The 72,089-nt window shown below is 44.3% G+C and overlaps 1 protein-coding gene and 1 long non-coding RNA gene across 4 annotated transcripts; both read right to left on the bottom strand.

Annotated features, from left to right (window-relative positions):
• Positions 1 to 375: 375 nt before the first annotated feature.
• SMAD7 (SMAD family member 7) lies at positions 376 to 39,383 on the bottom strand. 3 transcript variants are annotated; one of them, XM_067545390.1, is made up of 4 exons: positions 38,249 to 39,383; positions 36,813 to 36,866; positions 30,470 to 30,541; positions 376 to 2,442 (listed from the first exon to the last, which is right to left on the bottom strand). In XM_067545390.1, the coding sequence occupies exons 1-4, from the start codon at positions 38,907 to 38,909 to the stop codon at positions 1,904 to 1,906; spliced, it is 1,326 nt and encodes a 441-aa protein (XP_067401491.1). In that variant the 5' UTR covers positions 38,910 to 39,383; the 3' UTR covers positions 376 to 1,903. The 3 variants fall into 3 exon arrangements, with proteins under 3 accessions (XP_067401491.1, XP_067401490.1, XP_067401492.1); XM_067545389.1 differs by having other exon boundaries at positions 30,470 to 30,544; XM_067545391.1 differs by lacking the exon at positions 38,249 to 39,383 and adding an exon at positions 37,983 to 38,038 and having other exon boundaries at positions 30,470 to 30,544.
• A 13,379-nt stretch (positions 39,384 to 52,762) lies between these two features.
• On the bottom strand, positions 52,763 to 57,860 carry LOC137151121 (uncharacterized). The gene is made up of 3 exons (XR_010919188.1): positions 57,815 to 57,860; positions 56,861 to 56,950; positions 52,763 to 52,797 (listed from the first exon to the last, which is right to left on the bottom strand). It is a non-coding gene; the product is annotated as an uncharacterized lncRNA (long non-coding RNA).
• Between the last annotated feature and the right edge of the window lie 14,229 nt (positions 57,861 to 72,089).

The following is a 72,089-nucleotide window of genomic DNA, read 5'->3' on the forward strand; positions in this document are numbered from 1 at the left end:
TCACTTGCTGGTGGATTCTCTGTATAGTGAAGTCTTTATTTCAGGACTTCAAAAACAGTCTTTGGTTAGGGATCTATTACAGGATGTGGGTGGGTGAAGTTCTGTGGCCTGTTCTGCAGGAGGTCAGACCAGATGATTATAATGGGCCCTTCTGACCTTATGAGTCTAATTGGTGTAACATCTCCTGACTCCCAACCAACTGCTGACTCTCCCTCCAAAACCTGAGTTGAGCAGTGCCCATGTCGTTATAGTCGCCCCTGTGAGTTAAATACCAGTGTCTGCTAGTTGGGTACTTAGGCCCAGATCCAGGCTTTTTCTTTTATTTCCATCTACCCCACCCCCACCCGTCAAAGAGTCACTCTGCACAATGTCAGCTCAAGTGTACATTTTTTATTTTTTAATGGAACATAAACTCCTTTAGAAAAAACATTCATCTGGATGATAACACCCATAGAAAAAAACACCAATCTCGTGTTTTTTTTTTTAATTTGGCATTTGTTATTTGCATTTATATTAAAGCAAAGTGCATCTTTCTTATTTTTCTCGTTTATACACATTGCACAATACATAAATAATGATGCTTATAAAACGTCTTTATATTTACAAGTAATAATATATTTATATATAACATAAAATACATTTTTTTCTTTAATAAATCTCAAGGTTTTATTTTTAAGGAGTCCTTTTTTTTTTCCATTTTCTTTTGTTTTATTTCCAAAGCACTACAATGCTAAAGTTCCAATGAGAATGCTTCTCTTGTTCATTTAAACCTTTATATTTAGAAAAATAGCTTATGTTAAGGTCTAAACATGCTCATTGAGCTAAGAACAGTGTAAAAGTATCATACTAGTGTATGAATTCAAGAAGAAATGAAAGAGTGACTGCATTTCTGGATACAACTGGTACCGCTCTAACCTGATCAAGGCAGGTTATGATGGACCAAAGATCATGAATACATTTTCCCCCCATTTTTTTTTTTGTTTGTTTGTTTTCTTTTTTAGGCTTCTGTTTTCTAACCAAGTTTCCATCTCAGCTCAAACTGAAAAGCATGGGCCATGCATAGTTTTTCCCTCAAAAAGTATCAAAAAACCCAATAAAAGCACTGAAAGTCTGGTCATGTGTCTTCCAGAACCCATGCTCCTACCATGGACTGTCAGCTTAACAGTGACAAGACGTGATTTTTAAATAAAACAACAAGCATACAAGAAAGATGATTTAAAAAAAAAAAAAAAAAAAAAAGAGTAAGGAATTGAATGATAAGGTTTCACTTTGCCAACTTGGCTCCTGATGCCATCTGGGTGCATGGGCACATACTTTGTCCTGTGTCAGGGAGAATGCAGGGTGGTTGCCACGGGGGGGTCTTGGCTTAACTTCACAGGAGTGAAGGTGTCACCCTTCGACGAGTAGCAGCGGGAATGTCCCACCTTTCTAGGCAGAAGCTGCAGCAAGATGGCCCTATGTGTGCTTGCATGTGTGCTCATGCACTCCTCATGACAAGGGGGACATGACATCTGGCAGCAGAAGACCTCTGGTGTGTCAAAAATATATGTATAAACACTTTTTATCCAAGAGAGGGAGCTGTAACAAACATCACATGACTTTGAATTCCACCAATCCTTTAGAATAATAATTTCAGAGGCATTAATTAAATGATTATTTTATGTAATCTCTTTCCACATCTTCTCCTCCCCCTTCTGAGTTATTGGTCATTCACACTTTAAAAAAATATTTATCAAAATACCAAAGCAAAAAATCTTTCCATAAGCTATTTCTCAAAACGGGAGGGGGGAAAAACACAAAAAACAAACAAACAAACAAAAAACGTTTGCATGAAAAGCAAGCACTCAGAAGGAAATATTAGCAGCAAAGTAGTTATAACGTCATGAGTCCACTCTGTCTCAAGTCATCGGTTATTAAAAATAACCTCTAGCCAGCATGGGCAACTGCTAATAAACTGTCTTGTGTAGCACTGGCCCCAGCCTTTCACAAAGCTGATCTGAACAGTAAAACCGGTCCATGGCTGCTGCATGAACTCGTGGTCATTAGGCCTCTGTAAGCTGTATGCCTTCTCATAGTCAAAAGCCTTGATGGAAAATCCTGGGAATACTTTGTGAACCAGCAACGTCCTGGAGTCAGGGTTGTCCAGTGTGGCCGACTTGATAAAGATAGGGTAACTACTGCGGTTGTATACCCACACGCCGTCCACTTCCTTAGTTAGCTGGATGCCATAGCCAATTTTGCTGCGGACTTTCTGCACCAGCTGGCTTTTGTTGTCTGAATTGAGCTGTCCGAGACAGAAGCCGTTCCCCTGAGGTAGATCATAGAAGATATCCAGGGAGGGCTCTTGGACAGAATACAGCCGACCCACACGCGTTTTCTCTTCCCAGTATGCCACCACGCACCAGTGTGACCGATCCCCCGGCCCCTGAAGAACTTGGGAATCTACAGAGAGGGGGCAAAAAAGAGAGAGATTTATTACAACAGAGATAAATAATGTAACCTTATAAATACTGAGCACTTACAGATCACCATCTCCCCATAGCGCTCACAACCCTTTTCAAAGACGAGTGATCATCATCATTATCCCTGGCCAAATTCAAAGCCTAAGTCTCATTTTCAAAAGTGACGTAGGCCCAGATTCTCAGCGGTATTTTGGCACCAGGGAAGTTAGGCACCTATGTACCTTTGAGGATTTGGCCTAGGAGCCTATGCCATAGGACCCTTAGGCTCCTAAGTCACTTAGGCACTTTTTATCTGAAATGATTTTGCCTAACTCACACAGTGCTTGTGGGAAAGGCAGGAACAGACCCGGACTCCCAGCCCTACTCTCAGTCTCTTTGGGACAGATTTTCAAAGGTATTTAGGCAACTTTGTGCAAATGAAAAACTGGCCTATTGAGCATAAAGAGAGATTAAGAGAGATTTTGTACCAACATGACTATTTTGGGTACAGGTGTAACTTTTTTACTGCAACAGTTGTAATAGTACAAATTGGACACAGTTCTACCACTATAAAAGTTCCTTACACTGTTGTAGCTCATTCCACTTCCTAAACAGGAATTAACTATCAGAATAAGCGCCTTTATATCAGTGTTACTGTAGCTACGTGAGTGGGCTGTATCTCTTCAACTGCGCTGACATAGTTTAAAGTGGCACAACTTCTGTGTGTAGACAAGCCCATGGAGAGAGAGGCATGGCTTAGTGGCTTGAGTACAGGTGTGGGAGTCAATTATTTCTGCTGTTCTAATCTATGCTCCAATACCCATGTCCTCTGCAGCCTTGCTAAGAGTTGGTCTTTTCTGCCTCGGTTTCCTCAGCTCTAAAACGAGAATATGAACATTCCACCTTGCAGGGGTGCAGTAGGAGAGTAATTACCTGCTGTCTATGGGTCTGTATTCACTGCAGCTAACCCAGACTCTTATTAGGGTGCTGCCCCTACCCCTACCCCCATCTACACTCACAAAAATCTCTCACCCAAGTGCAATGGTGCTTTACATCCAGGCTAGCTGGCTCATCCAGGGTTATAGGCTAATACCCGAGTAAGGCTTTCACTTTGGCTGGTAACTCGCCCACTTTGTAGTGAGGATGCAGGATAAACCACTCAAGTGCTGAAACCCCTCCAATGCCTTCCCACAGCTTCAGATCCCACTGCCTATCACCTGAGTTAACTCCGCAGTGAAGATGTACCCATTGAAAAGCTCTGGAAGATGAAAACTGCTGAGCACAGTACCTATCGTAATTGATTTCCTCCCCACCCTCAAACCCTAGTTGCAGCTAATCAATTTAACCAACAGTAAATCAATGTGGATAACATAATACTGGAGCTGCTAATCAGCCGCAGAGATTTTTTTCTATGTGAAGTGTGGGTAAGCCAGGATGAGGGTTAAGATACCCACAGTCTAACACACTCCATAGATCACTTTGCTTCCAAAGGCTTTAAGCCGAGACAAGCTTTGTTCATATATAATTTTTTCCCCCAAAAGGAGAGCCATAAAAGGAGAGTTAAACATTGTTTAATAGGAATGGAGGGTACAACAGATCATCTGCTATAATTTACAAAGCCTATTTACGCCTATAGCTGGAGCCCTGGTAATAAATGCTAAGATTCAGACGTCAGATGAACTATAAATCTGACCGAACTGCAGTTAGACTGTGGTTTGTGGTGGCAGGGTGGAGACCGGAAGTCTTGCATTTGTTAACAAAAACGAAAAAGAAAAAACGGCCGTTCTTTTAGCCCTTCCCTCCTCTTTCAACTCTATCAACCTCCTGCTAGCAGCTAAAACACAGTTGCTGCTACTGGGGTGGAGATGAGATGAGGGGTTGAGAGAAAAGGAATGGGAAATAGGGGGTATCTGAAATCATGACTTTCATAACAGCACTAGCTATATAGCATAGTTCATCAGCTCTGTGCTCCTTCCAGCTTTTACGGACATGTTAAGACCTGGGAACTTTTAATCTCTATAATTTTATTTAAAGAACAACAACAAGCAAATTTAGGACTGAAAGTAATATTACTTTCCCAAAATAAATCTACACACACACACACAAATGAGCAGGTAAAGATCTCGAAACTACAACATTCCTTAAATCCATTCCACTGCTAGTGATCAACGCCGGATAGTTCTTCTCAACAAACATACACAGCACCTTAATATAGCACGACAAACTCCTAAAGAAAGAATGACAGCAGTAGGGTACAGTGGTTAAATCAGCTAGTCTATCTGCGGTATTTTCTCTGCTTTTTACTGACTATTAATAAGCCTGTTTCCCCAACCCAGGCATTTTTTAGTCTTTGGATTCTGTTCAGAGTACAGTACTGTGCTCTTAAAAAACAAAAAAAAAATCCAGCCACACACTTCTAATTTCCTCCTTTCTATGTCACAGCGAGGAAAATATTTCTCCAGTTGCTGGAAGCAGCTACTAAAAACGGGCCCAGCTGCACACGTTTGGAAATTGGAAAGATAAGTTATTGTCAATCTACCCACTAAAAACATGACTGTGGGGGGGAAGGGGGGGACTGAACCGGTTGGTGCAATGTGCTCTGGGGCTATGTAACAACCTTGCAAGTCTGCAGGCTTCATTCTGCCTGCTTTTAGGTGTGCCCCGATTTGTCGTTCAACCTCCCCCCTTTGGTGCCTCACAATACTTTGTTTCATAGAACTCTCTCCCACTGAAACCTGGCACCAAATAAGCAGCAAGCAGAGGGGAAAAAGCTGAGTGAGAGAAGCGGAGGGGAGGTCGTAGGGGGGTTGGGAAGAGCTGAGCCTGGTATCAAATTACCTTTACCCTAACCTTCTGCAACTACCTCAGTGTGGAGGGGGCAAGGGGCAATGAGGCTGTGAAACTCACTACAGCCCGGTGTGAAGACAGGAAAAGCATTTTCGCCTCCATGAAGGAAAAATGAAAGGGGGAAGGGGGTGAAGGGGAAATTGAGCGGGAGGAGTAAAAAAATAACAAACCAGGAAACGGATCTGGGTAGAAAGCTCTTACACCTTCTTGCGTGAAAGAAAATCCCTCAGACTGCATACTCCCCCCTTTCATCTTCACAGCCCGCCAGTCCACCCAGCAATTTGCAGACAGACGTCAGTGAAAGACGTTTTCAGATTATGTTAATTGCCTAGCCCAGATAAATTGCAGGCTGTGTGTGTGTGAGTGTGTGAGTCTCCCCCTCTGCATGGCCCTTCAAGCTAACTCTCATCACACAGACAGAATGTAGTGTTCTCTTTCCACAGACTCCCTAGATCCTGCTCATCTTTTTATGACACAAGGGCCACATCCTATCATCCCTACCCAGGCCGCCAGCATTTGCCTGAGTAAAAACAGTAGATTAGGTTAATCAAAGACTAGTTCATCGTTAAAACAATGCCGGGCCAGGTTCTGATCCAAGTTACACCGAGGCAAATCTGGAAGTAACTTGGCTGACGGCCAGATTTTGATTGCTGAAACTGATTCTGTTGTAAAGCCCTGTTAGATCAGAATTAGGTCCCATGGATTTCACTCTGGATTTACAGATGAGAATCCAGTTTAGCCACACTTCAGAGCACAGGGGTTTTTCTTTAATTATTATTTATTTGTATGCATGTGTACAATTTTTTAAAAAGATACTTTAACTAGCTTTTTGTTTAAAGGGCCAGGAAAGAAAAGCCGTATGTTGTTTAAAAAAAAACCAAAAAAAAAACAAAAAACCAAACTTATCAGATGCCTGGAGCTCACCATTTTTATTTTACTCCAGGAAAGGTGATTTTAGAGGAACAAGCAGTGAACATGCTGAATCTCACTGAAATTCCTTTAAGTTTTTATTTTCTTTAACATAAAAGCATCCCTTTCAGGAGGAGGGGGAAAAAAGGCTATTTCACCTCATGTTTGCACTTGCATTAGTGAAGACCACTTAACAAGTAGCTCATTGCCACTTACAAAGAGTTATTTAATTGCCAGCGCATAAAAAAAGAGCTGCCCTGCTATGAATGAACAGACCTTTATGGTAGACTGGAAGTTCGTGAATGAATCCCACTAGGTTTTTCAATGACATGGGGTGACCAGACCTCAAGGACAAGCTTTCGGTAATCAGGAATTTTTTTTAACGAGTTAGTGCCAAAACGCAGTATAAACATGTCAGAGTGTCTTCCGTTTGAGGCACTACACTGTTGACTGGATGTCTACGCCTGAAGCCAGAAGAATATATAGGTAGTGCTCATATAAACAGGATGAGTCCTTGCTGCTGAGCAAGTTACCAAATCAACAAAGATGCATTTTCAGAATTACTGTGTACGTCCCTGTGGGTTGATTTTTCATCCCTTCCCCACACTGTCTTGGGACTGCTGCTAAAAGGTGGTGTTTCTTGTTACAAACCTAGCTATGTCATTTGCATGGTGTGGCCGAGATGATTGTGAAAGGGAGAGAAAAAAAGGGCAGATGACGTGGAGAAGCTCACCAAAGGTTTTTCACAGAAAGCTTCACTTATTATTTGCACTGTGGCTATCAGCCAAGGATCTCAAAGATGTGGAAGTATAATTATCTCCATTATTACAGATGGGGAAATTGAGGCACAGATTTGCCCAAGGCCATACATAAGTAGAATACAAGTCTACTGTGACCCACAGTCCAGAGTTCCATCGGCTAAACCATGTTGGCCTCACTACAGATGGCCCTGACAAAACCTTAGATCTGAATCTCCATCTCAGCTCCCACTGAAGCATCAAAATAAGCGGACAGTTTTTACAAGAAAGTTCAGTATGCTGGGAGCAGAGTTCTTTTGAAACTCTGGCCCCAGCTCTATGATGGGCCAAACCAACGCCCTGGAATCCAAACACTCCCCTTTCCCCACCACCTGTGAGGATGATAGGATCTAGAACCAGGCCTTGCAACTCAGGCCCAGCTAATACACACCAGGCAAATAATGTTACACGACGGAACCAATTCACTCATCTTAAGAAAACCTTCCTTCCTTAGCCAATCGGGTTTACATGGAAGGATCTCATCTAAGTCTCAGACGCACCAGCTCCACAATCATGGAGAATAAATACCTAGTGGGGAGGTCTTCCCAAGAGCAGTGTATCCCCTCGGGATCCTCCCCCTAAGCTTCCCCACCCATCAGTGTGCTCTGTGCATCAGCTGATTGCCATCTGAGTGGTGCAATATGTCAATGGCTGAGATATGCTTTGGGTCCAGAGTTAAAAGCTCCAGACTGCGAATTCCTCAGAGCAAGGACCGTCTCTTCGTGAATGTCAGGAGAATTCCCAGCACATTGTGGATGCTACCATAATCCAACAAACAGCAATAAAGAATAATGTGAACAACATAGCTCTTTTGTTATTAAGCACCTTCAATTTTTTGCTGTCATTGATTACTATGATCTCACCTGTGCCCAGGGGCCCAATCAGGATCAAGGACTTCATTGTTCTGGGTGTTATGCAAATAAAGTAAAAAACATAGTCTCTGTCCTGAGGTGTTTACTGCCTACCTTTATTTATATTAATCATTTGATATGCTTTTCTAGCATTTTATATAGCAGCTTTCATCCTCCCCAAGCACTTCCCATTTTTACAGATGGGGAAACCCAGGCACAGAAAAATTAGGGCCGCATTCTTCAACAGTGGCCGCTGATTTTGTGATTTTTGTGATTTTTCCATAAATTAGGCGCCTAAATATCTTTGTGGGATTAGGCCTTAGGGTACACAAGGTTTATAAATTCAATTGGGACTCTGCTGGTGGGGGAGGAATTCAACTCACTTTCCATAAAGATATTAGATCTAAAGAGGAAACGCAAAAGATCTGAAAAGCAAACGAGGAATGACAATCAAGAGAAATTAAAAGCTGTTGAAACCAAGGAGGTTGGTATGAAAATGCAGGTGGGAGTCTTAAATCAAGACAATGCCCAACCTTCACAGAAAGAATGAAATGCTAGAACAGCATTTCCCACATTTTTCGCCTGCATAACCCTATCTTCTGATTTACTGCTTCCATCAATCTCAGAGAGCAGGGAGGATGCCAATGAAAAATGGCATCCTCCGCACAGCGTGACTTCACACACATCATACATGCGAGGTCACGCGGCACGGAGGACATCATTTACCTCTACAGAATGCGTGTCCTCTGCACTGCATAATCTCCCACACTCTGTATGTGCAAGTGGGGCCTACAGATATACGGGATCGCGGTGACCTCATCTACTGATGGCATGACTCCAACTTGTAGTTTGGGAACTGCTGCACTAGAACATCTTCTAAGATCAATAACATGCTTGGGTTGTTTTTTCCCAGCATTCTAGAGGAGAGGACTTACATAAAATGTTACTGCTAATTTTTAGAGCTGATGGGGAAATCTGGAGGGTTTTTCCCCCCTGAAAGACTGAGGAAAACAAAGAGGTTTCATATACATTTCCCCCCCCCCCCCCCCCCCAAAGTTTTTGGGGTTTTGCTGAAAAATGGAAAGACCATAATGTTTCAGTTTTCAATAACCAAAAAATTTAGGCTGGAAAACCAAAATGTTTGGGTTTTGTTTTTTATGAAAAGCTGAAAATTTAAGTTTTTTCTTGAAATCAGACAATTTGCATGGAAATTTTCATTTTGCTGAAAAAGCCATTGGTCATCAAATAAAAGGTTTTGAACAAAAATATGACCAGCCTGTCCTAGTTTGTTTTTTTTAATAACATTTCTGGAGATTTTAATCCCTCCCACATAAAGCTAAATCTTGTTGTACACTAATAAGGAAATTGCGTCTGTTCTCTCAGCCAGGGCCGGTCCATTTGCCACAGAGGGTATATCTACAGACTGTGGCTGTGACCTCTGAGCCCAGGTCAACAGACTCGGGCTCAAGCTACAGAGCTAAAAATAGCAGTGTAGACGCTGGGGCTCAGGCTAGAGCTCAGGGTCTGAAGCCCACCCCAGCCCCAGTCCTAGACTTCAGAGCCCAAGCTCCAGCCTGAGCCGCAACTGAAAAGCACTGCCTACGGCAACTCTTTTAAGTGCAGTAGTATGAGCCCTGCAAGCCCGTCTGTTGACCCAGACTCAGGGGTTTGCTGCTCTGGGCTGCATCCGGCTATGCAGACACACCCAAAGAAAAAGGATATCGTGTGGTTGAATTCAGAAAATTTAAGTTCAATTCCCAGCTCTGACACAGACTTCCTGTGTGCCTTGGGCAAGTCATTTATTCTTTCTGTGCCTCTGTGTCCATACATAAAATGTGGAGAATGCTATTTCCTTTCCTCCACCTGTGTTTGATTTGTCTGATTAGACTTTAAGCTCTTCATTTCAGGAATGAGAACTTGTAGTGCGCAGTGCTACACTGCTGGACGCTCTAGGCAATGCAAACAAACCAATAGTTTATTTTTCTTAATAGATTTTGTTTGCAGGGAAACACAGAGGTAACCTCTCTTTGTCTGGACACAAGGTGATATATTTCCTCACACACCGGATTGAAAAAGGAGATGTATGCTCTCTATGAGTGGAAAGTCTATCTTTAGATTTTAAGCCTTATCTTTGTTTCCATGAAAAGTTCACAAAGACGGGGGGGGGGGGGGGGGGGGAATGGGGAGGGGGCGCGGCGGGCGGACCACACACGTATTCTTTTAATTATTATTTTGACAAAACTTACTTTTTTTGCTAGTCAATTAACTTCTATAGAAAATAGTGTCTTGCACAGAGGACAAGTGATTTCAGCTCACTGCTCTCTCTATTTGATTGTCTGAATTTATTTAAAAACTATAGGATTTTTGTAATAATACCTCTTGCCTGAAATTAGCAGTATGAATTTGTTTGTGATCCAGTTTTAAAATAACCTTAGTTGGATCTTTTCTCTGTGCTGTTTGCATTAAATTTCTTTATTATATTTCCAGTGGTAGAGCTATTTTTAACGATATTTAGATGTCTTAGTTTTTTAACAATCTAAATGTGATCCTAAAGTTTTCCTTGAGACCGTTCTAGATTGTCAAGGCTCCAGGAGCTTTTATTTCTTTCCCTCTCCATGATACTGTGGTTGGATTTTATATGAAATGTGCCAATTTTAATATCCATTATTGAACAATGTACCCTGAAATGATAAATAAAAAGTCAATGAGGAAGAGCTCCTAGTTTCCCAGTGCCCCTATGAGAGAATGACTGGTACGGAGTTTACTGGACATCACACACACACACTGATGCTACTACTAACTCAGTATTTACAGCACAGAAAAGCTAATTTACCTGCTACAGATTTTAAATCAGTGGCAAAGATGGTCCTAGAACCCAGGAGTCCTGACTCCCTGTCCGCACTTATAAACACTACATCAGAGAGGTCTTTAACCTGCGATCCACAAACAAATTTCAGGGGGTTGTGGTCAACTTCCCTTTCTGGCTATATGGATGTCAGCACCCAAAACTTTCTGTTCTAACATGAGTTGACAGGTATGGAAAATGGAGAGAATGGCTATATTAAACAATGATCCCTCTCCTATCTGTCTTTCTTCCTCCAGCACACGGAGCGCTAATATGATGTTTTAAAAAAAAAATTGGCTGGACTAGTGTAAGCACAATGTGTTGCCTGCCCAGGGGGTCCAAGATTGAGATCAAGCTCAGTCTGCTCCTCTCCAGGTTGGAAGCATCTTGTCATTTTCAGGTAATCCCTTTTGGCTGATCCTGGAGTAGCATTCATGAACTCTACAGAGCCATGGACAGCTTTTTGTAGCAAGAAAGATGGACCAGCTCAACATACAGCCACGAAGGGAAGAATAAAAAGGATGAGTTCCCAACAGGTTTCTCCCCACCCAGTGTGATGTCAACCTTACTGAAATTACTCCATGTTCTCATGCACATGCATTCAGCTTTCACATACACACATTTACATCCAAACACATTCTATGTTGCAGTCATGTAAAAGGGAGGGTCACTTGAATTCACTGTAATCAACCCATTGTAAATTATCCCACTTCCTCACAGAGAAATCTTTATATAGTACAGCCTGACTGTTTGGTTTTTAAATGATCATAAGGGTTTTTCTGCTCTCCCGACATTTTAAAGGGTCTTTCAGCCAGGCCAATAAGCAACCTCAGCAAACATGTTCAGTCTCCCACCCCCACCCCTCCTTCTCGCCTATCTGTGCACTTCCCCTGTCTGCTGCCTCCTCAGTCTCAATTTTGCTGCTGCTCTTACTGGTAAACATCCTTTCGCACAATCGGGGAAGAGCATGCATGTGTGCTCTGAGAGAAGTGCATGGCAGCGATGTAACACACAGCTGCAAATAACCATGAATTAAACAGTGAAATTGTCTGTACGCACTGTGCTGGCAAAGGTACCAAGTTAACTTGTGTAAAAAAAGAGGGTATTTTTGTTCCTTTCTGATCTTTCCAGTAATTTGGGGGGAGGGGCCTATTTGTAAAAATCGGAGGCACGAAATGTTCCCATATAAATGATTTTTAAGTTAACAGTGTTGCCGTTAATCACCTGATTTGTATAGCAATGGCAAAATCAAAGACAATCCAAATTTAGGGACAAATTCTGCCCTTCGCATGGTGCATTGGTGCCCCCCAATGACATTAGGGGAGGCTCTACCCACACATCCAAGCACAGAGTTGCTCTCACAGGCTTCCTTGCCCATCCTTTGTACATCCCCATTATACATAAGGGCAGGGTGACAGCTGTAACTCATTTCCTTGCCCTTGATGGTAACTGGGCATTTCTGAAATGCTAATTTAGTAGAAATTGCACATTAAACTCCTGTTGCTGTTGTTGCTTTCAGAGAAAAATATATAAACAAAACCCAATCTTGATACCTACATACCGCTCCCAAACTGAAGTAATCACCAGCACCACATAGGGCAGCATCACAGAAATTGAATCACTAAAGTTCTTCCATTGTGATTGTACAGACTCACCAAAACAATAGATTCTAAAGGAGCTGCTACAGTCTGTCATGTCAACACATACTTAGGGAGCCCTTAATCTCTGGATTATTTACACGCTAGACCATAACATCTCTTTAGGAGCCATTACAGTCTATCGTGTCAATGGGTACTTATGGAGTCCTTTAATCCGTAAATTTGTGTCTACGTCTAATTAGGCAACTCTCATTACTCAGCATCTACAGTAACTCTGCAAGATAAAGAGCCTTAGGAATTTTTTTTTTATTTAACAAATTGCACATCTGACCAAACAAATATATCTCTGCTGCCTTTCGTGCAATACAATTTTCAGTGAAAATAAAATGGAAATATTTCAGTTGGAGTTTTGCCTAAGGAAGGCTATAGGATTTTGCCCTCAGTATGTGAAGCTTTTATGACAGTTTGTTTTTAGAGACCGGTCCAAGCTGTTAAGTCTAGATCCAGCTCTGGATTTTTAACGTTTAATGAGCATGTTCAGATTAGGGTGTTGGGTCAAGCCATTACGCGGTAAGGGGTCAGGCACCAAGTGCCGATCTGGAGAGGAACTTCCAGTTCAGAGCTGCAATCCTAGTTCATGCCCTTGTTAATTATTACCAGGTCTGTGCAAAACTTCCACAACAAAACTAAGTGGAATCTGCCTGGTTTAGGAGTTCGTTGCAATCCTGACACTTGCCAAAGTTTGCTCTAATGGTCACCAAGGTTGGCAAACCTTATGGTGAAATCTCAACCAAGTTTCATTCAGAGCCTTTTAAGATATGATGCCAGGTGGAAGGTATCTGAAATTCTGTGATGTCCCCCAGTGTTTCACCCTCAAACATAGTGAAACACGGAGGTTTGGGCTGCGTTTCCCTCTTTGAGTTCTTGGCTTTAATTCAAACTCAAAAACTCAATGGGTTAATTCAAGCATGAGGTTGAGTGGACACTGAATCCACAGGAAACTTTGGCTCTTGTGAAACTCTACGGGCTGATGTCAATGACTTCCTCATAGTTCTAGCTAAAAGCCCCAGATAGCAGTCACTCAGACTGGAAACAGTGAGACATCCTGAACTGTAGCAGTGTCACCACATGGGCCAGCTCTCTTTGAAACCAATGCCACCAACTTCAACAGCAGAACTGGGCCCCAGAAGTGTGCCTTCAACACAGGAAATTAAAGCCTGAAAAATGTAGGATAACACACACACACACACTATGGGTTAAGCACTGCCCTACATTCTCAATGCTAGCTTTTTAATCTACTTTTCAAATGTACAAATTAAAGAGAGGGGAGAGAAGGTGGGGGGGAGGCGGGGGAGAAAGATCTGAACTGATATTGTGAAATCTGCAAGATTCACTGACTCCACCCAACAAAAAATTTGATTCATAAATGTACAAGTAGTCATTGCTACTGTCTAATTAAGATGATTAATCAATTACTAGGGCTAAAAATTACCCAAGAAGAGAAGCACTTTTTTACACCCAGTTAAATTCTCTTTAAAAGCCAGCAGGCAGTAGCCACCAGTCCTTGTAAGAGTGTGTTTGGAGCTGGAAGAAAAACACATACACACCAAAAATGCCTGTCTGCCTGTCTCCAGTGGTTAGAGAGGAGCCAGCTGACTCCGGCTTCCTCTGTCCCAGGCTTTGGGCCTCATCAGTCATGCAAATTATAGAGTACTGTGCTGTCTGAAGGCCGAATTTGACTTAACTCAGAGAAAAGCCTTAGAGGAAGGGTGGGGATCCTGCAGTCAGCCAAATCCATTCATAATATTTACAGTAAATGGCCCTCTTTGCTGTTGTTTAGTATAGAGTCAAAAATAATTAGGCTGAAGTTTTAATTTCAAGAACTTTCTTTATTTGTCTCTCTTTTTCTAACCCCCCAAAACACAGAAAACTTTTTCTTTCCAACATGTTTTATTTTAACTCCAGAAGGAAGCAAGGTGGGAATCTTACTCTCAGTTCCCCCTCCCCCGATTTGTTTTTCTTAACCAAACACAGGGCTTGTTTCTGCTTGGGAGAGAATGGGGGGTGGGGGGAGGAGTGTGAGAGCGAGGGAGAGAGAAAACTCATTTAAAAAAGGCTTTTAAAAATATCTGATAGGATTTCAGACAACAGAAAAGAAACGCCTACCATTCACTTTGGTGCTGTCCTGTATAGCAGTGGTTTTCAATCTGAGGTCTGCAAACTCCTAGGGGCCCGCAGACTACGTCTACATTTCCAAAGGGGGCCGCACCTCTATTTGAAATTGTTTAGGGGTCCATAAATGAAAAAAGGTTGAAAACCACTGCATTTATATCATACTGTTGTGTAACTGAGCAGACAAACAATAAAGCTAGAGTTGGTGCACACATCAAAGTCCCATTAATATCATTCTGCTACCTCTGAACGAGAAACCCATGCAGCAAAAACTATTTTAGCTGCAGCAAATTTTCTTATTTCATGCCCTGTCAAAGAAATAGTATAAATAACATGCTCGCTTTTCTCCAGTGTCACTGGTTCAGCTATCCTACTTTCCAGGAAGTGTTCTTGCTCCAAACTGTTTGATCCATATCTTGGTAAAGTGACTTGTTACTGCTTTTGGGAATGGGCAAGGGACGCACAAGAATAAGTTGGGCAAAAGCTCAGTTTTGCTGGTATAAGCTGCATCCACACTAGAAGTGCTTTGCTGGTACAATATAACAATATAGCTATCCCATTAAAGCGCGCCTATAATCCATGCAGTAGGTATCACTCATCTTGAGTAAGTGGCAGCACTTAATCTTGGACTGCAATAACAAAACACTTCCAAGGTATACTCAAAATCCTTGAAAAAGGTTCTCTCTTCTCCAGCCCCATCTCCCTTGTTCCTTGCTTCTCCCCCAAGATCTTTCAGTCTCCCCCCCAAACGTCAATCTCTCTCCCCTCTGCATGTCCTTCATTTTTTGCACTTACACTGCTCCAGGGTGGTGTCTTTTCAGGCAATTTGCTATACATCTGTCAAAATTCATTGTGGACAGGTGATTTTATTGTGACAGAACAATAATCTTCCTACCCGCAGATTCCATCCCATGCTGTGTAAGTCTGAAACCGTCACGCCTGCCCCTCTTGCCCCAGCTCCAGGCTTTTCAGTTTGCCATGTACCTACAACCTGACCTGATGCTATCTCCTTTTAACGAGAATCAGCAAGATTTCAGTGGCTTCCTTTGATGCGCAGGGAACCTGAGCCAGCATTAATGAGAGCTCCGCTATGCCACTGCCATAGCAAAAACTAATGCCCAGCAAAAACAACATGGCCCAAAAGGGGAAAGCACAGGTTAGCACCTCATTTGCATGATAAGCCCACATCTCCAAAATCTCATGGGAGTTTCTACCTATCTCCAACCCCTATTTGAGCCTGAGCTCTTAAGAGTATGGGATCAGGCACAGAAAGGGCTGGCGACTTACTACCACTCAGCAAAGAGAACCACGTCTGCGGCTGATCTTGCCAAAGCGTTTATTTCCCTGTGTATACTCCCTACACACGCGTATTCCCATTGATGTCAAATAGATCTGGTCTTCCTTCTCAATCATACCAGTGTAATTCAGGAATAACCCCATCCAAGCCAATGGAGGTAGCTTGGCGTAAAACCAGGGTAAGCAATCCTTATGCCCAAGGTCTTCCAGAATGAAGGTTTTCCTGGAGTAGGACTTTCAGGATGAAGACCATAAACCTTTTTTCAGTATATAAAAATCAAATCAAATTCAAGAAAGAGCCTAACAATAAAATCCAGGTCACACTGCTGAAGGCCTGTCACCTATTCATTCTGCAGGAAGTTTGATCTCCCCGGGCTCAGCGAAAGTTGTAGCTCTATACTTTTTCTTCTTTCCATTGACAACATGTTGCTATGTGGGTTACACTTTAACAGACTTGCAAAGGACTTAATAAAAATCGATGCATAGGAGCCTAGTATTTCCAAATTGGTATCTAATACCCAGACGTGTATTACAATTTTTTCCTAAATGCTAAGAGCATTCCATACACACACACACACACACACACACACACACACACACACACACACACACAATTGCTGACTCAAATTTGAATAATGAAAAAACACTCTCTGCAGCACACTGACCTCCAGCTCTCCCCCAAAGTGATTACAAGACCAAAAAGACATTTACCAAAAAAAAAAAAAAAAAAAAAAAAAAAAAACCCCCCCCCCCACCAAAAAAAAAAAAAAAAAAAAAAAACCCCTCCACCCTTGATTAAAACACTATTTTAATAGAGAATAGGGAAATGTTTCTTATACAGATATAAGATGTGAAAAATAACAGTTAGGAACAAAAGTTCTTTTCATTCCCCCTATGCCCCCAATCCATCCCCCCTTCCATAACAATTATGAAAACTCTTTAGATAGGATGGCATTTTGAACATTTACTGCATTCCAGCCAATAAATTCCATTCCTGGATCTGATGGAAAAAGCACCCCCCCACACAACTCCCCTCCCCTCACTTTCATTCCTTCTGTCTTTCTTTACAACCTAATACCCTGTCGACTCAGGGCCAGGGCCTACTTAGGGGGAAAAACAACACCAAGCGCCAGACTGGAGACAGCATGCAGACTGAAAAAGTTAATCATTACTTCTGTCTGCCTTCATAATCTAATCACTTCTATTCCAAAGCGCATGCAGGAAAGCTCTCTCACACACACATGCACACGCATTCAAACCCACAAAATATGTTCTGGTGGTCTCACCTGCCCACCCCATCCCTTCCACTGCCCTCCAAATGCGACCCTTGTAACTCCACCGTTAAGAATGAAAGCTAATAGCCAAAAGCAACAGTGAAGGACATTTCAAAATGTTCAGACTTGGTTCACAAGCAAGAAGCTGTTTATTTGTTCCCCTCCCCGCCACTTCCCACTTTATGCTCTGGATTAATACTACTTAGCAATTATATAGCACATTCCATTCATTAACTAATTAAGCCTCCCAATATTCCTGCAAAGTGGGTAAGTGCTAGGACCCCCATTTTACAGATGAGGAACTGAGCCAGAATGAGGTTCAAGTGATTTGCCCTAGGCTACACAGTGAGTCAGTGGCAGGGGCTGGTTTAGGACACAGGAGCTCCCCCACTCTCAGTCCCATTTAAGTGCCATTTCTAATCCAGTTAGGGCACATAGTTACAGCATGGTTGTCCCAAACCTAGTTACCACATGATTAAAAATTGCAATTTAGACAAATCCTAACTGTGTGTGTGTACTGGGCTGAACCCGTAGGCACTCCAAGACCTCAGCCTGGTTATGAGGACACGGTTGGGAGCTATCTGGCTTATAACTTTTAACCATATTGTACCCAGGTCAGAGGGCACCAGGACTATAACTGGGTCTCCTGACTCTGCTGTAGCTGGAGTAAAGATGGGACATTAGTCTAGCAGACCATGCTGACTCCTTGCTTACCCATGCACCTCACAGAAATGCAGGAGCCGACTGGAGTTTGTATTTTAGATGGGGGTCCACAATGAACACAAAAGTCACACACCAAAAAGAAACTTGTTCAAACCCCAGTTCCTTTACATCTCCCTTCACCCAGCAGCGAAACCAGAGCAGAATTTGTATTTCCCTAAGCACCTCAACATTAGCTGTCTATGACAAAAAGCCAGGAAGAAAAGAGGAGAGGGGTTTCCGTGTGACCAACACTCCAGTTTATCACAAGTGGCTGAGCTGCTTTAAATTGAATCCCCTGCCTTCTTTCCACAGAATCAATTCAACACCAACAATCGTCCAGGGTATTTACATTGCCTGGCACTTCATTGTTTTATTGGTGTTTCATTTCTACCTTCCTCCACATCCCCACCATTCACACTACACATTCCATTCCTCCCCCCTCGAATGCACTGCCTGAGCTGAGACTACACTACAGAAGAATGGAGGAGTTATGGGTGTCACTCTACATTGCTTTGGCCCCATTCTGCAACAATTACACAAGCCAATAATCTTTACTCACCTGAGTAATCACTACAGAGGCATGAGTAATGGTTCTAGAAGAGAACCCAATGATATTAAACGATACATTCTCCATACTTACCCTGCAAGGCAGTGACAAAGAATGGAAAAACTACAGGCTGTTTTGCATTGCATTAAGATGTATGAGTCTATTCCTTATCATGAACTAAAAAGTCTCAGCCTGGTTTACAAAGAAAATTAATTCATCAGTTCAAGCCTAGTGATGTAACTTCAAGCTCCCAGCTAGTTTTCCAAACAAAACTGCTGCTATTTGATTCCTGCATCATTGGTTGAAGTATGATTTTATGCATTTATTTACTCTATCCAACATGGTACTGCACAAATGAAAAGCTCAGATCCAATAGAACAGTATCAGATAGGAGTTATAGTCCCCTATCAGCTGGGCAAAATCTCTCTGGTTATGTGGGGTTCTTTTATTTTTGGGGACTCTGATTTTAGTTAATATTCTCCAGATCTTCAAAAGGCAACCCTATGCTATCTTGTATGTTATCCAACTTGGAAAGAAAGAACCTAGGAGACTCTCACTCTCAGTGGTAATGCTCTGGAATTTTTAGTATCTATAAATTAAAGGCATCAGTTTCATCACTTAAATTCATTCAGTCCAGAGCCAACTTTACCAGTTATAAAGTGAAGAATTTTGAACACTCACCACCTTCCCAGCTCCTGGGTTTGTCAGGCATAAATAAGGTTGCTTCAGAAGCTAATGAATATCTAACTGCGACACCATAGGTAACACCAGGTGTGTTTGCATTCTTTTAAAAGGTGGTAAGTGCTGAGCAGATTCTTGGTGATGGGAAGTCTGCCTTAAAAAGGCATGATGAGAACCGAGTGTTCTGGATTATTTTACTCCATTGAATGCTGGCATAATGCTCACTTCTAGAGGTTAGCTCTCTTTTAACCTACTTTGGCAGCAGCACTCTACAAACAACATCTTTACAAAAAGATTAGTATTCATAGTCCCATAATTGCTTATTATGTACATATATGTACATACGCATAATATTTTGAATGTTCAGCAATTTGAGCAGTTTGGAAGTATTAATTTAACACAAAATATGCCTTCCCTCTTACATAGATATTAGCAAAAACCCTCTGAAAGATCAGCATTACTTTTCCATGGGCCTGCAATTCATGAACCAACCACGAAGACGCAGAGGCTCCTAAGGACATACCCTGAATAATCTCTCATATACCCAGCTCATGAACAGTGTTGAACACTCTACTTTCGACAGAGGTTTGATGGGAGTAATTGCATACATGGAGGACTATATTCTCTCTCTCTGTCTCTCACTCTCACACACACACCCACCCACACACACACACACCCCCTCACAGAAGCTGAATTGAAAGAAGATGACATGAGAAATTAAACTGAAGTTGGAATTTCAAAATTGTGCCAACAGATTAAATGAAAAAGACAGCAAAGCTCTCCTGAAAAACCACTTTAGCCTGCATTCAACCTGCCTGCATCACTCTGCTCTGGCGTCATGTTGTGTTTTGACAAGTCACCCTTTTGAATTCTCAGCAATGCTTCTGCACACTGACAATTACAACCGAGGCTCTCATCATGTTATGAAAACAAAATGAAACAAAAAGAAGCAGACAAATGAGCTCCTTGCTGTCTCCTGTAATAGCCTCTATTTGAATAATGATAAGATTACTCAGTGAGCTCGGTAGGTTACAGTTTTGTGCGTATATAATCAAGAGAAGTGATATCAGTCTAGCCGAAAATCCTACTCATGCATATAAAATAGGAAGGTTAGTAAAATTAGAGACAATGGCAGCCTCACGCTCAGCGATGTGTCATCCCAACAAATTTACGTTTGTCACTATCAGCATCTGACTTGCTGTGTGTATGTGTGGACAGCTTGGTCCTGTATAGCGCAGGTGCAAAGGGATGTGTGTGTGTAAGAGCATGACAAAAAGTGTTCAGGGAGTGCACGGGGAAGCCAATTCTGCATTAGTCAGAGCACTGCTGCATGGCAACCATACTATTTCTGCAGTCAAACCTAAGAGCCTAATTAGCATGGGGAATTATGGCTTTTAAGACCATTATCTCCTCAGAGGTGCCCATTCTCTACCCATATCCCAACACCTTGAGCACTTGCAAGTTAAGGCAGCAGACATACAGGGGGAAGAGAAAAACACTCAGTTCAAAGGACTATGCTTAGCACTCAACCCTACCTTTGCCTCCATCCACACCTGTGTCTGGAAGATGACAATCCAAGGATTTACAGGATCAAAGACAGAGAGAGTTTCATCAACCCCTTATGATCCACTTTTTTTTTTTATAAGGCAGCCTGATTTGTACTGGTTCTTCACTTATACAAACAGCTGAGGTTAGATCCACCAAGCCAGTTCTAAAAGGCATTCCTTTTTTTTGTTTTAGTCAATGTACTAGGAAGATCTCAGAGAGAATTCCCAAGGAACTTTTCAAAAAGAACTAGTGGTTTAATGTTATTTAAAATAAGCAAAACAAAGCAGACTTGAAGCAGCAAAGGCTAAGGACACAGCATTTAGGAAGCAGAAGCTGCAATGCTTTTTGTGCAGCAAGGTTAAAAGGGTAAGGAAGGGCTGTGCAAATTCTTATAAAGTTTCTCTCTCTCTTTCTCTCTCTCGCTTTTTTTTTTTTTTTTTTTTTTTTGCAAGTTAAAACCAAGATAATGACACTGGGTGGGGACCAATTTTGAGGGCTGAGCAGCCAAACCAAAATTAGCTTCCAAGCCAAGAGCTTCCTCAGCCTGGCAGTTTGGGGAAGGAAGCTGAGAAAAGTCATGAAAAGATTCTTCAGTAAATTGAGAAACGAAGCTGAGTTTAACGTTCAAGCAAAGGTGACCCTCTAATTAAAATATTTTTCAACATAATAAAAATAAAATAGAGTACTCCAACAGCCTCTCTCTGAAAATCAGGCCCCATGAGAACTCTCTGATCACTGGGGGAAAAAGTTCTCTTTTTGTTTTCTTTCCCCCCCTCGCCTTTCATTAATAACTATGTTTTCTTTTCTTTCTATTTTTTTTCTTGGCTCTTTTCTCATAAAGGAGTGATGCAATTTCCTGTCTTGTCCCAATGTTTCCTGTTAATTAACAGGGTGAAAGTTATCATCACATATTTAAACTCCTACCCAAAACAACACTGCAAAAAATGGCTCTCTAGCTGGCCCAGCACTTCAGGAAAAACACCCGTAGCCCTAGACCAACGAAAGCTGATACATGGAGGTCTGCTTGTGCCTCCCTTCACCAGACTTTCCCTCCCCAGCGGAGATACACCCCAAGGGAAAGCCCTTCTGCGTCTCTGTGGACATTTCACTGCGCCTGGTGGAAGCTGACCTGGACCCTGAGCTGAATTTGCACCACTGCAGAAGAAATAAGAGTTTTGCCTGATGAAGGCCTCACAGTACACCCATCTCAACCTACCATCTTACTGTATCACACTGAACTGCAGGCCCTCTGCGCTAAAAAAACAACAAGCCAGCTGTCACACATCACCACACCAGAGGCGGCACATGTATTTTGGTCAAGGACTCAGGGGCATATCTTTCAGGTCTCATCCTCAGGGAACTCCACCGCACTCACACCCCTTCAAAACTTTCTGAATGCAACTCAGAAGAACCAATGGCTGAGTCAACCCTGCCAGGATGTACTCCCCGGGAACCTAGGTATTACAGTACAGACCTAAGACTAGCTCAACCCCTTGTACAACTACGGCTGCACGTTGGAACAGAGAGGGGGAAGAGTCAGGGTGGATGGGATGATCGTTGGCCATCCCACACTTCAGTAGTAGTTAGCTACACAAGTTAATACTGCCCCGGGTTGTATTAAGTTTACCACAGATTTCCCCCACCATCAGTCAAGGTCACCAGGACCTGCTGCCACCAGTAGAGAATCCAGGGAGTGGAGAAAGGTTGTCTGGCGCCAGAACCACTGAAGGGGTAGAAGGCCTTTGCCCAGATGACCCTGGCATCCTGTGGATGCACTGGGATCTACCGGGTTGTGGGAAGAGGAGGACAAACCCTTCACCCATCTCCCGCTGGACAAGGAGGGAGAATCTCTGCAATGAAATCCTTGTGCAGATTTTCTTGCAAACAGGAGGAGACACCTGGCTACTGGTGATGAGATCACTCCGCCATCCTCTGCAACTCAACAGACAACAACATTTCAAGACTACACCCAAGACAACATCATTGGTTAAAAAAGGTTAATCAAAAGCCAAAGGCCGGAAATCCTGCGAGGCGCCGATGCTCCTTTCCCACAGACCTCAGCACCACACCAGATTGGGCCATATTCTTGTTTATACTACAGGTCAGGATTCCTCTACAGCCGCCATGACATAACTTATTCCCCAGTTTCGTGTTAAACAAGCCGCTGGCAAACAGTGGTCAACAAAAAGCAGGGGGAGGAGGGAGGACAAGGAGAGAAACAAAAGGTATTTAGATAAAATGTGAAGACAGCAAACTTGAACTTTACTTTCTTTGTGTGTTACAACTAAATCGAGACTGTGTATCAGCAGTTAATAATATCTTAGGTGCTCAAAATAAACTGGAAAGGAAGCTTTACTTTGTGACAGTAGGCAGGCAGCCAGGCTGCTGTGTGGGTCATTCAATCCTGCTTAAGAAAGATGGTACTGCTGGCAGTGACCTCGGCGTGGCCTGTTACAGTATTCTTTTACACAGCTCACTCAGAGGTCACTACAAGAAGGCACCAGCAGGAATTCCATGTGCATCTTTTGAAACCACACAGTCTCATAGCAGATAAAGACTGACCCGGTCCCACATTTGGGCAAAGGGAGAGAGAGGTCAATATCAGTCTCTCTCCAAATCTCCAGGAGTCAGAGTGGCTGTGGAGCTGATAGGGACTGCCGATAACCCAGCAATAACCTTAGTTAATAGTCAAGCGACAGGCCGTCAGCAGCACACCACGCTGCACAGTTCACTGTAATGGAACGAACATGTGCATGTTTGAAATATGTGCTGGGCAGAGAGGGTAAGGTCAATAGGAATTGTCTGTGGGAAGGCATCTTTTTCAGGAAGAGCTGATACAAGACGTATCTTTTCGGCTGTACTGATCGCTCCTGAAGAAAGCTGAAATCACGAGCATATTTTCAGACGTGTCCACTAACCCTGGCTGCCTCAGTTTCAGACACCGACTTGAGATACTTTGGGTCTGATGTTCAGAAGTGCTGAGCCCCCACAACTCCAAGTGAAGTAAAAAGGAGATGCAGGTGCTTAGCACCTCTGAGAAACCAGGCCTGGATGTCTCAAGTTAGAACCCCAAAATGTGGAGACATCCCAAAGTAATGGACACTTTTGAAAATCTGGGCCTTAAATTTCTGTACTTGTGGCAAATCTCCCAACCTTCACCATGGCACCTCTTGACAATTCTGCTCAGAGAAAGGAATAGGAAGTGGGACAGGATTTCACAGACCCTACCCAAACAGAATGGGGTCCCCCAGCGTGCAGGGGGATTAGACTCCTGTGTCTACCCTATGCCACTCACTTGCCATTCTCCCCATCTACCCCCTCCTATAGCATGTATTTAAGATCATCCATTGGTTGCATTCTCAGCATCCACATAAAGAAGCAACATCATCTCCTTTTTTTTTTTATCTCCCGCTATTAGATAAATGTGGTTAATGCTATTTGTTCCTGTAGTGTAACTGATGAAGGTTCACAGAAATCATAGACAGAAAATATTTAGTCCAACTCCCTGACAATGCAGGATTGCTCTCTATGGTGCATTGACTAGTGTTTTTGTCCCGTCTAGTTTTAAAAGTTCCAAATTATCAGGTTTCCCAACACATTAATTGAATATATTTTATGTTGCAGGTAGATACCTTTCTGGGTTAGTCAAAGACCAACATACAGATAAACACATGCTCATATCACTGATGCTAAACTTTAAAATGCATTTTTGCACTTATTTTTCCCTAAATTGTCAGACTGCTGTGCAGAAATAGTGGCTCAGAAAATCATTAGCCAGCAGCAGTGAAAACACTTACACACAACAGTCTTGCAAAAAACAAAACTGCAGTTTGAAGCTGTATGCAGTAGAAATAGTGGAAGACAATACTAAATGTGTTCTCCTCTGCAGAAATTAAACAGATTTTGCTTAACAAGGGGGAAGTCTGATGGAGGGAATGTTTTTCCCCCAGACACGAGAGAAACGCCCACTGTGACAGCATTTCATTTGTTTTTTATTGTTAACTGTTTTCAAGGCACAATTTTAAATGGAGATTCATTTGGAAGAATCCTATAGAATTTAACAGAGATAAAATTGATAGGGGATCAATAGGAATTACTACTAAAAAAGAGCCCTATTGGATTTAATGGAGAATGAGACCCTTTTAATAGGCTTTTCACACCATTCAACAAAAATCTATCAAGGACATAATTCTTTATTACATTTTATAGGATGGTTCAAAACACCTATAGAAAGGATTTCTAATTAATTCTATAGGTGTTTTCCACATATGACATAAGTCAAGATCCCTGAACGAGGGCCATTCATGCACACACACACTCTATTCCCCCATAACCTTTGCTTCTCTGCTCTGTTCCCATTTCCTCTGCCTTTTAAGATTCCGCCTTAAAAAGTCAAGCCTGCTTATGGAAGAAAGGGTCTAACACAAGGAGGAGCCAGAATGGAGTGTCAGAGGCCAAAAGCTACATGGAGAACTTGCCAAGTCCCAGTCTCTCTCCACTTCACTGGCCTGGCTACATTCTGCCACGGTCAGATGATGTGTGAGGAGAGCTGCAAGGCTCCTAGTCTGGCAGGCGGCCTGGTTTGCTCCAAAGACTTCAATGCTGTCATCTTAGCATTTAACCCCCTGATAACCTTGTCCTTTTGAGGCCGGGAGTGAGTTTTTAGGTAAGCGATTTAATACACAGAAGTACAAGCTAATGATGTCTATGAACTGCTCTCCAGCGGTGCTAAGAAGGAAAATTTGCAATGCATTCTGATATTTAAAAGAGTGCATGTACTCAAATAAACAAAGTATAATTTTTTGTTTTTAATCACAAGCTATTGTTTATCCCAGAGACAAATATACAATCCCAGTTACACAGGAAGATTTCTCAATTTCAGATTATAATAGGATGCCAATTTGTAAATAAAGGCAGTTATAAACTGTGTGCTCGAAGGAAGGGGGATGGGTGGGAAAACACAGTCCAGATTTCTCTAGAGAAACCTTCAGAATCCTGCTATCCCATCTGATTTGCAGGGGGAGGGGATGGAATGGGACAGGACTATAGATCCAGCCAAATAATTGTGCTTCTAATGTGAATAGTTCTAGATTTAAAAAAGGTGCTTCTCTCAGGCTGACACAGATACCAGAAGGGATGAAAGTCATAGTGAAACATTCCAGGCTTGTCCGCTATTTCATAATGAAATGTCAGTCAGCTGCACATTGGAGCTTTTGTAGTAAAGATGAATCAAACTTGAACTAAAGTGTTCCATTAAATAAGATGAGCTTCTGAGGTGAAGGGTGAGGGGGTGGGGATAACAAGCACTGTCCTTTTTCTCGATATTGCTTCCTCTCACTTCAGCTTCTGTCTTAAACAAAAGTAAGCATTAACCCAAAATGAAAAGGGGTTCATGACGGTGTCACGCCCTTGCGCATTTCAGAACAGCCTCTTGGAAGGTCTCTAAGTAGCACAACCTGAGGCGTTTTCACACATAAAGGGCCCCATCCAAAACCCGAAAAAGACAACAAAAAAGACTCTTGTTGACTTCCACAGGCTCTGGATCCAGTCCAAAATGAGCATATGTCATCAAAGACACCTCCACTTGGAACTGCAATCTGGGTAACCTATTGGGTCTGATATTTTTATTAATGCTGCTTAATAAAAAGCAACGATGACCAGGACACAAGCCAGATCATCACATTTCCCACATGTAGCAGCAGCTCTGATTTGAGGACTTCTGTTTTTGTGCAGATGCTGAGCTACCCGACATATGCGACTTCAGAGTGCTTGTTACAAATTAAAGCAAACTAATCCTAAACTACACATTTCCTGAAGAAGAGTCAGATCATAATACATTGGAAAAACAGCCTGCGTCCTCTATTTAAGGGAACTCTTTTCCTTTTTATCTACGAGCGTTTGTTTGTGTTTCTGCTAACTGATTTTAAAAGACAGAGGATCCAGGTCAGGACTGCACCGGCAAGATCATCTCCAGTTGACTTGGTGGGACATTTCTTAAGCAAGGAATACTGAAATGGGCCAGAGAGAGGGACAGCAAGCAAAGGACAGAGACAAAAAAGAAAAACCCCAAACCAAAATGAGAGAGAGACAGAGACTAAAAGGAGAGGGAGAAAGACAGACTGAGTGTGGGGGGGGAGAGAGAGAGAAAGAGAGAGAGGACTGGTGTGTTTTTCCTTTGGAGTAAAGGATTAACCGATATTGCAGTAAAATTGAGCCAAGCCGCATGTAGACTCCATGGGCTTCTCTGTTCGGATTTTAACCTCTAGGAATATATATATTTTTAAAGCAATGTTAACTAGGTCCCAGAGGTTTAGTGTGGCCGTGCTGTCAGGGTTCCCTCCTCCCCTTTCCCAAACCTCACCCCCACCCACTCTCAGCCTGGCTCCTTTTAAAGTGCCACATACAACATGAAAGGGCAGCACCAGTGAATTAAAGGTCACCTCTGTGCATTTCAGGAGGAACCAGTCCCTTTGTGAAGACCCCCACGGGATTACGTTTTCACATTCAGCTCCTTTTTTTTTTTTTCTTCCCTTGCCAAAAGAATCAAGTCCCTGGCTCCAGGCTCCCGACCTTCCTCCCACCCCGAACTGAGCCCCATTCATTAAGCTGGCTCACTGCAGCGCAGCCTAGGCCAGGAAGAAAAACAGAAAACAGAGCAAGTGAAAGAGAGGCTCAGATTGGTTATTTCAAGGGGGAAACACTTGCAGAAGCTCTTAGTATTTTACCTTCATCATTCCACACTGGTCACCCTCCCACATCCTCTCAGCTCTGCTATCCCAGTACCTCTGCCATTCATCCGTGAAATTGCCCTCTGCCTCGTGAAGAAAAACGAAATATTCATAGCTGAAACGGAGACTCCTTAAAAGAAAGGATCCGGCTTTCTGCATTCTTCAGGAGAACCAGAGGAGCATTTTTAATGCACAGCTTCCCTTTTATTATCGTTCTTGCAACATCCCAGTCTCTGAAGATGCCATGGCACTCCCCCCCCCCCCCCCATGGGAATAGGGGGACTAACCCCGTTGTCCTGGCCCCATTCTCAAATTTCATCTGTGGTGACTGCATTCTGCTTTCCTAAATCCCACCTTTTTACCTTCCACTGATTCAGTCTTCATTTCCCTGTCCTGCAACTGCTGTGTGATTAGTGTGGCTGAGCCCTGTTTAACAGCTGCCAAGTTCCACCCCAGAGGTGGCTGCTCTTCAGTGGTGGCCAGAGTGACTCCTCGTGTAAGGGCCTCCGGAGCCCAAGGTGCTGCAGAAAAGCACAGTCCGTATCCATTTAATCCCAATGCTCTGCAGTTGAGCAGTCAGAACAATCTAATCAGCTGCAAGGCAATTTAGGGCTTCTATTAATCCAGCGAAACATCCTTTTGGGATAAGTCATAAAAGAGTCCATATAACTCACGAGTTCTAAAGAGTGAAAAGATGAGAGGATATGCTTTATGTATGGCATCTGTGAACCATTGTCTGTTTAAACGGAGATAAGATACAGCTTTTCCCTTCAGACAGAAATAAAACACTCCAAGTGCACCTTGACAATAGCTCATTAAAGCCCTGTTCAAACACACTGTTCTGCTACCAAAGTTTGTAGAAAAAGAAAAGAGAAAATTAGCTTTAGAGAATTGCTGCAAACTGCAGTTTATATTCCTTGCTTGACTGGCTCTCTCCAGTTGGGAATTTTCAGAGCTGCACTTCTGTGTGTGGAACCGAGTTGCCAGTAAATCAGACCAAATTCAAAACAAATGCTCTTTCATGTGGAGGCATTCGGCTTTGTTTCATGGCTTGTGTAGCTAACCGTATCCCTTCATGAGTCAACACTCCTATCAGCTCATTAAACTAAATGGCTACAATTACACTGGTGGGGAGAAAAGAGACGTTAATGATCTTAAAAGTTTCCCCTGTTTGGGGGGAAGGAGGTGGAAAACTTTTGAGAATCCAAGAAAAAAAAATACACCCCAAAAGGAACACTGCCTTCTTCTGGGGGTTGCGGAAGAGAATGTATTAATGAACCTTTCCCGTGTAGAGTATCTTCTCCCAGTTCTTGCTGTGCTGTGAAATTAAATTTCCCCAGCGAGCTCCTTAAGAAGGCATTCACAGGCAAGCTAGGTTATTTCCTGCAGCCCAAACCCCCCCCTCCCTCTGTCCCTTCAGGAGCAGACTAGACAGACGAGATGTTATCAATAACACAAACCTTTCAGAAAGCCCCCTTTTAAAAGCTAGTACTTCCTTTACTTATTTCATGTGGTATCCTGTGGAACCCAACCCCTCCCCACTCACCCCACATATTTCACCAGGAGAAATAATGATCTAACAACATCCTTATTGTATTGTTTTCCTTCTTGTTTCTTTTCTCTTTCCAGCCTCTCTCCTCCAACCCTTTTTCTTCCCCTTTTCTTCCCTAAAGTTATAGCCACCAATAGCCAAAAAACAAAACAAAACAAAAAAAGAGAGACCAACCACAAGTTGCCCTTTCCCCCCTCCTTTGATTAATTCTCATTAGGGCCTTTGAACAAACAATATGCTTCCCTCTCAAATAACAGGCAGGGTATATATTACACTGCAAGAAAAACAAACAAGGCTCACTTAAAGACATCCACATCAAATGCAATTCCTGGAGAGATCACACACACATACACACACACACACACACAAAAAGAAGAAGCAGCAACCAGAAACCTACATATTTCCAAAATTCCAGTCAAAGGGGAATGAATTGAGTAAATGCTCCACAAATAATAAACCAATGAGACTCACTGCTAAAGAAAAGTACCTTCCAACACACACTAGACCATGCACGTACATATTTTCAGATGAATTATGGTTAGTGATCAGACATTCAAGCCATAGTATTAGTATTTAGGTCTAAGCCATGCCTCTTGAAAGGCAGAGCTGTACTGGGGAAAGAAAGGCGGTGAATAAGGTATTATACCTTTGAACGGCCTGATTTGCAGCTCTCATTGAAGTCCCCCACTGTGGAGATACAGTACTTCTTAAAATTAGGCCAAAAAGGTCTTCTGGGTGCTGAAAGCAGCATCCTAGGAAATGCTCTTTCATGCACCTGTACAGAAGGTGCAGTCAAACGTTCTCCCTCAACACGGCAATCCTTGTGCACAGAGAGGTGCTGTATCCACCCCAACAGATCCCCCTGGGATTGCGATCATGCCATGTTACAGGCCAGCCACCCTGCTGTGTTCCCCGGATATGAGAGCCTGACTGTACCTACCTGCCCCTTGTGCCTGGCCTCCCCTGTGCCCTCTCTCTCACCCTGCCAGTCCCATGCGCAAGGAGATATAATTTAGCCCCTGATATGTAAAATGCGTATACAGTTGCCCTAATATTTCTCACCTGATTGCAGGCAAACAGTGCTTAGTACCATACAAGAACACAATGGCTGGAATGGAAAACACCTACTTCATCAGTTGTCCCCATGTAAGGGTATAATAAACTCCACCCAATGCCATTATTGAATGGACAGCCAGAAGGCTGAACAGAAACTAGTTACCCTAACCAAACAAAAACTCCCCAGATTCAAGACCACTAGTCAAATACTCTTCTCCTTATCTATACAATTAGCCCCACTGAAACCAAAGGTACCACCTGCGTAAATAAGGCAAAGGCTGGGACTCACCTTGAATCTTTCTATAAGGATACAGTTGTAAATTCACCAGCCCACTTCTCTATAAATAATCTATACCCTTTAGTGAATTACCAACAAAATTCAACTACCCCACCAGGTCCATCCATTCATCCCCAGGTGCCCAACTCCTGTTGAAAACCAGTGGGTGTTGGGAGCCGAATTCTCCCTTCGTCCCCTTTGAAAATTCTAACCTACGGGACCTGTAATCTTATATTGTCCCAGCATCATTCTTTCTTCATTCACAGCCCAAAACCAACAGAAGCTTTGGGTGCACAAGGAATAAAGGGTCCTGAAGGAGTAAAGCATACTACAGATAATGTGACTTACCTGAAAGCCCCGCAGGGGCTAGACAATTAGTTCCCCCTGTTTCAGTGGAGGAAGGCACAGAGTCTGGACAATCTGCTGCAGCAGAGGAAAAAAAATAAGAAATTAGTACATGTTAGTTTCTTAGCAGGCTGTAAACAACCTCAAGAACAGAACACACATTCCAAAGTGTTCAACAGGAAGCTATTACTAATTGTCTGCACAGACACCGCAATTTATCATGATACATCCACCCTAAACTCATCACCCTTGTCTAAACTCTACACTACCACTTACATTACTCAATGCATGCAAAAATTATACAAGGGCTGGAATCTTTTTGTCCAAGTCACAGGTTAATGAAATCAGGTCTGCCATCTTTCAGTAAACGGACTGCGCTCCGAAAGAGTTAAATAGCTGCTTTGTACCTTGAATCTAGTACACAACTAGGTTGGCAAGGCGGAAATATTAAACTGAAAGAAAGAGGAAAAAAAACCACTCCACTTTTGTCACAAATAGTCCAATGTCAACTTTAATCTCTTGTTCCTCTCTTTTTTTGCTAATTTCAATAAGAACTCATATATATTTTCCCTTCCACTGACTGTAAATTACTCTGCTTCCCAGTGGGTTGTGTATGCACCAAAGAGGCCTGACTGGACCAAATTCTCTCCATGCACCACTGAAGGAGTTTTTATGATGAAAGGAATCTGTCTCATTAGCTATTTCTCTTGACATTTAGAGATGTTCAATTCAGGGAGGGGCAAAGTTTGGACCCCAACCGTTTTACTGCAGGTGAACCCACACAAGCAATTTTTAATGACCTATCAAGGAAGATGCAAACATAAGGAAATACTGTGGTTGAAGGCATCTGAAGTCAAGAAAAAAATCTAAACGCACATGCAACCCTCAGGCTCCTGGCAAGTTGCCACAGTTGGTTATGCAAAATTAGGGCACCCCTAAATTGCATCATTTCAGCTATAAACGATCTCTTAAAGCAAGGGCCTCATCACCAATAGGAGAGTTTTTTGTCTCCCGCATATTTTTTTCAAGCACTCACTACTGAAAACCTAAGGGAAAAACATATAATCTCATTTTATCAGAGTAAAGTATAATCCATAACAGGAATATACAGTTTAACAGGATACACTTAATCAAGCTGAAAACAATAGGGGAGACAGGAAATAGATTTACTTGTGAAATACTGTATACCACACACTTTCTAAATGTTTTGTAGTGTTTTCTATGTTCCAAAGAAATATGCTTTTTTTTTTAACCCTGTCCACACTTGCATATTTGACCAGAAGATTCCCTTGTATCTTTCTTCCCTTGAGCTCACTTCCAAATGCTTTGGTGATGCTTTCCCTCAACACACGCACACCTTTCTGCAGGTGTAAAAAAAACTATGGTACTGGAGTGTACTACAGACTAGTGCTTCATATTCAGCTCTAATTTGCCCCTAGATAGATGAACATGTTGCACTCCCACTTTGGAGTCAATGCGAGCCTTGTGCCATACATCAAAAAGCCATAATTTGCCCTTACATGTCATTTTGCTCTAGGGTCAAATATAACCAGATTCTTCGGCTAGCAATCCAGACAGACATTTTTAAGTAACTTGGGATCTATTCCTCAAGACTGCGGGGGACAGTCATAGCAATATGTCCACTTCTTCTAACTTGAAAAACATAATCCTAATCATAAAATTGCTGTGGAGGAACTGTAATCCTAAAGAATTCAAACACAAAGAACAGCTTTCTGTTTCTTCATTAAGGATGCACACATTAAAAATAAGGCTACATTCAGCTCCTCCTTAAAGCCTGGACCCTTCGTCTCAGCATAGCCCTGCAGGCTGATGAAGTATCACAGCATAGTTTCATTTAGTCCCTCTCCAGACTTCAACTGATTCCTCTCATTTAAACGGAGAACAGCACTGGCTCATAGGCCTCACTTTAAAATAAGCCATTACTGAATGTATTGATGATCTGCTTACATCCCATCCTGGGAAAGTGACCAGGCATAGGCTATGCTAAAGGCATGATGAGTCTTTCATGTTCTTTGCATTAACCCTTGGCTAGTGGAGCCTGGCACACACAGCATCATTCAGGCCTCATTCAAGCATTCTGGCTTGTCATTTTTTTTGTACCAGTGAAATGCTCCAAGACTGAGAGGTTCATTTGATGTTGCTACATGTTAACCCTTTCACCACAGACTTCTTTGTAAAGTGAGCCATTTTCAAGGGGCATGAAATCATGTTTTTCACATCAACAGTGCAATGACATGGGGCCTGGCCCTGAGAAGTGCCCAGTTGTCTCCTGCGAATTAAAATCAACAACACTTGCGGACCACGAGCTTCTTGCAGTGCCGGGCCCTCAATGCTTAGCCTGAGTAGGGTTTTTCTGCATCCTAGCCTGAGTAGTTTTTTTTGTTTTTGTTTTGTTTTGCATCCTAATATGCAGGGGACAGACATAGGAGAGATCTTAACTCTTCCCCTGCAAACAGAAGCTAGTGGACTCGACCATCCAGTCTAGTGCCCACACTATATACTCTCTCATGCAGGGGGGAGGGTTTGGAGTTCGAGCCAGAGCTAAGCTACCCTGGAGTTAGGTCATGCTCTTCCCCTAAGGAACGTGGGGGGGGAGGGGGGAAGCACCTCGTATTGCTCTTGAGAGACCTCCTCTGGCCAGGAATGGCAGTGACTGCCTCCAGAAGGGGTAAAGACAGGTCAGCCTGATACAGCTTTTGTGGGGGTGAGAGGGAAATAAGAGAGAAGGGATCCTAGGACCTTTAATATGCACTGTTAAATGGCAGGCCCCGCCACCTTCACAAACTCAACCACCAGAACGTGTATAAATGAGCGGTGAGCCAGGAGAGCGTTCTGCGTAGTAACACGCACGTGAGGCCACATGTATCCCTCTGGCACTCGCAACGCTTTCCCCCAGCATAGCCACAAGTGGTAGAGTTTGGAAAAGAGTCCGGGTTCCCCAACTCCTGGATGCAAACCATGGAGATGCGTTTCGCTCTGCTAAGGCTCATCAGCATGGAACAGCAACCTGGGGCTTCTGGGTAAACAGTATGCTGCCCTCTCTCCTTTAGAGTTCCTTGTACTGAACCCAGATCACACTACCTCTAAAACTCTGCAGATCTGACCAGTCATGGACATCTCCTGCCACCTCCCATCCCCAATGAGCATTTTCATTTGGGATCTGAATCCACAGTCCTCACACAGGTCAACACTATCATTGAAGCTAATGGGAATGAATGAAGACTGCAGATGCGGGCTCGTAATAAGGACAATACAGTTCACTGCTCTAAGAGAATTAGTGAAAATCATTTAAGTCACAGCAAATCTGCATGTCATTTAGGGCCCTGGAGTCAGGGACTCCTGGACTCTGTTCCCAGATGTCAGTGACTTGCTGCACGGCCTTGGTCAAATCATCTAACGTTCCTGTCTCTTAGCTGACCTATCTGTGCAGCTGTTGTATTAATACGTAGATAACTTACAGGGGTGCTAGGAGACTTCATTCCTGTTTATCAAAGCTTTTAGATACTTGCGTGAGCCGTGCTAGGTAAAGGCCTGATCCTGCAAGCCTTTCTCAGGCATAAGTCCCACTAACTTCAATTGGAGTTGTGTGTGTGTGAAGGATTGCAGGAGCTAGCCAGAAGTGCGTAAGTATTGTTATTGGTACTACCATGCTTTATGCCAATGTGAGATATCGTGTTCACTGTTAGATACACTGCTCCTTAGCAGTATCTGCAGAGTTCTTCTAGACAATCGAGGTATAAATGGAAACACCTTTGCTAACCATTTTAACTGTGCTAGTCAAATGGCTTCTCCATTTGCTCAGAAAAATTCCAGTAAGTGCATGGAGACTGGACAGTCCACTATATTCTCTTCCTATTTCCTCAAAGGTGGAGGACAGGACTTCTACTTGCTTAAAATGGTTCAGATTTGAACACCTTTCCATTGTAAGCTAATATTCCTCTTTTTCACCGAACCAGACTCAGGCAAATAATATTCGCCACAATGCTTGGAAATGTAGGAATGTGAGAAACCTAGGATCCCAGCACGGTTCTGTCTGCCACAAGAGATAGCAATGATATACAGACAGAGAGTTCTCTATCTCATTCTCTGGACAACAGCTTTGATTAAAGAGGAAGCAAAAAAAAAAAAAAAGGTCAGCAGTTGTAACCACCACCTGCAATGACAGACTTATAGACTTCTGTTTGTCTTTGTCATTGTTCCATGTATTACATTATTCTGAGTTGAACTGCCAAACAGAATTTTTTTTTTTTAAATTAAACTTTTTGGTGAGTAACCCGTTGTTTTTGAGTTTCCGATTGGCAGCATTAATCACTTCCTATTGGCTGATACGAAGAACTTTTCCTTTCGAAATGGCACATTCATGTTCTGCGGCTTTTCTGTTTACACACATTTTGCTACCTTATGTCAACACTTACTAATGAATAAATATATCACTCCACTAACTGAAAATAAGGTCCTGGCAAAGGTAGATTGGATGTTTAAACCTTGTTAATAGATTTATTCTAACATCCTTCCAGGAAACTGTAGCCAATCATTAACCCTTTTTTCCTATAGCTCTATGTTGGCTGCTATCCTCCTGAATCCTTTACAAATTAATTTATGCCCTACCCACAGGTCATTATTAGTCAAATATACAAATCAATGCATGTGAAGGTTCCATGGGACCATTTCGTTATCCATTTGAGAATCTGTCTAAGTGATAACACTCTTTCTCTAATAACAAAATTCTTCAGTAGACCCTTTGCCTGTGTCAAGAAGCAATCCTTTAAAATCCAAGCAACTAGTACACATAAGTAGCACTTGTAAGAGATGCAGGACATAACAATATCTACTCATTAATTAGTAAACCTTTGCCTGATGATTTTTAATGCACAGGCCAAATATTATACGCTTTGTGACCCATTCATGTATTAAACAGCTGTGCCTGTGTTTCCACATGGCACAGAGAAAACTCCTTATGTTAATCAGAGTTTTCAGCGGAAAAAATGGACCTTGTTGTAAAATTCCAGTACTGAAAGACACTCAGTACTTTCCTATATGGTGCTAAGCACCTTAACCTCAATGGGAGTTGACATCACAAGAGATACTCAGCTAGATGGGGCCCAAGCCCATATCCCAGTTTTCTAAAGCATCCTCATAACCTACAACAACCCTTCCCCTCTCCTCCCCCCACCTCCTTTGTTAAGAGCACTTACCAAAGGATATTTTAAAATGAAAGGAGGAACTCATCAGGAAAGGCGCTCGGGGTTTTAACACTGTTTGAACTCCAGAAGTTAGCCTGCCCCACCAAACTGAATCGCCATAATGTTAGAAAATCAGCTCTTTTAGAAAAACAGCCCTGAAACTGGTTTCCAAGAACACATCTATTTTAAACTCCCTTTTGAAAAGTAAAGTGCTACGTTAATGTGTTGCATGACTTCAGGACACAACCAAAAAGACAGCTGTGCTACAATCAATACTTTAGGTCCATTCAGCTATGAAGGGGGTCGGTGGAACTCCATACCTCCCTCACTTCATCCCCATATCCGATTCTCACTAAACCTCTCTCTTTCCACAATGCCCGTCCTATTTATCTAACACAGGGTAAAAGCTTGCTGCCAACCAGGAGTTTATGCAGACAACCGCAACAGAGCTTGGTGCCAGCCTCAAATGGGCTTCTGCCCTGGCACTGCGCCAGTCAATTACAAGCAACAGGCATGAAGAGCTGTGTTAGAAACTTTTCCCTCCCCCTCCGTATTTTTTTTAATTTGAGAATGCTTAATTACAGGTGATTTGTTTTAAAAGGGAGGGTTTATACAATCACATTTGCCAACACTTATTTGGATCCTTATTCATCAAACATTAATTTTCCTAGAATCCTTTGCTGTACACCCTCTACCAATCTAAGTTCCTTAGAATTCAAATGTAGGGAGTTGACAAGTCATGCACTTCCCATTTACAACTTAAAATTGTGACCTATATTAGGAAGACTTTCTACTTCTTGAAGGTGTTCGTTAATTGAAAGTTGGCAAAACTTCCTGACTCACATTACTTTTCTGTGCATACCCATCCTGAGTTTTCAAGTTACTTGATACATGCCCATCTACAAAGGCAACAATGCAACTGGACTATCTACTATAGCTTCTGGGTTTTAAAACGAGAATTTTTCTTAGCCAAATCATATATTAAATCCTTTGGGGTGGTGAAGGAGCAAAAATCCTACAGAAACGGCCAAAAGGTGAAATGCATGAGAAGTATAACAAAGGAAGGAGACAGTCCCCCTGAGAAAGGCATGTTTTCCCTTTTTATCTGAAGACAGTAGCCTACTTTTAAAAGGTCTACTTACCAGTTGGTTTGAGAAAATCCATTGGATATCTGGAGTAGGGTGGAGGGGGAGACTCTGGAATTAGAAAAGTACAGAGAAAATAAAGGCAGAGCCATGAGAAAAAAAAAAAGATAGGAACTTATGATAACAGTGGCATTCTTTTAGCAAAACTGTTTGTCTTAGCTCTGGGGGTTGGAGGCAGGGCAGCTAGGCGGTGATTGCCTTGATATTTAGCTGTCAGATAAACAAAAGGGGCCGCCTGGCGCCAGTCTCCCTGCTATCTGCTACTCTGGCTGTCTGATCAGGGCCTCCTTGGCTCGGCTAAAACACTCCAGCACTGGAAATCACCAACTGATCCAGACTGCCAGATAATCCTTGCTAGCTGCAAACACATTTAACATTTCACAGAAAAGGGAAAAAGGACAAGAAAAATAATCAAGTGCTGCCATTTACCTCTCCCTCCCCCCAGCCCCCAATTCTACCCACTACTCAGAACTGGATGATTTCTATTCGACACCAACTAAGCAAAGTTTGCAAGTAATCGCAATGTTTAAAGACCGGTGGTGGGGGGGATGCAAATCAGGGATTACACTTTTAGGCCACCTGGGAGGTAACATGGGAGTTAAACATGCCCCCCAAACCCATTTCCATTAACAAAAAATTATGTGGCATTTGAAAACTCTCTTTGTTGCCACTGGCCGATCAAACGCTGTGAAAGTTTTCTGGCTCTTATTTGGAAAGCGCAGTCTGCTGCCTGGAGGAGACCGGGAAAGCATGCTTGCAGCTGACAAATGGAACCCATGAATTATGCGCTCTCTTGTTCAGGGGGTGGAATTTTGTGAACCACTAACTTCCAATATTGGGTTGCTTTGTAAATCCCAGACTGGCTGGAAACTCTGTTAAACATAAAGATCAAGGAATTTATTTTCTAAAGCAAAGCAGATATAGATTGTGCACGCATGACTTCACCGGGAGCTCCCTGCACAATCAGCCCGGCAGAAGGCAAAATTATCTTCTAAATATCATCTTCCGGAAGGGTTCAGGGCACCTGAACACTTACACATTTCCCTACCTTTTTTTTTTTTTTTTTGCACACAGCCTTTTCCATAAACACAGCCGTGAAACGCATCTCCCCCCCCTCCCCCTTTTATTTTTAACTGCAGCTATGAATTGACAAAAAGAAAAACCTACTGTGTCTTCCAAGCAAGGAGGCTGGAAAAAATTGCAACCCCTTACTCAGGCCAACACTTCCATCGGATTACGTGGGCATGTTGTCAGAGCTGGGAGACTCGGCCATTGTGTGTCACACAACACAGACAATACAGTTGATCATCTGGCCATCCTCAGAACCGATTTTGTTTCCTCCCCCCCGCCCCATTTTTCTGTTCCTACAACAGTCCCCCCCCGCCACCCCTACACACCCATCCCACCACCCGTGCACACGCCTTCCGCCGTACCTAGCTCACAGAGCCTGCTGAGGTGGTGCGGATTGCAGCAGACCAACTCCGGGTGAGTCTTCCCGTAAGATTCACAGCAACATAACCGCTTGACTTCCGAGCAGTGCCTGAGATCGGGCCACCTGAACACCTTGCACAAGAGCAAGGGGAGCGAGTACCAGTGCTGCCCCAGCCGGGAGTCCACCCTGCCCGGCAGGAGGAGGCAGGGGGTCCGCGTGGCCCCTCGGGACTCCACCGCTTGCACGAGCCCCTCCAGCTGTTTCTCCTTCAGCTTCTTCAGCACCGCCTGGGTCAGCGCTTTCAATTCCGCCTCCGAGCCGAGGTGAGCCTTGGTGATCTTCCCCGACTTGCCCATGCAACAGCCCCGGCCGCCTCCAACCCCATGCGCCCGGCTGTCCGCTGCCGCTTCCCCGGGCTCGCCGCTTTCCTCCTCCTCCTCGCCGCCGGGCGCACGGCTCCGCCAGAGTCGCCGGACGAGCACCGATCGTTTGGTCCTGAACATGCGGGACGAGAAGAAGGTTCCCCGGCTAAAAAACGAGCATGTCGTCCGCAAATCATGAAGAATCCGGGATCCGAGTCCAGGCAGCCAACACAAGCAGCCTGAAATGATAGGGCTGGAGGGGGGCGGCGGCGGTGGACGAGCCGAAGCAATCTGTAACATACGCCAGTCTCTTGCAGGGTTGGGGCTTCTTCTCTGTCTCCCTTCAATCCTTCAGATCCGCTGGAAACCCGGCAGTTTGTCTGTCTAAAGTGTGTATCTGGGTTTAGGATTTCCCCAGCCAACCTCTCTGGATAGGAACCGGGGGGAATATCAACGAAAAGGTCTGTGTGGGGGGGAAGGGGGGGCCAATGTTCAGTATAAAAGACTTGCAGAAAACGTGCCCCCCCAAAAAAAACCAGAAATAAGGGGAGAGCAGATCTACTTGCGCTGCGGGTCTGTCAAAGCGGTGGCAAGAGCTTCAGATCACATCTGGCTTCCGAGGAGGAGGAGGAGGAGGGGGGTGGTTTCAAATAAAAAAAGAAATCATAAGGGTCTTCCGCACCCACCCCAAAAATGTTGTTGCAAAAACCAAGGCACGGGATTGAAAAATAAAACCCCAAAGCCACCTAGTTCCTTAGTAATGAAATATCCACAGATTCCATCCAAAAGGAAGGGTTGGGGGTTTTTTTTGGGGGGGGGGGAACTAAGGGGAGAAAGGAATTTCTACAAGGGGGGGGGGGTTTGTACAAAAAAAAAAAAAAAAAAAAAAAAAAAAAGCCAAAATAAGGTAGAATTAAAAACCCAACCTAGACAGCGGCCGTTCTAATGCATAATCAAAACAGGGTGACAAATGTTTAAGAAAAATAAAAATGCATCCACGAGTGTTACATCCTTTGAAAAAAAAGCAGAAAACCGAAGCCCAACTCCGTCCTGGTGGTGTTTGCCTTCTTCTGCCCCAAGGTTTTAATCCACACACACACACACACACACACACACAATCCTCGAGGCGGCTGCTAATGTAGATGGAGTGAAATACAAGGAAAGTGGGAGTCCGTCAGTCCGTCCGTCCGTCCGAAAGGCTCGCTCGCTCGCTGCGCTCGCTCTGCCTGGCTGTCTTTCCCACAGCCCAGGAGCAGGTAGGGACAGTTTTTAAAACACACTGGGCCCCCACCTCTCCTCCCACCCAACCCTTAAAAAGGAGGAGGGGGGGGGCAGGCCGGCCTGCTGGGTGAGAAGTGGCAGGGGATGATCCGCTGATGACAGGCGCCGGAGCGATCACCAGCCCCCCGCTCTCTCCAGGCAGTGCGAACGCAGCCCTGGGCTCGTCTTCCTCCGCTCCTGGCGGCGGGCAGCTCCCCTCCTCCAAGGCAGCCGCTGCAGCCCTCGCATCGGCTCCCCCCGCACACAGCAACCACCACAACAAAAAGCAGCAGCTCCTTGCGCTCGGCTCGGCTTTCTTCTCTCTTTTTTTTTCCCCCCTCCTTCCTTCCTTCCTTCCCAGCGATCGCAGGGCAGAAGATCCCGTCTCTGCCCCCCACACACCCCTTCTTCTTCTTCTTCTTCTTCCTTGCCTTCTCCTCCGGAGGCCTGCGAAGACGGAGCGGGGGGGGGGAAGGGAGGCTCCGAAGCGAGCTGGCTATTACCTAGCAGTGCCCATGTCTCTCTGCGTCTGGCTCCTGCCGCCCGCCAGCTCGCCTCCCTCCAGCCAGCCAACAACCTCCGTCCTCTCTCCCCCCACCCCCGCCCCTCTCTCCTTCCTCCGCCGCTTTGCCTCCACGGTGACTCGCTGTGCGCAGTATCACTGCCCAGCCCCGGCCCCCAATCACGTGGGCGTCTAGACACCCTGTCGCTTTAAAAAAAAAAAAAAGTGATTGTGTTGCGCAAACAACAGATCGGGTTTCTAAAAGCTATTTTTTTTATTTCTGAAGTCTGGAGGGAGAGAGAGGCAGGGGAGGGGAAGTGTCTAGAACTCACATCATATTCAACGAAGACATCAATTGTCTCTGCTGGGGGGGGGGTGTTTTCTTTTTCTTTAAACATGATCGAGATACAGTGCACCAAGGAAGTAATTGCTCATGGAGATTAACTCAAGAGGATATTTAGCAGTGAGATGTTGCTGTGGGGGGTAGCTGGATAGAGTGAGGGGGGAGGGCTTGTGTTGACATGGTTGGCATTCGCATTCAAAAAGAGGTTGCCGTCTCATTCTTGACATTTTTTTTTTGTTTTTCTGAACGCTAGATTATGACTGTTATTTGTGGCTCCTTTTGCATTTGAAGTGAGGGGAGGGGTTTGTTTTTAGGAGGGTGCAGGTGGAGCACAAGGTTGGGCCCCTCATGAAGAAAAATATATAATAAATATAAGAGGGTCTTGCATAAAGGATGCAAAAGATGCTTTTCAGAGGAGTAATAAAAGGGGGTTTAGAAAACACACAGAAAAAGTCAGACCTCAATCCTGGAATCAGATTGTTTAGTGTGGATCCCTGTGACTGCCAAAGGCAGGCCCCTGTCTGACTGCAGGATGGAGGTGTATGCCTAAGGGGTGTGTTAAATAAATAAATAAATAAATAAATAAATGCCATCGTAAATAGCAAATGTTAGAAAATATCTATGAACTAAACCAACAGTTACAGTTAATTTGTATAGTCAAAGACATGATGAAAGGTAACTAAAACATTTCACACTTGCAGAGCATTTGTCCTCAAGGCTCTCAATGGTGGGTACCCCTTCTTACAGGTGAGGAAAATGAGCCATAGATATTGATAAAACATCATAGCAGCACTTTGCACTATATAGTGCCTTGCTTCAAAGGATCTATGAAGCACCCCTATGGAAGTCAGCATTATTATGCCAGGTTTTCAGAGGGGTAAACTGAGACACACCGGTTAAGTGACTTGTATGCGATGACACAGCACTCTGTAAAAGAGCTGGAAAGGCAGCCCAGATCTCCTAGTGCTGTGCTTTAATCCTGAGAATCCCAACCCTGCAAACATTGACACAGGTAAGTAGTCCTTCGGATTTAATAAGATTATTCATATGCATAAGTGTTGCCAGAGTCCAGGCCAAGACCAACAAGGGAGTTGCTTAAGGTCATACAGTGAGTCAGTTGCAGAGCTGGAAACAGACCCATGTCTCTGAAATCACATGTTCTGATCACTAGCTGCTATAAACAAATGTAATTCCAAAGTAATTACAGTGAAATAAACAAGACGAAACCCATACAATACAGAAAGCCCAGGAGTTATTATTCTAAGAAGTCCCAGAATGTACATACTGTAGATGCACTGTGTTGCTGGAATTGACTTTTCCAGGTGCTTTGAATGTACAAGGAATCCAAGATCAGATGTAGGCTCTGATCCTGCAAACACATGCGTCAGTACTCAATAGACTACTCAATAGACCAATGAGACTATGCACATGCATAAAAGTTGTTTGTGTGATTGGCAGGATCAAGGCCTACAGTAGTTAGAAGCCAGGTCTTTAGGGCTGGCTTGCAAAATTTTAGTGAAAACATACCATCCTGGGAATAAAATCTACTCACTTATCCTTTGTCCATGTGATTGCTGAGAATAAAAGACAAATATTTTATTTGTCTATTTTTATTTGCTCAGGGCATGTGGGTGAAGAATTTATCAAGGCTGATTTAGGGCTTTATGGGGGAAATAATGGGAGAATAGACATCCGAAATTTCACCTTGATCTCAGCTGGACTGTCTTTTTGTTCTGTGTTTGTACAGAGCTCAGCAGGTTCCATGACTACAGCTCCAAGGTGCTACAGTAATACAAATAAATAATAATGATAATACCATTTTCCAGGTGTAAACGTAAGCTTACTTAACAAGTGGGCCACCACATTCTGCAATTTCTGAAACATGTAGCCCCACGTAGAATGCATTGCAGTAATCAAACCTTGAAGTGACAAAGGATTAATGGCCAGACAGAACAGCCAGGGTATCAGCTTTTAGGTTTGCTGCACTCTCTAGTACAGTGTAATCCCTCCCCCCCCCCTTTTTTTTTTTTTAAATGGTCACTTTGGAGACTTGAAAAATTGAAAATAAATTAATTTCTTTCTTCTAATATCTCTTTCACAAGCCTTAGAGATGACCTTTTATTTTTAAGCTGTTTCCTCTTTTTATTACAGCAATGTATAGAATTTCAAAACCTTTTATCAGTGTGATATATCCTAGACAATGAAGGAGAGTTACTTTCCCTCTCTTCAGCCAATATTGAAAGAACAAATTAGATTAGACACACCTGTTACCACATGTATTACATTCTTTTTTATGTTAAAAGCTATCATAAATAAGGTGTATTCAAATAATGTGTTCACAGTGAGTGAGTATAATCTCTTTTGTAATCATCACATTTTCTATTGTGACTTATGCTTGCATTATTAGTTATTTGGTGATAGTAATCCAGACACTACTATATGTACAAATCAGAGTGACGAGAATATTAATTAGCAATATGCCCTGACAGGACAGTGTGGTCCCATGGACAGAGCACAAGACTGGAACTCAGATGACTTGGGTACTTCGTCTGGCTCTGCTACTGACTCACTATGTGACATAGGGCAAATCACTTTGCCATTAGCTTTAGTAGGAGCCTCAACTTTTCCATACCTCAGTTTCCCCATCTGTGAAATAGGAATACAAATAAATACTTGTCATCCTTTGTAAAGTACCTTGAGCTCTGCAGGTGAAAATTCTTATATCATTTGGAACAAATTGACTATTTAATTATCCCTGTATTGCTTAATTAAATGTCACGAAGAAAAAGTTTAAATTCATAACCTGTTAATATTTGCAAATATTCTGTGTTTTTTAACTTAACTTTTTCACTATTTATCTTAAAAACAGTGTTTTCACCCTCACGTTATACCGCTTCCAATGATCAGTTCTATGTCTTATTTTTCTTGAAACCTAGATTTATGTATCCTTGTGGAAGTGGACAGGTGTCTGAAATGGAAGGAATAAAAAAGTGTGTTCTCTTTTTTTGGAACAATTACTGTATGAAATCTGATTTGTTAGGACAAACCTAATGTATTTAAGTCACACAAATAGGTCCATAAAGTCACAGTGTATGTTAATATTGATTATGCCAAGGTCTTACTGTATTTGCACATTGGTAAGTAGATGTGAACCGAATATCTCCTCTGCTAGAAGATGGGGCAATCAGGAAGCAAGGTAACATGTTGAAATACCGGAGAAATGACAAGTGATATTCAGATAATTGTAGTGGGGTCATCAACCCGTGTGTCTGCTCAATTTACTCTTGGGAGTGGTCCCCTCATGTGAAACTCAGCTATGATGTAACTCCAGGGAATGGGATGAATTTATCCCATGGACTTTAATGGGCCTATTTGTCTGATTTAAATAAACTGGGTTTGACCTAACAGACAGACACATACATTTCTCAACCATGTAATCTGTAGGTGAGTTTTAATCTTCTTGCCCAACTTACTTTTTCTTCCTCTTGTTAAAAAAAAAAAAAAAAAAAGTAATATGTACATATGAATTAAATCCATCATCAATAATAGGAACACATATATTTGATAATGCAAGTGAAATCAAATCAAAATACAAACTATACCCTTTTTTCAGACACTATTCATATGGAGGTTTCTGGAGACCTCTCTCTTACCCAATTGTCTTTGAAGAGTTAAAGGTGAGTGATAAACTGGAGTTAATTTGCATTGCAATTCAGCATTTGACAGACAGTTGGAGCCAGGGCACTGTTAACCTAATTGCTTTTCTAACAGCACCAGGGTGTGAGATGCAGCAAAGACACACACACACAAAAGATAAAATGAGGTGAGTAAAACCTTTTCCTGACATCATTACCAGACATATGCAAACAAAGATGATCCCTTTTCATGCACGTTCTGTGCTAGGATTGGATCAATAACAAACATGTTTTATTTTTTCTCTTTTGGGAATAGCTCTTGGGGATACCAGTTAAAATAATTAACAATAAGTAAGAAAGAACAAGTCTGTCTGAAAAGAGGAAGGAAGGAAAATGATGGAGATTTCATGTACTCTAGTGTCACTCCATGCAGATTAACAATAGTTAAGATTGTGTCCTTGATTCTGCTATAAACTTTTATTTTCAGGGGCTTGCAAGCAAGGTTCAGAGTTAGCCTGAGTGGGCTAGAATGCCATTTTTGGCACTTTTCAGGTTAGCCCTCAGTCTCTGAAGCTCTTATTAATAGCAAATAGACCTTATGGCTGCAAAGAAAACCTTCTGAACGTGACCTGATGCAACGTTACCTTCCTGAGTCTGCAAGAAAGACAGACAAACAGTTGGTATAAGAGAAGTATGAACCTGCCCTCATTCACCCTCATTGGGTGTTAAATCTGCAGGCTAATATGATAATTTGAATGTTGATGCTGGAAACTACTTGGTTTTTTTTTTGCCTTTTGAGCTAATGTATTTTTATCTAGGCCTTGTCTACACTCATGGTTATGCCAGCAAAACTTTGTCGCTCTGGGATGTGAATAAAACCAGCCCCCTTAGCGATATAAGTTTTGCTGGCATAAGCGCAAGTGCGGACAGTGCTATGTCGGCGGGAGACGCTCACCGTCATAGCAGCCGCCACTCGTTTAGGTGGCTCGATAGGAGAGCTCTCCCGCCAACATAACACAGCTACACTTGCACTTATGCCAGCAAAACTTATATCACTCAAGGGGGTGGTTTTTTTCACACCACTGAACAAAAAGGTTTTGCCGGCATAACCCATAAGTGTAGACAAGACCTAGTGTGGTTGGACACCACAGAAGTTAGAGATGGAAAAGGCCTATTAGGACATTTTATCCATCTACTCAGACTAGTACAAACCTGTCCCATACAGCACCCATACATTGCTAGTATTTTGTCCAGTCTAGCTGCAATTGGCCCAAGCGGACAGAACTATTCTACAACCTCCTATATCTCATCATTGGGGTAGTTTTTCCAGATTGCTCCCCCACACCAGGCTAACTTTTCCTTTCATTAATTTAATCTCATTGCTTCTAATTTTACCCCTGAGCTCTTAGCCCCCAATCCATCAAAGCAATTAAGCATGCATTTAAAGTCAACACACATGCTTAAATCCTTTAGGGCAGTGGTTCTGAACCAGGGGTATGAGTACCCCTGTGGGTACACAGAAGCCTTCCATGGGGTACATCAACTCATCTAGATATTTGCCTAGTTTTACAACGGGCTCTGGAGTTCTGCAACAGGACCGGGTCCCAGAGGACCCGCTGCCATAAGAGCTGGAGTGGGATAAAAATTCAACAAATAATGCTGGAGTGGGTATTGTGGGCTATTGTGGGATGGGAATGGGATTAAAAACATAGCTCTCCCCTGCTGTAAACAACATGAGCGCCCCGGCCAGCAGCCACTGCTCTCCGGCCAATCATTTCTTAAGGCAGCGCTGCCACCAGCAGCAGTGCAAAAGTAAGGATGGCAATATTTATATTCCAATTGATTTATTTTTATGTCTGATTTTGTAAGCAAGTAGTTTTTAGTAAGGAGTCTTGGGTGCGCAAAACAAATCAGACCCCTGAAAGGGGGACAGTAGTCTGGAAAGGTTGAGAACCACTACTTTTGGGGCCTTCTTTGTGTTTGCCTACACACGTTTTGTACTGCTTTAACTATATCAGTTTAGAAGCAGATAAATGGATAAAGCAGTACAGTCCCCCAGTGTGGTTGCAGCTATACCAGTGTAAAGATGCTTATATCAGTATAGCTATTTGCCTTCATTTCTTTAGTTTAAATCTATGGGAATTAACCATCCAGATATAAGTACCTTTATACTGCTATAAGTGTGTCCACAATAAGGGGATTGTACTAAACACAAAACCTGTGCGTAGAAGAACTCTTAAGTAAGCACAGCTAAGGTATAGAGAGGGTATAAGCCATACACTAAGGAAAAGAGAAGGGGATGGTGCAATAGCAGCCTTCAGGGCAAAAGCAGAATGGGGAGAGTTCCACCATCCTTTTATTCCTGATTTTGACCCCTGCTTACAGGATACAAGTCACCTGTGTTTGATAGAGAGCCTTTCATGAAAAGCATATTCCTAAACACTTAAAAAAAAATCAAATAGCAAATGATAGCGGGGGAAGTAGAAATGAAGAGATTTCAGAAAGGAGAGAGTCGATGTGCTGATACCAGTGATGAGCGATAGATGATCAGGGATTTGCAGTGTTGCAGCTGTGTTGGTCCCAGGATATTAGAGAGATAAAGGTGGGTGAGGTAATATCTTTTATTGGACCAACTTCTGTTGGTAAAAGAGGCACGCTTTCAAGCTTACACAGAGCTATTCTTCAGGTCTGAGTACCTTTCCCAGACATGAAGAAGAGCTCTGTATAAGATCAAAAACTTGTCTCTCTTACCAGCAGAAGTTGGTCCAATAAAAGAAATTACCTCCGATAAATAGATAGTCTAAATTCTTCCCTGCATCAACTAGAATGCAGCACCAGAGAAGACCTTGGCTCCATATACATTTTCAGATTAGATGGATAGTCACTGATGTAGAGATACACAGAAGGACAGTTCCAGGTGACAGGTGCTGCTGTTGTACCAACAATAGCAAGAAAGCATAGAAAGAAGTCCAGGTCTAGATGAGTGGAGGATGTTGGGAAAGATGCAGAGAAAGAGAGGGAGAGAAGTTTCTAGGCAGATGTTGGTAGATGGAAAGGGTTCAGAGAAGGACCACAAGTACAATTGCTGTATGGTGATAGACTCAAGATGCGCAAACAAACTGTTTAGCTTAACAAAGAGAAGAGTAAGGAGTGACTTGATCACAGTCTGTAAGTCTCTACATGAAGGAAAGAAATTTGGTAATGGCTTCTTCAGTCTGTTAGACAAAGGTAGAACATAATCCAGTGACTGGAAGTTGCAGCTAGACAAATTCAGAGCTTGTCTACACTTATGCCTGGGCTACACTACAGTTAGGTCAGTGTAAGCATCATCCTAGCTATGGGAGTGTCTTCACTTAAATTTGGCCCCTGACGATGTAAGTGCCTTTCTATGGTGATTTAGTAATGCCACCTCCCCAAGCAGCGAAGAGTCACGGTTGATGTAATTAGGTCGACACAGTGTCAGTGGAGACACTGCTTTGCTTACATCGACTGTTACTGACTTTCAGGAGCCATCCCACAATGACAACACAATGCAATCGATACAAGCACTTCTGGTGAGGACGTGCACCGCCGACGCAAGGAGCCAAATGTGCGCATGCGTGCACAACACACACACACACACTCGATTTAATAACTGAGGTGGCTGTATGCCAACATAAGTTAGGTCGATATAATTTTGTAGTATAGCCATGGCCTTACAACACTGCAGTTGCACTGGTGCAGCTGTGCTGCTCCAGCGCTTAGTGAAGATGCTACCTAAGTTGGCAGGAAAGCTTCTCCCACTGGCATAGGTACTCCACCACCCCGCGAGGCAGTAGCTATGTAGACAGGAGAAGCCCTGCCATTGACATAACACTGTCTACACCAGGAGTTAGGTCGGTATAACTATGTCGCTCAGGGGTGATGTAGTTATACCGACATAAATTGGTATTGCAGGACGAGCCTCAGCTTAGAAATAAAGTGCAATTTTTTAAGAGAGGGTCATTAATCATTGGAACAACTTACATGGGGATGTGGTGAATTCTCCACCACTGGTAATTTTTAAACCAAGATTGTCTGTTTTTCTAAAATATATACTGTGGTTCAAACAGGAATTAATTCAAGGAAGTCCTATGACCTGTGCTATATAGGAAGTCAGATGATGATCACAGTGGTCCCTTCTCCATGAACATCTATTATATAGCCTGGGGCAAGCCCTTAGAGGATTTTAAAAACAAGGACGACAGTTTTATAGTGATCTTGACCTGAACAAGGAGCCAGTGGAATTATCTCAGGATGAGGTGATATGATTATATTTCTTTGTACGTTTGAACAGGAGGGTTGAAGTAATCAAGGGATATTGTCTTTCTGTTTTCACACAAACTTCCTGATCTATCTGTGGCCCCTGTGCACTTTTTCCCTGCCCATATTACTCACACAGCACTAACAAGTAATCTATGCTAGCAGCACTGTGGAGGCCATATTCAACCTTAGAGGAAGCAAGTACATCTTGCCTTGAATTTGGCCCATGGAGTCTAGCGAGCTGGAGATTGGAAAGGGTCGAAGAAAAGGGATTTAGGTTAATCAGTGTGAGAGACAATAACAATGCAGAGAAGGATTTCAGAAGGGGCGGAATTGAAAGAATGGTGCACTCAGACTATATTGTGGGAGGTGGTTATAGGTAGATGGGAGACAGGAGAAGAGGAAGGAGGAGGAGAGTTCAAAGTCAAGAACAAAGAAGAGAATCAGAAAATGGAGACAAATGGGAGATCTGATTCAAAAAGTAAAAAAAGAGAGTGTGATCCCTTTTACTGGACTAACAAATGTTATAATCTGTAAAATTTCAGGTTCCTTCTTGGGGTGATCCAACCCAGAGGTAGCTGCATTTCTGGATGTGTATGTATATAGTTTGTGAGGCTCTGTGGGATCCTATAGGATGGAAGGTGGTATATAAATATACAGTATGTATTCTTAATGCAAAAGACTTACACCAGCTCTTTTGGTGCAATAATGGTGTCACATTATCTACCCTGTACACTTGAAGACTACTATAGCTACATTCTCTGTATTTCAGGCCTTATAATCAGTCCATAAATGTGTGTTTTCCAGCTGCTCTTGGTGCCAGAGCTCTCAACAAGAGAGATTTTTCTTTGAGTAAACAGAAAATAAAGAAATTCTGTGGGCATTTTTAAGCTCCACAAGTTTGAAAAACAGAGGTGTCCCATTTTCAGAATTGTATTTACAATTGTGTAACTCAAAACCATTAAAAAAAACTATTACATTTGCCAAGTGCCTTTTCTATAATGTTTTCTAGCTAGTAGTAATATTTTGAAAAATTCTGGGCCACATCCAGGCTTTGGGTAACGTGTATATCTGAAAACTGTGACCATTTTGGGTATCACAAGGTGCCAGTATCACACCCCAATGCTTATTCACCCAAAACCTCTAGTGTCCAGGGTAAGGCTTAGAAGTGGAGGGATGTGGTCTTTCTGTTCTCACACAAACCTGATCACTCTGTGGCCCCAAAGTACTTTCTCCCTGTTCATGTTACTCACACAGCACGAACACAAATACCTTGTACGAGTAGCACTGTGGGGCTTGGGCAAGATGCTCCAGGACCAGCCAGAATACAGACCCAACCAGAAAGCTGCCTTTTAGAAACTAGAACTCATAGTATGAAACATCATGCTGCAACACCTATGCCCAAAGGGACAAGTGAAGGGTGGAGTGTCAGTGAGTTAAGTACAGTGCTTCAGTCATAACCCGAGCTGGCTAATCTCAAGATTTTTGGCATGAGTCTCAGGCTCTAGGGGCATTTCTGAGTTCCTTAGGTTTGGCTCTAAAATCTCAGGACCTTAAAAGGCAGCACTGCTGTGGGTGTGGTGGTTGCAGGCACCACGAGGATGAGCGTGACGCTGGATGGAGCACCTCCAGGTTGCCCAGAAAGAAAAGAGTTACTGAGTTCCACCACTGTCTAGATCAATGTAAAGGTAGGTGGAGATTTCAATTTTCTCATTAAAAACAACTTTGTCGTTCCCTCCCCCCTAATAGCCAAGAGAAACAATTTGAGAGAGGATGGGAGAATGTCATGCAGGCAAGAGGAAAATCTCAGTTTCCTATTGTTAGCAGGTATGGTTATAGCTTTGGAATTCCTTCCTTTTAACATGATAGGTCATAACCTTAGCCGTATTTACATGTCTTTTGTATATTTATTGCAGTGGCATAGCCAGAGGCATTATGGAGCCTGTTTCTGTTCCTCTGAAACACAAAGCATTAGTCACTATTGGAGGTGAGATATCGAACTAGGAGTCTGATCGCAGTCCTTTCTCAGGCAAAATTCCCACTGACTTGGGAGCGTAGCCTGAGGAAAGGCTGCAGGACCAGGCTCTGTACAGACTGCCTGGCTGTTTCCCCTAAGAGAATTCCTGTGTCAGCACAGGACTGCCCAGCATTACCACTGCTAACTCCGAATATGGCTCAGAACATTCAGGACTGAAATTTGGCATGTGACATCTGATGCCAGGAGCAATTTTTTTTTAAAATAAATTAAAATTAAACATGGCAAATGTTTAATTTATAGTAGTGCAAACAATTTTTTTTTTAAATGACATGTCCTGAATTTCTTGTCCTCAAGTAATGACAAATTATGTTTGTTTAAAATAAAAAAAATTGCTGAACATTTGTCCATACTGACTAGGCCTGAACATTATTGTATCCATACCTATCAAACATTTCTAAGGTGCCTATCAATGTAGTTTCTCGGAGTTTTATTGGATTCATTTGTACTTTATCCAGGAACTGAGGTCGACGGCTTGTCTTCACTTGAAACGCTATAGTGGCACAGCTGCATCAGCACCACTATAGCGCTTCACTGTAGACACTACCTTTGCTCCCATCAGCGTAGGGTAATCTACCTCCCCAAGAGGCAGGAGTAACATCAACAGAAGAATTCTTCTGCCAACCTAGCGCTGTCTACACCAGGAGTTAGATCAGCTTATCTACATTGCTCAGGGGTGTGGATTTTTCACACCCTTGAGCAACAGAGCTACGCCAACGTATGTTCCCAGTGTAGCCCAGACCTTAGTCACGACTACCAAGTGTTTCCTGTATAGCTATACTGGCCAGTACTCCTAGTGGAGATGCAGTTTATACCAGTTCTAGTGCTCTCTCCCCCATCCCCTCAATATATTTGCATTTACACTAGGGTTTTTTTTCCCAGTGTAAAAATTTCAAAAATTACATCCACTAACTGACACTATTTTAACAACAAAAATGCCTGGTGTAGAGCTGGCCTGATTTTGACAAACAAAATTCTGCCAAACACAGTAATTCATTTTCCTCAATTTTTTTTTTTTTTTGGCAGTTGTATTCATCCATAATGTGCAAATATAACAAAGAGACACTGACAAGTCTCATTTGTCCTACTTGTAGGTTTTGTTAAAATAAGTTTTTACAAAATCTAAGTCCAATAGAAATGTTTCCAGGAAAAGCTTCCAGGTAGCTTAATTACAATGAAAATAGCCCACTTGAATTTTAACAGCCCCTACAATATTTGAGTGGCAAATATCCCATGAGAAAGCGAAAGCGAAATTGACCCTGAGCCCCAAAGTAGATCACACACACATTTTCTATCTTTTATCTTACTTTTTGAGTTGGTATAATTAAAGAACATGTAATTAAACTGAAAATAAATTACATTCTAATAACATAAAGGGTCCAGAAGAGCAAAGTTGTTCAAAGCAAAGGCCAAAGGGAAACTTGCTCAGTAACTAAATTTTATTAAAGTCACTGCTTGTAACTTTCAAGAAAAAAAATCACTTTAAAAATAAAAATCCATCAAACATAAATATATAAATAAATAAATTGGAAGCTACCATTCTGATTGTCTAGTGATAGAAGTTAAAGGGGAGAACTGCAAAGCCTAAAAAAAGAATTACCTATCATGCAAGAACACTTTTTAAAAAAATTGAAAGACATTTATAACCACTATTTTAAAATGTAATTAACACTATATTTAAAGAAAAAGTGAGACAATTACCACCTCTTAAAGATCTTACGAAATCTGAGCTGCAGAACTCCTGCCAGATGGAATGATATCACAAAAAACAAAATAATAGATGTTTAGAAGAACCATTCCATTCAAAACTTCAACTCCTATTGTCATTATGTGCTAAGTATTTATTAATTATTATTATCATCATCATCATCCACCACCACCACCACCACTCCTTTTGTTTATGGTACTTGGGATGTGCTAGGAAGTCTGCAGCTCAGATATCTCAAAATCATTGGGCTCAGCTCTGCAAAATGCTTTGGGGCTACTTGGCACCTCTCAAGATCAGGTTCAGAGAGGTAATTTTGTTAGACTGCAGCACTACTTACATTCTGTTGAAGCAACAGCCACAGACCATTTTTCCTCTTGGAATTTTAACAAGTTCTCAATGTGTAGCAAACTCTTTGTATGTTCACCTTTAAAAACACAGCGAATGTTGTGTCCCACTGGAACCCATGAGAAAGTCACAGACTGTTAAAATTGTAACAGCTTTTTTTTTTTTTTTTTGTTTTTTTTTTAAAGCTGTTCATATAAGTTGTTTTGTTTTTTTAAATGGAACTTAAGTTGTGTGCTTGGATTTCAAATTCCCAGGAGCATATCGATGCATGAAAATATGCAAATTCAAATGCATGTTTCATATTTCGCCTGTACATGTGACCATTTACATGTCCAGCTGGCCCTTTGTGCTTGCAAGAGCTTAATTTTCACATGCAGCTTCAATAACTGGACCCATATATCAGGTATGCAATAGAACATACGTATATCGTGTCTATACACATGCCTATAGGTGTGTAAGACATCAGATTACATGGGGAGTTATTTTTGGATACCTATTTATTTTCTGCACATGTATTTCTCACTGGATCATCAAGTTTCTTGAAGATTATAATAAGGACTATTTAAAGACTGACACAATACCACTATCACCACATTAAAAAAAGAAAAAAAAAAAAAAGAAAAAAGGAAAACTCTGGCAAACTAGTTAAAGTAAAGCAATGGGCTTTTAATATACATGTTGGCAGTTGCTTTTGACTGAAAGGCTAGACTGGACTAGGATGTACAATTTTGGAGCCCTGGAAGAAGCTGGTAAAGACACCAATATTTTCCCCCTTTTTTTGGCAAAGGAGCTAACAACGCACCCCCCCCCCCCCACACACACAACCCGAGATAATGATTTTACTTGTAAAATTCCTGGGAGGAGTTAGAAACTAAACAAAGCTCAATTTAAACAGCATGTTGTCACAATTCTACTATCAATGGGCCCAAAGCATGAGAGTTTAGATCTAATGCTCTGGTTTAGATCCATCTAACAGAAATGGCACCAAGTCTGAGAATTTGAAGGTATGAAGTTACCCAAAGTTCCAGGAGAGTTTGAAACAGGTGCTACAATTCAGTTCCATTTTATAAAGCAAAGTCAATTGGACATGGATATTATTTCTTTCCAAAGTTGATGATATTTGGGTTCGGGGTACCATTTGAGGAACATTTCTAATATTTATCAAACAGTGCTAGCTACTACAGAAAAATATGTATGTGAAGGAAAAGGGATGCATATGTGGATGTGAAAACATTCTCTGACTGGTGTAATGCTGTGTGCTGACTAGTGTGTGTGTGTGTATCAGAGAAAGACAAACAGTGTTTGTACATTTCTAGGCTGGTGTGTAGGTGTGTGTGATTGCACGTTTCTTGGCTGGTGTGTGTGTCTGTACACTCCCTGGCTAGGAGAGAATGTGTTTGTGAGAGCATATTCCCTGATTGGGATGGTATGTATGTGTCTGTACATTCCCTCTATGTGTGCGTCCCATTCCCTGACCAGAAAGTGTGTCCGTTCCCTGGCTGGGGTGTATGTGTGTCCCTATTCCCTGATGGGGATGGAGTGTGTCTGTCCCTATTCCCTGACTGGGATGGGATTATGTGTGGGTCCCTATTCCCGGGCTGTGTGTGTGTGTGTGTCTCTCTCTCTGTCCCTACCCCAGGCCAGCCGGGCTGTGTGTGTGTCTCTCTCTGTCCCTACCCCAGGCCAGCCGGGTTGTGTGTGTCTCTCTCTGTCCCTACCCCAGGCCAGCCGGGCTGTGTGTGTGTGTCTCTCTCTGTCCCTACCCCAGGCCAGCAGAGCTGTGTGTGTGTGTCTCTCTCTCTCTGCCCCCACCCCCGGCTGGGCTGTGCGTGTCTCTCTCTGTCCCTATCCCAGGCCAGCCAGGCTGTGTGTGTGTCTCTCTCTGTCCCTACCCCAGGCCAGCCAGGCTGTGTGTGTGTGTCTCTCTCTCTCTCTCTCTCTCTCTGTCCCTACCCCAGGCCAGCAGAGCTGTGTGTGTGTGTGTGTTTCTGTCTCTCTCTCTGTCCCTACCCCAGGCCAGCCAGGCTGTGTGTGTGTCTCTGTCTCTCTGTCCCCGCCCCCGGCTGGGCTGTGTGCGTCTCTCTCTCCGTCCCTGTCCCGGCCGGGCTGGGCGTGGGCGGGCCGTGCCGTGTCGTGTGTGCTCCCTGCCGGGTGATTGCCTGGCTGGAGCCGGGACGCAGACAGGGCGGGGCGGGGATTCCCTGGCAGCCGGGCGGCGGCGCGGCGCGGCGGGACAGACGGAGGCGGTGACCCTGCTGGGAGGCTCCGTCTCTCGCCCTCCCCGCTCCGCCTGCAGCCGGCCCCCACCTTGCCACATGCACAGCGGCAGCAGCACCCATGAGTCAGGCGGCGGCGGCGGCTGTTCAGCCCGGCGGCCACCAGGCGATTGCTTGGCGCCCGCCCGCCCGGCCGGCCCGGCAGGGCTCCCCGAGCGCGGGGGCCGGCCGAGCCCGGCAGCGGGGCCTGGGCAGCGCCGGGCGCAGGCTGGGCCGTTCCGGGCGGCGCCGCGCCGCGCCAGCCTGCGGCTCGGCTCTGCCTGGCCCCCGCCGTGCAGCGGCAGCTGGCGCCGCGTCGGGCTGCGCTGCCCTGCCCTGCCCTGCCAGCCCCCGCCGGCGGCAGGGAGCGAGTCAGCAGCAGGCTCAGCCGAGGGAGGCAGGGCGCCGCCCAGGGCAAAGCGCTCCCCGGGGCCGGAAGACGAGCTGGAGGGAGGGAGAAAAGAGTGAATGGGGGAGAGAAAAGAGTGAATGGGGGAGAAGGGGAGGAAACGTGAATGGGGGCGGGAGAGAGAAAGAGAAAAGAAGAGTAAATGGGGGGGAGAGGCGGGGGGGGGGGGAGAGTGAATAGGGCAGAGAGATAGAGAGGGGAAAAGTGAATGGGGAGGAGCTGGAGAGAGAAAACAGGGAGGAGATGGAGGGAAGGGAAAATACGTTTTAGGGAGAGATGGACACGAAAAGGCAGAGAGAGGACACGGAAAAGGGAGAGAGGGAAGAGATAAACAGATGAAACGAGAGGAGAGGAAAGGACAAGGGATGTGAATAGGGAAGAGAGAGGGGTGAAGAGAAGGAGACGGGAAAGGGGAAGAGCAGGAGGGTGGAGTAGCACAACAGCCCTTCCCGCCCAAGTCCAAAGACCATGCTGAAGTGAGCTGGAAGTTGGTTTTTCCCCACCTTTGGTCATTAGCACCGCAGTCTCATTTAGAAATATGTTCAGATATTTGGCCCATGGCCTACCCCACGTGTACTGAGTGTAGTTCAGTGATTAAAGACTCCTGACTCACTGAGGGCCCAGTCCTACAAAGGTGTGTAATTTTACTGATCTGCATAGTCTCATTGACTGCAGTTACTCACGTGTTTAAAATTAAGCATGTGCTTACCTGTTTTCAGGAATGGGGCCTAAGTGATTTTGCCTTTATGGAAAAGCCCCATGCAAATTCATAGAAAATGGTAACTTCTCTGTTTCGCTTTTTGTTGTTGTTCTGGGGACACTTGTGTAGCGTTTCAGAGAAAACAATATCCTTGTTTTAAAAAACCTCTAGAAAGGAACTAATTTTTAAAAATTAAATTCTATAGGTTTTAGAGAGATTTCTATAAAATTACTGGTTTATTGGTTTAATCCCTGTTAAACCATAAGAGTAGATCCCAACCTCAATTTAACCATCTGTAAATGGATGTAACAACACCTTCGTAGCTCACTGGATATTGTGATCCAAAGATGCACGATGAGAGCCCCGTATGAAAGGTGCTGGGAGAGTGCAAAGCATTATAAATATTTTCCAAGTGGCTTTAGAAATGCTCTTAAATGATCACAATCTGTACTGCTTACATCTGTTTCAACTAAAAGAAGGAGGGGCTGGGAAATGGCATAACTAAGAACTAAACCCAAAAAGAGAAAATCTTTAATTAGACAACTTGGTTTCTAAAGAATGTTGCAATGTATAGAAATCTTGTGCCATTATGTGCATCCGGAATGACACTGGGCCTCTTAGTTCCATTACAGTCCAAGGCACTTAATCTGTTCTCCGGAACAGATAGGAAAAATTCAATTAAGGCATAGACTGCCTGACACAGGCTAAAGCAATTAACATCACTGCTGGTATGAACCTGGCCCTGGTCATCTAAAAGGTAAAGCACTCAATAACTCACCTGCCTTTCTGTCCATAGAGTAGAGGGTGTTTGCTGTATCATCCAGATATACAGGGGTAGCTTCTTATAGTCTTTTACGTTCTCCTCCTGCTTTAAACATGTTGAAGAGTGAAAATTAATCAAAAAGCTCTTAAAGCATAGACTGGTGGGATCAGGTCCCCCCTACTTGTTATTATCCTGTCAATGTGTGTGACAGTGGGTTCCATTAATGCTCACTTTTGATCCCTTCCTCCCAACCTGTTTGCAGCTGCATCTTAAAGGGCCCGTGTTTGGCTGCTTCTTCCCACCTGGTCCATAAGACCTGGCAGGGGACACTATCTAGCACCTGAATCCTGCGGGAATTCTGCGCCAAAAAAAAAAAAAAAAAAAGAAAGAAAAATTCTGCCCCCCCAAATTAAAAGTTTTGCACATAATATTTTAAAATTCTGCATATTTTATTTGTCAAAATAACACACTATAATCATGCCAGTTTTAGTTATTTTGGTAATTTATTTTAAAATACCTGTCAGTAAGCATGTCTAACTATACAGACAACAAAAAAGATTCAGGAAATGTTTTTTGACAAATAGATTCCTCACTAGGCATACTAATACTTTGAGTGATAATTAATTTAACTACAATACAGAAACGTATTTCCCGCACCCCAGTGTAAATGCTTGAGGGAGTCAGGGGTACCAAAGGAGCTGAGGGACAGGGAAGTAATAGTGAACCTGGAGGGTTGTTAGGTGTGGGTAGGAGAAGTTGGAACAGGTTTGTTTTTTGTTGTTTTTTTGAGGGGCAGGCAGGCGAGTGGGAGGGACTCTCCCATGCAGATTCTGGCTAGTCACCCCACTAGTGTCTGTGCCCCCACCAGTCTGTCCACCCCACTAGCCCTTCTGAACACCAGTCTGAGATTCTCCCAGCAGCCCCTTGTGCCCTGCACTGTAGGTCCCCCAACATCAGAGGCCTCTTTACCTGGACAGGATGCTGTGAGGAACAGTCCCAGACACTGCCATCTCCCTATCCACAGCTGCCTTCTGTTCTGGTGCCGCAGCAGCCCCTGGTGGGTCAGAGATGTAATTGCAGCCCATCTACATCAGAATGTGTTTTCTGCCGGGGAAAAAAAAATCTGCGGGTGACATGAATTCTGCACATGTGCAGTGGCAAAGAATTTCCCTAGGAGTAATAGGAAAACGTGCAAAAGCCAAGAATATCCAGGAAACCCATGCCCAAACCGTGCAAATCTCTGGCCATGCTTCCAGGGTGCCCCACTAAGAGCAGCATATCTGGTTTTGCTGCTGGGCTGCCATTAACTCCTGTACTGTGAGTGCATCCTATGACCCCTCTAGTGGGATTTACAGAGCACAAAAGAACTGATGCTGCATTAAGCATCCCGAGCCTGATTCTCCATTTCATTATGCCTGTTTTGTTCCTCTACTGGTTTCAGTGGCATTACACCAGTATGAAACCAGCATGATAGAACAGAGCATGAGGGGCCCCGTATTTAATGCAGAAATTAGTTCATGTACAATAGAGAATATACATCTTAGAGTAGTTGGTCCCCCTGACTCCTTCCAGGCCATTTCCTCTTTTACCGTGCTGTTTCTGTGGATTATTTATTATAATTTATAATACTTATTATAATAATAAAACATGCTTTACAAAGATGAACTAATAAGTCCACCCTTGTGGTGCAGGTAGGTCACAGTTACCCACATTTTACAGGTGGGGAAACAGGCAGAGAGGCTAAGGCCTACATTTTACACCATTTACATTAGTGTCCACTAATTTTGGGTGCCTGTCTTGACACTCAAGGCCTGATTTTCAGAGTGGCTGATCACCCATTCCTCCCATTGACTGTTGGGCATGCAAAATTAGTTGATACTTTTGACAATTTTAGCATAAAAATCACAGTGTCAGAGCAGAGACCAGAACCCAGGAGTTCTTGGTGTCTTTATTTGTCCTTTATGTTATGTAGCAGAGGGGAAATTGCTGTGAAGGTAATATGGGTGTAGATAATAACAACTTCCACACATTTTACAGTGTGTGTAATGTATATGATATAGTCTTCCATTTCAAAAGATCCCAAAGTGTTTTATTAAAAATAATAATAAAAGCACTTTAATTGGGCTTTACAGTTTTACTGCACTGTACAAACATTAATTACAAACTGCTAAATTCTAGATGAGAATTACTCCACTCAGCCACTGAAATGCAGCCACCTCTGGAGAGCTGTTTAACAGCCTATATCAGCATTACGCTCCAGTTTAGGGGTAAAAATGATTAAAACTATATCCTATTGAAACTGCAGGGGGAATTTAGGTAGGCAAAATGAAATTCCTTGAGTTGGAATTTAGCCAGGACACCCAGGTTAACACCCCAGTGCTTGCAAAAAAAGTGTTATGGGATCATTAATGACCCCAAGTAGACAGGATATAATGAGTACATACAGCTGCATTACAGCATTACTTCATATTGCACAAGCTTGTAATATGCTATATAAAAGATTTTCCTGCCACCCTCCCTGGAAAATAAATTCGTTTGTACATTATAGTGGAAACCTCTGAGTAGCTTTTATGAATGAAGCTTCTGAAATAAAAAATTATACCAAACCTGACTGTCAGCTGATGGTGTTTTTTAAAAACGTCTATAAAAAGATCAAGCACAAGTCTCTCTGCTATGTGCTTAATAACTATGTACCTTCATAAATGCTCTGAGATATGCACATATTTCAGCAAGGTGTCCCATTTTTGTAATTTCTCCAACTCCTTCTCTTGAGCCAGCATTTGTAAAATGATATTTCTATATTTACTGAAACATCTATTTAAAGAGGAATCCCTCATAATTACTCACTGCACAGATAGATGACACTGTTTGGCTGTGTTTATTTAGTTTCTATTAGTGATTGGCAAAAGGTCTACCGTGGCTTTAAAGCAGATATAAATGAATGACCTGTTGATCATAAAATAAAGTATGATGATCTTTTTTAGTCCTCGTGGGAAATGGCATGTAGAGGGGATATGTATCACCATCTTCCATCATTTCCATGATAAAAATATTAACTCCAATCATTTCTCATGGGTTGGCTCGAGAAGAAGTTCCATAAAGAACTATATGGTCTATGTTATATAATAATCTGGGGAATTAAAGGAACACTGAGTTTCAAAACTGAGTTAATAGTAGTTTTAGATATTACATCTGACCCACAGTCCCCCGGTCAATTCCTCTGGTTTTACAATCACATTTTCCTTTTTTTTTTTTTTTTTTTTTTTTAAATCTTTCTCTTGCTCTCTGAAAGAGCCATGCAAACAACTGAGGAAATGGATGTACTGACTATGCCCACACATCGACTCCAGTGACACCATCACAGGTCCTAACCACATCAGCCATGTCATAAGGAGCTCATTCACCTGCACATCTACTAATGTAATATATGCCATCATGTGCCAACAATGCCCCTCTGCCATGTACATTGGCGAAACCGGACTCTCACTACGCAAAAGAATAAATGGTCACAAATCAGACATAAAAATGGTAACATCCATAAACCAGTCGGAGAGCACTTCAATCTCCCAGGACACACTGTAGCTGATTTGAAAGTTGCCATACTTCTACAAAAAAACTTCAAAAACAGACTTCAGAGAGAAACTGCAGAACTGGAACTCATCTGCAAACTTGACACAATCAAACTGGGTCTAAATAGGGACTTGGAATGGTTCTCTCATTACAAGAAGTAATTGTCACTGTTCACACATTCTCACCTTCTAATCAATGGTTGTGAATAGGCCTCAACTACTCTAACTGAATGGACTTTGCTTATACCTACCTTCCCCATTGTTGTTCCTTACCCTTGGATGTCTATATATACCTCCTATCTGATTTCTGTTCCTTACATCTGATGAAGTGGGTTACAGCCCATGAAAGCTTATGGCTGCAGAAATTAAATTTGTTAGTCTTTAAAGTGCTACAGGACTCTCATTTTTACCTCACTATTGTAATTCAGTATCTCGCCTGTCATACGTTCTTTTTATTGCCAAGGTAAAAAAACAGTAAAATTGTATTTGTGTCATCAGTTAAAGCAAAACCAAGTCTAATTACAAAGGGTTTTATTACCCTTTCTAAAGAAGTTCACAAGATGATGGATAAAATATTAGATACTGAAAATTAAAAGCCAAATTCTGGCACTCTATTTTTCACCCAAACAGGCATATATTAATACTGTACAAGCTATGTTAATTGGCCAGCCATATTGTGTTCCCATACACTGGATCCCTGTGTACAGCTTATTCCTTCAGGAATAATCTGCACGGCTCAGAGAGGAGTGGCACCATACTAAGGCTAGGGTATGGATGCCCTAAAAGTGCCAGTCATGCACCCTAGCCTCTCCTTTTTGGGTGCCCAAATCCTGGAGCAGCTGCAGAGTGTCTCTTCCTCTGGTTTTTGTAGGGAGCCAGAACCCTTTCCTCCTCAGTCTGCACATTAGTGCACATACCCCCCAGGATTGGCACAGAGGAGTATTCCTGTATGAACCCCTGGCTGGGGCCCAATCCTGCAAACACTTGGTCAGATGAGTCCAATTGACTATTACACTTGAGTGGGACTACTCATCCAAGTAAGAGTGTGCAGAATTGGATCCTCGAAACAGTCAGATTTAGCCAAACCATTTCCCTCTTTTCTGTTCCTTTGTGTTGTTCCCTTTCCCTCACCTCTACTGAGTTGTCTGTGTGTCTGTCCATGTGCTATAATCTCTTTGGAGCAGGGTCCATCTCTTCTTGAATGTCTGGAAATCACCCAGCACAATCTGGGCTCTGCCACAAACAAATAACAATAGTCATTATGATTTGTTTACTGGTTTCCACGATGGCATTGAAAAACAGAAGCATAAATCAGTGCTACTTAATTCTGGTGTCATTGCTTCATGTGCAATAGGAATATTTCAGAGGAGACACCAAAATAACCAAGCACCTAAAGCACTGCTATTTAATGTGGCTGGAGACAAAGGGCTTACTCCCGTACAGTGCTGAGCATCTTCAACTCCACTGAAATCAATCAAGCATGCTTGACATCTCAGGAGGGGTTCAGTACCTTTCAAGATCAGGTTCCAGCTGAGATATAATTAAAGGTAGGTCCTGCTTCAGTAGATGGGGCCAGGTGTTATACGTACATTGACAGTACTTGCTTAAGACCTGGTGGTCATGTTAACTGGTCAGTTTCACACTGCAGAGCAGCTCTCAGTCTGCTCAGACTGATCTCACTGACTCTCAGATAGACAAAAATAACTGCCACCAGTGAGACTCGATTGCAACACAGAGCCAGCAATGATGGTGTCGATTCTAGCTGAGAAGGAAGGAACACTTGCCTTTCTAGAGAAAGCCCTCAGCCAGAACTCCATCCCATTCCTGATGCACTGGTAGCAAACAGTGTTACTGGGAATCTGGTGGCCAGGAATTCTGCTTCTGCTGTATATAAGCCCTGGCATTTTGGCAGTGCTAGAAGCCAGAGGCAGTTTTAAATTTAACGGGACAGAAATTAGATGTGATATTTTAGTCAGAGATGCATGAGTCCCTGGCCCCAGTATTTGCACCTGGGTAGGCCCCGTTCCCTTCATCGCCTCCTGCTGCTCTTGACTACAAGGTGCTCCTTTCCCCTGTGCTGGTGCATAAGCACGTTCTCAGATATGACAGGCCATTAAGAATGTTTTTATTCCCTTCGTTTATGTGGTTGGAGGCTGAGAGGAGATTCACAGGAGAATGCCATGTAGTATGTGTGTGCATATAACCCATTCTCAGCCAGGTGTGCTGGAGCCCCTGAGGCCAAGTTAAAAATTAGACTGGCAAAAATCCTCTCTGGCAAAGGCCCTGACCAGACTGAATTGTAGCTAGCTAACATGTGCATGGGGACTGCCCGAGCCCTTCTCTGACTCCTCCCCACACCAGAGAGCATTCTGAATGACTCTTCTCTGCTGCTACACAAAATTAATCCTTTTGAACTATCTGTATCTTGGCTGACGTTTAACAGTGCGATATGGTGGTTACTGAATGGCACTTGTTGTAGTCATTTGGTGATGTGGCTCATGAGTAAGAGTCTGGGTTTAAGTCCCATTTTCAAAAGTGCCTATGGGCTTGTCTACATGGGGAAATTGACTGGTGTAGCTATTGTCCATGTAGACAGGCCCTTAGACACTTATGAGTCGCTTAGGCTCATAAGTGTCTACTTCACTGAAATGGGGCTTCGGCTCTGTCACTTAGGTGCCTTTGAAATTTTTATCCCAAATCTACAGAGCCAGTCCTGTGAGGTTCTGCATGCCCTCAATCTATCTATTTTAGGATTTTATACTGTCACCCATCACTGTAGTACCTGAGATCCTTCCATATCTTCCAATGAACTCAATAAGGGTTGAGGGTGCTCAGCACCTCATATGATGGGGCCCCAGCTTTGCAAAAGCCAATTTTCCATAGACCAAATTCATTTCTGGTTTGAAGTCACTGACTTAACTGAGTTACACTTCAGATGAATGTAGCCTGATGTCCCTACTCTTTGCTAATCTTGGTGCCTGGGGTTATCAGTTCTAAGGGCTTTGTGATCACTTGGTTCTCTTTGATATTTTCAAAAGGTAGGAACTCATTTTTTACCTTTTTGAGTGCCACTCAGCTGCAGATAAAGAATTCAATAGCTTGTGGGAATGCTACTAAGAGCCAACAATAATTTGACTGGCCTTTCTTGGCACCGAAAAAGAAAAGCCTCTTAGAGCTTACCCTGTCCTGGCCAAATGAATATTTTTCTTCTACATACACGTTTGATTTGAGAACACTCAGTACAAGAAAATGATCATCTAAAAATAGCAATCAAAAGGGGGCAGAGGTCTGTCCAAATTGATTTCTATAGCAAAATTTAAGAGTGTAGATTTTTTTCAGGATCAAGTAGAAAATGAACAGCTCATCAAGACAATAGTACTTTCCAATATAGATGTTTGTGGTAGAAAAATCTGTTTAAAGGTAAGTATGTCTTTTAAATATGAAGTATTAGGAAAAGGAAGGTACAGCACATTTTTGCATAGATTATTCCATGAATACACACACACACACACACACACACACACAGGGCTAGGTTGTCTCACTCCATTCTGGGATTTGTATGAAACACCTGGTGCCAGACTACAGTACATTTCTATATCTTGTTTTCACATTCAGATTTCAGTTGTCAGGTAACCTTCTACTATTTAGGCATTTAGAACCATTTCTCTAGTGTTAGTCGAGATGTACTGTTCTATTTCAAGGCCACAGAGCTTCCTATTGTGTAGTGTTCCCATCACAGGCACTCAAAAATAGACAGAAGTTCAGCGTCAAAAGTAGCTTAAGGGAACTGATATCTGCATTTGATCTTATTTTCCTAAAATAACACATCAATGATTACGGGGTTGCTCCAGGAGAACAAACATAGAAACATTACTCTGGCTCCTCCTTGCATGAAATGTTTGTTCTACTTCGAGTGATTGCTCATATCCATTCCAAAATAGGTGAGTGTGCACCCCGTGCACTGGTTCCTGGAACTTTTTTCCCCTTAGCAAGCCCCGTAGGGTCGGCTTAGGCCCCCCCTGGAGTACCGCGCACATGCCGCAGTACATAGGGCGCTGCCAACCCTGCGGGCCCTCAGTTCCTTCTTTCCGCCTGTGACGGATCCTGGGACGTCTGCCTCTTGCTCTACGCAAGTAGCATCCCCTTTGTGTAGCATTGTATTTTGATGAGTGACTGTTTATTAGCGTTAAGTAGTATAGTTGTTAAACGTTTAGTGTTAGTTAGATAGATAAGTAGATAGCCTCAAGGGCTTTAAAGCCTGCGCCGCTTGTGACAAGGCTTTTTCCGTGAGTGACCCTCACGATCGCTGCCTCCGCTGCCTCGGAGAGCAGCATCGAAAGGACAGATGCAAAATCTGTAAGGCCTTCAAACCGCGCACCCAAAAGAAGAGGGACGCACGTTTGAGGGCCAGGCTTATGGAGTCTGTGCTTTGGCCAGACTCGGAACCGGCGCGTTCCCCTGCGGCACCAAGCGTCTTCTCGGTGCGGAGCGCTCCACCGGCACCGATGACGACCCACCCGGTGCCGAAAAGGAAGAAGCGGCAGGACACAACGCCCCCGGCCTGGGGGGGGGGGGGTGTGAAATCAGGAGATGCACCAGCCGCATGCCATGGAGATTACTCCGGCACCTGCATCTCCTCGCAGGGAGCCTCCCCCGACACTTGGGGATGGGGGAGCACACCTGCAAGGGCCGTCAACGCCAGAGGTGTTCGCTGCAGCATGCGCCCTCATGGGCATGTCCACGCCTCCGTCCCCCCCCTCGGCTGAGGGCGCAGGGACCGGCGTCCCGGGGTAAACCCGTGCTGGGTGGCCCCGGTGGGTGACAGAGACAGGAGTCGAAGTCTCCCCCCAGATGGTCACGGAGGGTGGAGAGTGTGGGCTCCCCTCCCAGCTCCGACACCGAGTCGTCGAGCTCCTTGACATCGAGGGCGGGTGAGAGGTTCACTCACGAGGTGACGACGATACAGTTTCGCCTTGAGTGGGGGTTGCAGTTCCAGCTCGAGCACCCCAGCACCGAGTCCAGCTCGGCACTGGTCCAGATCCCCAGCACGCAGCCCGGCGCGGATCCCAGCACCCGATGAAACAGAATGCGCTTGGCACCGGTCCAGATCCCCGGCACCGGCGGGGAGTCCACCACTGGAACAAACACAATGGCACCAGTCCCGATCCCCGGACCGTAGTCCGGCGAGGATCCCGGTGCCGAAGGACTCGGCACCGACGGAGGCAACGGCACCGCACCGCCGTTCACGGTCTGTGGAGTCGCAGATGGCACCAAGACGGCACTGCCGGCACCGCTCCCAGTCCCCGAGGGGGAAGCGCCGCTGCAAGACCTCGGTGCGGAGGTGGCGGTCATCTTCCAGCTCCTCCAGCCGCTCACCCCCCCCCCATCGGCACCGCAGACGTTGGCACCGACGGCGTTGGCACCGACGATCCTCCTCCTCGTCATCATCTCGGGGTCGGTCGTCAACCAGGGCGGGCAAAGGCCATAGATACAAGCACCGGTCCAGTGGCTCGGGGTCCCGTCCCTACCATCAGGAGACATCACAGTCGGCACTGATGCCGGCACCAGCGTGGCCACATGGTCCTTGGCAGTGGCCTTACTGGGGGCCTTGGGGGACGCAGATGGGCCAGGGTACGGTGTCGGTCCACTCCTCAGTAGCCCAGCCGGCACCTCCCCTTCCAAGCCAGCCACACAAGGGTCATTCCTCGAAGGAGGAATCGGACTCTGGGGAGGGTCCCTCCACAGGGCCCCACCCACAATCCTCCTCCTCCTCCCCTGACGATGCGGCCGCCAGGGACCGTAGGGCACCAGTTCCTGACTTTAGGGGTTACCAGGAGCTACTAAGGAGGTTGGCCAGTAATTTGAACCTTGAGCTCAAGGAATTATCTGAGGAGGAGGACCCCCTATTCGGTGTCTCCGGGTCAACAGGGCCCTCTAGAGTTGCCCTGCCAGTGCATGAGAGGGTCTTAAAGCTGGCCAAGGCCCTCTGGCAAACCCCTGCATCGGATGCCCCTATGACCATGGGCGCCAAAAAAAAGTAGTATGTTCCCGCGGAGGGGTTCGAGTACTTGTATACCCACCCTGCTCCGGGAACTCTCGTGGTTGATGCCGCCAACCAACGAGAGAAGCAGAGCTCCCAGGGCAATACCCCCAAGAACAAAGACTACAAAAAACGAGACCTTTTTGGCCACAAGGTCTATTCTACGGGGGCCCTGCAGCTGAGGATCGCGAATCATCAGGTGCTCCTCGGCAGATATAACCTGAACCTCTGGTCCTCCTTGCAGAGGTTCGCGCAGGGAGTACCACAGGACCAAGCGGCGGACTTCGCCACAGTTATTGAAGAAGGTGCTGCAGTGGCTGGGGCGGCTTTACAAGCGGCCAGCGATGCGGCAGACACTGCCAGCAGAGCCATGGCTTCGGCCATTGTAATGCGGCGGTGTTCATGGCTCTTGTCATCAGGCCTATCCCACGAGGTCCAGCAGTCCATCCAGGACTTGCCTTTCGATGGTGCTGGCCTCTTTTCCGAAAGGACCAATGACAAACTGCATGTCCTAAAAGATTCCAGGGCCACGTTGAAATCTCTAGGGCTTTACACCCCTCAGGCCTCAAGGCGTCAGTCTCGGTCACAAGCCCAGCAGCCTGCCCCGAGACCACCTCCCAGACCCGCTCAACCCAGGAGGGGTCGAGATCGGTATAGGCGGCCTAACAGATAGACCGCCAAGAGTCCTCGACGGGCTCCCAACAAGGCCCATCCAAGGGGCGCAACAACAAGCGCCAATTTTGATGGTGTGCCCGAGGATGGCACTTTTACCGTCCCGTTGGATCCAACCCTACTGTTCGCCCACAGACTAAGGCCATACTACACCGAGTGGCAGAACATCACCTCGGACCGCTGGGTCCTCGGTGTAGTACGCAGGGGCTATGCCCTTCCACTCACGGCCTTCCCCACAGGCTCTCCCCCTACCCCGTCCCTCTTCACGGACCCCTCTCACGAGCAACTCCTCATACAGGAGGTGAACTCGCTCCTCCTCCTAGGAGCTGTGGAAGAGGTTTCCCTACAGGAAAGGGGAAAGGGGTTCTACTCATGTTATTTCCTCATTTCTAAGGCGAAGGGGGGCCTGAGGCCCATTTTAGACCTCTGTCTTCTGAACAGATTTATCAGGCGCCTCAGATTCCGTATGGTCTCCTTAGCCTCTATCATTCCCGCTTTGGATCCAGGGGATTGGTTCCCTGCCCTCAATTTAAAGGACTCTTACTTTCATATTGCAATCCTTCCCGGTCACAGAAGGTTCTTCTGGTTTGTGGTAGCTGGCTCGCACTACCAATTCTCGGCCCTACCCTTTGGCCTTTCATCCACCCCCAGGGTGTTTACGAAGTGTATGGCGGTCGTGGCGGCCTACCTGCATCGCAGAGGGGTTCAGATCTTCCCCTAACTGGATGACTGGCTGATCCGGGGCAAGTCCAGGGCCCATGTGAGGAACAGCTTGGAACTCACCTGTGCAACATGCACGAAACTGGGACTGCTCATCAACAAGCAGAAATCGATTCTCACCCTGGTGCAGCACATAGACTTTATCTGGGCCACCCTGGATGCCACCCAGGTCAGAGCCTTCCTCCCACAGCCTCACTTCTGCCATAATGGCTGCCATAATCGACAATCTCCACAGGTCCCCCGCGACGACAGCCAGGCACTGCCTGCAGCTGTTGGGACACATCACGGCCTGTACATACGTGGTGAGGCTGGCTCGCCTCAAGCTCAGGCCTCTCCAGGCGTGGTTGGCCTCGGTGTATGCAGCAGCCAGGCACTCCCTAAACAGGGTAGTCACAGTTCCCGCGCAGGTACTGATCTCCCTGGTATGGTGGAAGGACCCAGGGGAGGTGTTGAAAGGAGTCCCCTTCAGGGACTTGGCACCCTCAGTAACCCTAATTACAGACGCTTCGGATGTGGGATGGGGGACCCACATCAGTTCCGACCTGAGCATCCAGGGGCTCTGGTCGGAGGAGGAGATGAGTCTCCATATCAACGCCCGGGAGCTCAGGGCAGTCCGGCTGGCCTGCAAAGTGTTCCTCAGATTCCTGAGGGGCAGGATGGTGCAGGTCTTCACAGACAATACAGCAGCCATGTTCTACATTGGGGGGGGGGGGGCACACTCCTCGGCCCTTTGCCAGGAGGCCATTCAACTTTGGGACTTTGCGGTGAGGCATGACTTCCACATATCTGCCTCTCACCTCCCGGGGGTCAGGAATGACGAGGCGGACCATCTCAGCAGGTCGTTTCTACCCCGACATGACTGGTCCCTACACCCGGAGGTGATAAGTTTTATCTTCCGCAAGTGGGGTGTTCCCCAACTGGACCTGTTTGTGTTGTCCTGGAATAGGAAGTGCCCAAAGTTCTGCTCGCTCTGGAGTCGCGAGCCAGGCTCCATCTCCGATGCATTCCTTATAGAATGGACGGGGACCTTCATGTACGTGTTTCCCCCCATTCCGCTACTGCCCAAAGTCCTCTTGAAGCTCAAGAGAGACAAAGCAGTCATCATACTGATCGCCCCAGCCTGGCCGAGACAGCACTGGTTCAGCGTGCTGCTGGAGCTGTCCATCGCCTCGCCGCTGCTGCTCCCAAGGCGTTACGATCTGCTCTCCCAGGAGCAGAGTCGCTTGCTGCACCCGGACGTGGACTCCCTCCACCAGACAGCATGGAGACTCTCTGGCTGACGGAGAGAGAGAGAGCCTGCTCGGCGCAGGTCCAACAGGTTCTACTGGGCAGCAGAAAACCTTCCACTCAGGTAGTGTACCAAGCCAAGTGGAAGTGGTTTACCTGTTGGGCAGAGTCCCGGGGAATCCCACCGAGCAGTTCACCCATATGGGCAATATTGGGGTACCTGCTCCATTTAAAGCTCCAGGGTCTAGCACTGGCCTCCCTAAAGGTGCACCTGGCGGCCATCTCGGCCTTCCACCAGCCGATGGAAGGGAGGTCATTATTTTCACACCCCATGTCCGTCAGGTTCCTTAAAGGGGTGGAGAGGCTGTACCCACAGGTCCGTGACCCGGTGCCTCCCTGGGACCTGAACCTGGTCCTTGCCATGCTGACAGGACCCCCCTTCGAGCCCATGGCTACATGCCCGCTGCTTGTCCTCTCGTGGAAGGTATCCGTCCTGGTGGCCATCACATCAGCTAGGAGGGTCTCCGAGATAAGGGCCTTGACCTCGGAGCCCCCCTATATTGTCTTTTATAAAGACAAAGTGCGACTGAGACCCCAGCTGGCCTTCCTGCCTAAGGTGGTGTCCCAGTTTCATTATAACCAGGATATTTTTCTCCCCGTGTTCTTTCCTAAACCGCACGGTTCGGAGGAGGAACAGAGATGGCACTCCCTGGATGTAGAAGACCAGGGCTCATCTGACATTGAGCGGACTCGACTGTTCCAGAAGTCGATGCAGCAGTTTGTGGCGGTGGTGGACCGGAAGAAGGACTCACCCGTCTCCACCCAGCGCATCTCCACCTGGATCACCACCTGCATCAGGACCTGCTACGAGCGGGCGAAGGTGCCGCTTCCAGGAGCTGTTTCAGCATACTCAACCAGAGCTCAGGCCTCGTCAGCGGCCTTCCAGGAGCGAGTGCTCCTACAGGACATCTGCAAAGCAGCCACCTGATGGTCGGTCCACATCTTCACGTCACACTACACCATCGTGCAGCAGGCGCGAGAGGACGCGGGCTTCGGCAGGGCCGTGCTGATGAGAGCAGCTCGCCACTGACTCCTACCCACCTCCAAGGTATGGCTATTTAATCACCTATAATGGAATGGATATGAGCAATCATTCGAAGAGAGAAAACAGGGTTACTTACCAGTAACTGTTGTTCTTCAAGATGTGTTGCTCATGTCCATTCCACACCCACCCTCCGTCCCCACTGTCGGAGTCGGCAGAAAGAAGGAACTGAGGGCCTGCAGGGTTGGCAGCGCCCTATGTACCATGGCATGAGCGCGGTACTCCAGGGGGTGCCTAAGCCGACCCTACGGGGCTTGCTAAGGGGAAAAAAGTTCCGGGAACCAGTGCACGGGGCGCGCACACACCTATATTGGAATGGATATGAGCAACACATTTCGAAGAACAACAGTTACTGGTAAGTAATCCTGTTTTTCTCTGGATATCAGCAACAAAATATTTGTTGTCACACTTAAATGATGCCCCAAGCTGCTTCAGATCATCTTTCCTGAGCCCAGAATTTGGTATTACACTAATGGCTAAATTCCTTGTGCTCTAAAAATCTAATGACATCAGTGCTGAGAATGGTATGCCCACCAACAATGCCCTTCACACAAAGGTACATGAAAAATAGCCAGATAAAATGACCGTGTTTCCATCTTGCAGAAGTGTGACACAGAGAATGACTGAATAGGTCTTTGAATTGGTGACTGGTTTGCCATTCTGGATAGCAGGTCAGATCCAGAGGCGTCGATTGTGGACAATGGATACATAAAAGTGTGGCTTCCAAAGCCTCAGAAGCACAACACATTCCTAATATAGTTGTGAGACTTGTCCCAGAATAACAATGTATAATGGTCTAAACGTTTATGTAAGCACACTCAGTCACATGGATTCCAAAGTGCTTTACAAACGGTGCTAGTTGTACAAAACCTAATCATCAGAATACATAGCACATTTCAGAGGTAGCTTTCAAAGTGCTTTGCAAAGAATTGTTAGCCTCCTTTTAGAAATGGGGTAAACTGAGGTACAGAACAGGGCAGTTGCACAGTCAAGCCATGCAGGAGCCAGGAATAGAAACTAGATTTTCTGACTCCCAGTGCAATGCCCTAGCCATCAGATCAGCGGTTCTCAACTTCTTTTCATTTGCGGACCCTTAAAAAAGTTCAAATGGAAGTGGGGACCCCTTTGGAATCTTAAGACATAGCAGGGTCCGCGGACCACAGGCTGGAAACCACTGCTCTATGGTAATGACAACCGTTCGTAAACCCCTTAGACATAGCCTGCGGGCCCCCAGCGGTCCGCGGACCACAGGTTGAGAACCACTGCACTACCCCAAAAGCACTGAAGTGCAGCCATCTCTGGAGTGTTCTTGCAACAGCCATTTAACAGTGCACAGGAACACCACAACACAGTTTAGGACAAGAAGAGAAGAATACCGTGTTCAGCTGAAGCTGCAAGGGGTAAGATGGCAGAATGTAATTGATTACTGAAGCTGGACTTTGGCCTGAAATCACATTGGGAGTAAATGCCTTGTAAATGTAAGATGGGATTTTAATGACCACAAGTGGTCAGGAGCTTAATTTTATGTCTCACCGGTAGTGCTGTGTTCCTTAGCACCATGCTGGGGCATTGGCTCTGTACTGGGGTGAAGTCTCCTATGCAAGTACAACCTTAGCCTGGCTCTGCTCATCTTAGGATATCTCACTCGATCACAACCTTAGGTGGTTATGGTACAAATGACAAATGCAAGAGAAAGATTTCTAAAATCCAGCAACGCAGACGCCTTGGATAGATGGCATTTCTCAAGATACAAAGATAAAAGAATAGGATATATTTATATATAAATATAATATGTATTTGCCATAGCACCTCTCTGGAGTAGATAGTTGTTCTAGGCTTACAGGAGCTGTGGAAGTAGCCAATATGACAGCCATGCACTCACTGATAACTTCTATGTCCGAGGTAGACAATTTA

This window comes from Emydura macquarii, unplaced genomic scaffold, assembly GCF_026122565.2.
Source record: "Emydura macquarii macquarii isolate MOO-44397 ecotype Brisbane River unplaced genomic scaffold, CSIRO-AGI_Emac_v2 contig_1045, whole genome shotgun sequence".
In the NCBI taxonomy this organism is placed as follows: Eukaryota; Metazoa; Chordata; order Testudines; family Chelidae; genus Emydura; species Emydura macquarii.

Coding starts and splice junctions, on each gene's coding strand:
- SMAD7 (XM_067545389.1), bottom strand. CDS start 38,909: ATGTTACAGATTGCTTCGGCTCGTCCACCGCCGCCGCCCCCCTCCAGC. Junction 36,867..38,248: donor CAGCAGGCTCTGTGAGCTAG/GTACGGCGGAAG, acceptor TTCTAATTCCAG/AGTCTCCCCCTCCACCCTAC. Junction 2,443..30,469: donor AGCCCCTGCGGGGCTTTCAG/GTAAGTCACATT, acceptor CCCTCTCTGTAG/ATTCCCAAGTTCTTCAGGGG.